At 38.6% G+C, this 70,547-nt stretch overlaps 2 protein-coding genes and 1 long non-coding RNA gene across 7 annotated transcripts in view; 2 read left to right on the forward strand and 1 right to left on the reverse strand.

The window, feature by feature from the left end:
- STRN3 (striatin 3) overlaps positions 1-5,371 on the forward strand; it is a 62,501-nt gene extending 57,130 nt beyond the window's left edge. For 4 of the 5 annotated variants that reach the window (XM_017820427.1, XM_017820425.1, XM_017820428.1 and 1 more), the window contains 2 exons: positions 1,895-1,981; positions 2,099-4,990. In XM_017820427.1, coding sequence (XP_017675916.1) covers positions 1,895-1,981; positions 2,099-2,268 — 257 coding nt within the window. In that variant the 3' untranslated portion in view covers positions 2,269-4,990. Of the gene's footprint in view, positions 1-1,894; positions 1,982-2,098 lie in introns of all 5 variants that reach the window. The other variant, XM_017820426.1, reaches the window with a different exon arrangement.
- An 8,475-nt stretch (positions 5,372-13,846) lies between these two features.
- On the reverse strand, positions 13,847-36,876 carry COCH (cochlin). Its single transcript, XM_017820431.1, has 11 exons — positions 36,795-36,876; positions 36,670-36,714; positions 30,813-30,969; positions 24,522-24,655; positions 23,274-23,339; positions 22,399-22,443; positions 22,164-22,311; positions 20,278-20,381; positions 18,667-18,893; positions 16,305-16,821; positions 13,847-15,622 (listed from the first exon to the last, which is right to left on the reverse strand). Exons 1-11 carry the CDS (start codon positions 36,814-36,816, stop codon positions 15,447-15,449), a joined length of 1,641 nt encoding a protein of 546 aa, XP_017675920.1. The 5' UTR covers positions 36,817-36,876; the 3' UTR covers positions 13,847-15,446.
- Positions 36,877-37,300: 424 nt separating this feature from the next.
- Positions 37,301-38,576, forward strand: LOC108499999. Its single transcript, XR_001875735.1, has 3 exons — positions 37,301-37,384; positions 38,230-38,351; positions 38,494-38,576. It is a non-coding gene; the product is annotated as an uncharacterized LOC108499999 (long non-coding RNA).
- The last annotated feature ends 31,971 nt before the right edge of the window (positions 38,577-70,547 follow it).

Here is a 70,547-nt window from a genome sequence, read left to right on the forward strand (position 1 = left end):
ATTAGGGCAAGAAATAGCACTAAATTCATTGTAGTAATGGAATCATATGTTCTACTTAAGTTGTTGATTAAATTTATAAAACAGAAAAGAATCTGGAGGAAAGAGAGGGAACGAGGCTATAGGGGAAAATTGCACTGTCTATCATGACAAAAATGTTGTAATAATTATAAGAACAAACCTAAACTTCCCATTTGTGAAACTGTCAGTCACTTCCTGCGTGTTATCAAAGTTGGAAGAAAAAAAAATCTAGATAAGCTCACTTTAAGTAAGCACATGTGCAAAACCCGTGTTTGAAGTTTGTTTGGTTTGGTCAGAGTGGGGGATAGTATAGTGTTCCTGGGGTTTTTGTTTTCCAAGGCAAAAAGCTGGACATTTTTTTCCCCTTTACACCTGCCATGAATGTATTTGAGTTGTGATCGTTAAATGTGTTGTAATGATTGTACTGAAATTAAGATTGATTATTTTAAAGAACAAAGATGTAGAATAAGGAGAAAAATTTTGCATGTACAAATAATTGGGTTAAAGACAGGAAACAGAATGTAGAAGTAGATGGTCATTGTATTAGAAGCAGTAGCTCAACATAATGAGTCATCTGGACAGGGGACAATATATTGGCAGTTAACTGACATTCATTAGTCCAGGTTATTAAACATTAAGTCTGACAATGAAGAACTGAGGATATTAATACACTTAATAGCAGGAAAATTAAATTCCGTGTGGATAAATGGGAAATGATACATATAAGGAAAAATAAACATTGTAATATAAAATAGTAATCACTGGGGTGACTGTTCTTACCCAAAGTAAAACCTTGGAGTTGAATAAGAGATTGAATGAAAATACCAATTTGTTGCTTAGCAGTCAGGACAGCAAAATGAATGTTAGGAGGAAGGAAAGGAATAAACAGCAAAAAGGAACATTTTTAGTACCTTTGTATGAATACTTTGAGTGAAGTCTCCCTTATCTCAGAAGGGATATAGCCAAATTAAAATGTTTCAGAGAATGTTTAAAAAGATCTTCAGTAGCTTTTAACTTCTTCACAAAGAGTCTTAGGAACTAAATAGACTGAGATTCTTCAGAAAGACAGACAACTGGAAAAAGATGATATAGTTTCTTTATGTTGGTTATGGTCTTACAGGGATTTATTTGCTCTCTTTTTCAATACACGGACTGAGGTTCAGTTGCTAACCCCCAGCAGGGGATAGATTCCAAACAGAAAGAGGTGATGGTTCTTCTGTGCAGTTAAACATTTCAGAACTCCTTCCAAAAAGTATCATGAGATGCTAAAAGATGTTATTAAGAATCCAGGAACGGAGGTCACTGAAAAGAAATGTATTAAGAGTAGTTGAATGCAGAGGTAACACTTTGGTTTGTGACATAGCTAAACAGTTCATTACTAGGAGCTGGGGAGTATTTTGGGCAAGTATCACTTACAGTTTCCTTGTTTTTATTTTCCTCCTGGTTTATCACCAGTGGCATCTCCTAGCAATGACAGAGATAGATGGACCTTTGGTAAGGCTCAGTAAGTCTCATTTTGCAAAGCGTCGTCAATGCTCTGTCCTACTGGGGCAGTTATTTAGAACATTTAACAGACTAAAAATTGAGGTTCTCACCCTCGTTTTAGTCTTGGTCTTCGTTGTCATTGCTACCAGTAAAGATGCCAGATGGATAAAAGGATTCCTTACAATGGAAATGCCTTTTTGAGAGTTATGTGTCATTCACTCTTATGGTCATACAAGAGTCTGCAGTTGAAACTTCTTAATTTCTAATGGAATAGGATCATTCAGGTATTACTGGAATATAAATAAGCATGTTGTCCTGTATTGCATTTAATGTTTGGTTTTTTTTAATAAACAGTACTTCACAGGAAATTCACTGTTCATTTTGCTTTTAGGTAAAATGATCCATTCTATGGTTGCTCACTTGGATGCTGTCACAAGTCTAGCTGTAGATCCTAATGGAATCTATTTAATGTCTGGAAGTAAGGGTTTGGTTTTTTTTCATATTCTATATACTCTGTAAATTTTGCATTTATGATGCACTGAAGTGTCTGACAAATATAACTTTGTCTTTTGTCTTTTCTTTTTTTCTTAAACAGGCCATGATTGTTCCATTAGGTTATGGAATTTGGACAGCAAGACATGTGTGCAAGAAATAACAGCTCATAGGAAAAAGCTGGATGAATCAATTTATGATGTAGCATTTCATCCGTCAAAAGCATATATTGCCAGTGCAGGAGCTGATGCCCTTGCCAAAGTATTCGTGTGACATAGCAGAACAAACCTGCGTCATAACAGCAGGTCTGTTTGGACAAAAAAGAGGGAATGCGTCACTGCCATCAATTATAAGGTTACCAATAAGACACTACATCTGATCTGCCTGGGTGAAGGCTCTTAAGTGGGGCAGGTATAAGTTGGTGAAAAGTCACCACATCTTGAACAATGTCAGGCTCATTCATTTAACTGTAATTACCGTATTTGGGGGGGTGGGGACAAATACAAAAAAAAACAAACAGTATTTGTAGCCTTGACTGGATATGAACTGAGCGTATGTCTGTTCTTTAGGTGTCTTTAAGCAAACGTGGAGTCTGATCTTACAAAAGATTTTTATTTTGGACTCTGTGTGCTGCCTTAGGGTTAGGAATGTGGTGCTCTTGTGGGGGGAAGTGAGCTCCAAGAGTAGCTTTCTTTTCATCTCTTAGTAATCTTCTGTTTATCAGTTGAATGCCACAGATTCCCCTTTTAAACTTTTATTTTGCTTTAAAGAAAAGGAAATTTAACTTAAAATATTTTAGCATTAGTTGCACAAAATGTTTGGATAAAATTCTAGTTTTTATAAGTCTTTTTATATATTTAGCCTGTCACAACAGTGCTCAAGATTGTATTGATAATGTTTTTCTGCATTATAGAACCCTAAAACACAGAGATCTCACTGACCCGCTGCTGTGTAACCACACTCTTCCCTTCTTTTGCCTAATACAGCTCAGCTAAGTCCTTGCTTAAGGATGCTAATTCATCATCATCGCATAACTGTCTTCATAAATAAGGACTGTAAAATGTGTTCAAATGAAACACAGAGGGGTTAACACCCCCGAATGAACTCTTTAAAAAAAAATTAATCTTGGCATCCTATCACTATGTGATATTTTGTACATCTTACTGTATTTACGAGTTTATTTATCAAGGATTACCCATCTTGCTAATGGCCTATTGTTATTTATTTCACTTTTTGTTGGTCTTTATATCCTTTTATGTAGTGTGTTAAAGGGCCCTGTATATCTGTTATGGCACTCTTTGAACGATCTAAAATAGATGAGAAAACGGGACATTTGATAATCCTAAAGTTGCGAATCAAGAAATTCTTTTCATCTGCTTAAGTACCTGGAGTGGAGTTGACTCCAAAAAACTAATCTTGTTTCAGAACCTTTGGAGTGAAAATTATTTTTATTTACATTTCAAATAGAATACAAAAGTAGTTGATTAAAGATTCATAAATCTGCTGTGTTTTGACTAGTTATTCCCTGCTTTTATTTTATTTTCCAGATGTGCTTCAGTTTATGGTGTAACTAAAAATTTTGTTTGTGTAATGCATGATTAATACAGAAAAAGTATTTTTTCTAGTCTTCCACAAAACTTTTCTGATCAGTTTGCGAGTTTTGATGAGTTTTGTAAGGTTTCTGTTTTACAAACTATGAATCAGCAAATTTTTAAGATTGTACCACATAGCAAAATACAGCTGTTGAAAAATAATGTATATAAAATGCATATAATAAATATTAAATGGTGTACCTGTATGTTACTGTTGGCTACATTATTTTGTGTTGCACAGTTTGAAAGTGTCATTCTACAAATTACTAAATTAGGTCTCAATTTTAGCAAAATGACCATTTGTTTATTATGCTTATAAGCTGCTTTGCTTTTGCAAAATTGTAATAGTTGTCTGGATGTCAACCAACTGTTCAGTTTCAAGCAGCAGTACCCACATATAAGAACATGTTTCCACGATGTTTTAAAAGATTTTTGCAAGACCAAATTGAAAATTGCTAGTGTATTCCTACAGCCTTTATAAGATGATAATCACAGTGTTTTTCAGTGTCTCTAGATATGAAATCATTCTGAAGTGATTTAGGAGCCAGAAAGGTATACTCTCTTTTTATTTCAAACTGCCACTGAATCATTGTGTTGGATTTTAAAAAAAAAAAAAATTGATTTCTAAATGCTTACAATTTGCCCATATATCAAATGTTATCTATTTACCTTTGTCCATTTCTTTATTAAAGATGATGCACAAAAGGCTCAACTGAAGGTCAGCATTTACCTACTCTGTGATGAGTCACTTTGCTCAAAGTGTATCAGCAGATGCAGAATACCAGAATATGAATATAGATTTTCATGTAAAGCAGTATATTTGGGTATAAGTTACCTAAAGTTAGAACATGTTCCTATAAGTGGTTTAACTGCATTGTTCCATGTAAGTTTCCAGTTTTGCAGTAAGAATGTATTTCATGCCATCTCATGTCAAGCAAATTAGAATTTAAAAAAAAAAGGAAAAAGAGGTGCTTGTGGTAGGCAGAATATTGCAGTCATATTTTAAGATTAATTTTGTTTTAGTAATAATGTTGCATTGCTTGAAATGTTGCAGTAAATTATATATGAATTGGAGAATTTTGTCCTTTATCATGAAGATTGAGGTGAGGCCTTTTAGTAACTGCTTGTAGGACACTAAGACTTTACTTTTGAAAGTAACATTCAGCTGATTTGCACTTTTTGTTCCTTCCAGTCTAAAGCATTCAACTAATCAACAGACAAGAGAGTATTTGAATTTTATTGGAAGTAATTTCATAATCGCCTTTTCTGAAGCCGAACATTGTTTCTGGCAGCTTTTCCAGACTGCTGCATTTTAATGCTTAAATGAAATGTGATTGTTTAATAAACATTACCATGCATAACATTTACTTTTTTTTAATTGTATTAAAATCGAAATGATAAAACCAAAAATATTTGCTTATTTTCCTTAATTGATATCTTAACTCTCATCTTAGTGAACTAATGCATAGTGGATCAAATACTGTAGTGAGGCTTCACTTATTGAATATTAACAATAATCTCTAATACAGTCTTAGTTTATTTGTTGTGGGGTATTACATGCTCAAACCTTCATTTGTTGGTTTTGGGTTTTTTAGAACAGAAGAGCTCAAGTATTGGTGAAGGGGGAAAAAATGATAGTGCTGAAAGAAATGTTTTTATTTAGCAAAAATGCTTCAAGTAATGAAAGGACTTACTTCTCTTTTGTAAGTAAGACCCAAAGGATTTGTGTTTAGAACCTGAAAGATATCTAAATATGTTTAATAATAAATTTAGTATTTAGGGTATGATTGATGTTAACAGACTTACTCTCCATCTTACTTTTTTATTGTAGGAACTGTTCTAAGCAGATAAATAGGGTGGTCTACATAAATCCTTTTGGGAAGATATGTATCTTTTTTTCCTCCCATATAGAGGAGGTACATGGTATGAAAATATGACTGACTTCAAGTTTTACTTCGGTTTCATTTCATGGAATCACAGAAAGGCTTCCAAGGGAAGGGGACATTAAAGATCATCTATTTCTCACCTCACCCCTGCCACCACGGGCAGGGACACCTACTAAAAGGTGTTATTAAAAGCCACATCCAGTCTGGCCTTGAGCATTCCCCCTTCTCTTGTCACTACATGCCCTTGTAAAAAGTCCCCTTCGATCTTTCTTGTAGGCTCCCTTCGGGTACTGGAAGGCCACAATCAGGTCACCCTGAAGCCTTCTGTTTTCCAGGCTGAACAACCTCAACCTTCTCAGGCTTTCCTCGTAGGAGAGGTGCTGCATTCCTCTGATCATCTTGTGGCCCTTGTCTGGACTCGCTCTAGTATATCAGTGTCCTTCCTGTGCTGAGGACCTCAGGCCTGGATCAGTACTCAAGGTGGGATCTCAGGAGAGCAGAGTAGACGGACAGAATCCCCTCCCTCACCCAGCTGGCCATGCTGCTTTGGATGCAGCCCTGAACATGTCCACACTCATCCACCAATACCCCCAAGTCCTTCTCAGCAGGGTGCTCTCAATCTCTTCATTCCCCAGCCTGTATTGATACTGGGGGTTGCCCCAACCCAGGTGAAGCACCTTGTACTTGGTCTTATTAAATCTCATGTGATTCCCATGTGCCCACTTCTCGAGCTTGTCCATGTCCCTCTGGATGGCATCCCATCCTTCAGGTGTGTCAATGGCACTACTCAGCTTGGTTACCCAAGTGTGTGTATGTAAATATATACATATGTATTTATGTTCTGGTTTTAAGAAGTTTTTTAAAAGAATTAACAAAAGCAGAAGGCTCCAGAATTGTTTGGAAATGCTACTTCTGAGTTGAGCATGAAAGAAGGTTTAAGTTCCATATTTAATACTTGCTCTATTGATAGCTGGAGAATGCACACCCTGGAGTTCTAAGCAGATAAAATATACTAACAGATTTTAAAATAAGTAGTTCAAGCTACAAAAACTTTAAATGTCCTAAATATATATTGTTTTGTTTTCTAATTTTAACATAGAATAAAACTCGAGTTGATAATGTAAAAGAACATACCTTCTTTTTAGTCCTCCTCCTTACCTTATGGTATCTTAATGGTGCCCCGTGTAAAAAGTCACCTAGACTCTCTGAAGGTGCATGTATAGCAACAATATACTTTTTTTTAAAAAAAATATTTACAGAGTTTAAAGAAGTTAATTTAACTCTGGTGAAATCCATAGTCATGAAAAGAAGACAATGTGAGGTAACCTATGTGATAAGGCTCTTGTTTTCAGGAGTCACTGAACCTCTGACTGCAGTGCTGTGACAATCTCCACTGAAAACAGTACACTGATATATGTTGATCTGGACTTTAACATTAGCTATGCTTTGATGTCTTTAGATGCATATAAAATGGAACAAATGTCAGTGAGGCTTGCTGGGGTTTTTTTTTGGTGATCTAAAATCTTATCGGGAGCATACGTCTTGAACTTGGTATTGATATTTCCTCTGGGAAGGTCATACCATGTTCCAGCTGATTTGGTCTAGTTTTCCTGGAGCAAAGTAATTGAGGAAGCCAGCCATTGGCCAACCCTCAGCCACCCTAGTATATCAACAGTGTCTGGGAGCAGTGCTAGAGCATTTAATCTGGTAGTAGAAGAATTTTTGCTTTGACTGTATGTAGTGCTATGACAGCGCTGAGAGTAATACCAAATCTCTAGTGTATTGTCTTAACTGAGGGAGAGAGAACTGATTCCTACAAGCATATGCCTCCACTTTACATTCTTTTAGGAACATAAGCTGTTGCTGGTTGTTAGCTATTGACCACTAACAAATAGCAAGTAGCAGCTTACCCATTTAGTATCTTCATCTGTGAACATCACACACAGTTGTCTTCAGTTACATGGAGTGTTCTGTTAAATCTTATCAGTGCTGTGAAACTTTTGATACTCTCATTTTGATACTCTCATTTTAAATTGATTCAAATTAATGGATTTATTACAAAATTAAAAACTTCCTAAACTAAAGGATCAGTGCTGTGAATTTATATATATATTTGGAAAACTAAGACTATAGGTAGGAATTTAGAAGTGATCTTGTATTATCTGTGTGTGTAAAAGGCTGCCTCTTTTAGACTGATTATTACTGGGAGCTGTATTTGCTTTAGCAAAGTTCCAAAGTATTGATATTGACCTATTCTTTACAAATGGCATTAATTCTTTGAAAAGAGATGGTCTTTCAAATAAAAATAAAGATAATGCTAGCTTAATTGTTACATGGCTTGTAGAATCGTTTATTGCTGTCACAAAATATACAGTGCGAGTTTATAAGCTTTAGATGAAATGCTCCATTCTACTTCGGAGAATACTGGATACCTTAGAAAAAAATATATCACTTGGTGATCAAGGACTGTTTGCTTTTGGGATATCTTTAACTTGGATGTATTGGAAACCCTTTAACTTGAAGGGAGAACACTCCCATAAGACAATCATTTGCAGCTCTATCATCAGGTGCCTCTCTGACAAAAATAAACGGGATAGGCTATGCAGCCTTTTTTTTTTTTTGAAGCTATTTTCAATGTAATTTAAGAGGAGCTTTTTGCAGTTGAACATTTGTTATAATATTATAGATTCTTAACTGTATTCAGTCTTAACCATTCATTAGTGCCAGCTGACCTGCTACATCCTTCTCCCATTTGCTTTTGTCTTTCAGCTTTTAGCTTTTCTTGAAAACTTCAGAGGCTGTGAGAGGAGGAAGGAGTAGCTTGTACAAATGTTAGGTTGTGAATCCGTGCATGATCTACAGAAATACATGACCATTTGAACTCGAGTTGAGAGGGTGACTTCATAAGCTCTGTGCACAAGGTCTTGTGGCCCAGCCACGGTGGGCAGAGGGAGCTGGTGGGGCTCACCAGGCAATGCCACCTGGAGAAGGTGACAATGGCCACTTCTGGCCTGGGGACAGAGCGGAGCTGCAGGAGTCCTGCAACAAGCTGTGATTAGGCAGGGCAGGAGAGGTTTTGCCCTCCCTGATGTTGGCAGAGGGCAAGAGCTGCTGATGTTCTCCACTGTTGGTCACATATCCCTGAGGTGTTTCCTGAGGCTTGGCCTCTACCTGCAGCTTGACTTGCCATATGGCTGTTGGAAAGCTGTCACTGCTCTTCTGATCCTGGTGGGCCTGGAGAGACCAGTTGCATCCAGGCACTTCTCAGACTGAGCCTGATAGCTGCTGGGTTTTTGCTCATGAACAGCAGCTGGCCAAGGGGACATGGTTTTCCCTTGTGAAAGGAGTGCTGGCCAAAACGGTTGTACTGTACTGGTGACTTCGTGGTGACTAGCCTGATTGGCTTTTTTAAGCGGGTTTTTCTCTATTGTTTCAGGTATCTTTCCAGTTGCTCTTTAGTACCTTGAAATGGCTGAGTTTCTTGTTTTTGAATTGTGTTTTAATTAATATGCGGGGATTGTTTTCTATCTAAGGAAAAGGCTTTTCTGAGAAAAAAGCTTCTCATTTGATTAGGGGCATCTTGCATCTAAGGTCTTGTGAGACTATAATTCAGTGGGAATAAACAGCTCCTGCTTCATGCCGAAGAAGTATCTTTCTTCTCTGAAATCTCAGCAACGGCTGGGAGAAAAAAATTTAAACCCGTTAGCTCTATCGGTAGAACATCCTGTGTGCAGACAGGGAGGCATGGATGAAGGTGCTTAGTGTGCTGCAGCTCAGCTGTTGGGAAGTATCAGGCCTCTGGGAGAAGAGCAGTGGGCAGCTGCGAATGTTGGTGGCAGGAGTTCAAAAGCAGAAGCTCTTGGAAGGGCCTCAGATGCTCTGCATGCAGTGGTGGTATGTTGAAGTCTGAATCATAGCTCTGTCTTACGTGCCTGACACTTTTGGTGGACTGGTTGGGTAGCCAGAGATTTTCCCTAGATTCCCTCTGCTGAAGTTTTTTGGTGTTACATAGAAATACTACTGCATCTTAATGACAGCAAGTCTTAAAATACTTGTAGAAACTCATTGCTAGCGTAGATGTTTGCAAAAACAGGAGCTGTATGTTAGTGTCCTGAATTTCTACTTTGATTCTGTTGCCTTAGATAACCAAGGTGACTGACTCTGCTACTCTTAATAAGCATAGCTTCCTGTTAAGAGGAATTAGCTAACAGTTGCCACACAGAATTTCTTAGAGGCTGGAAATATTTTCCCCAATTTGAGTGATCTAACACCTGACAGTTTCCGTGGTGCATATGCATTATATTCTTTTAGAAACCTTTTTTTGGCAGATATTTGGGGTTACAGAAGCAACTGATCATGATCACTTTCTTCTAATTGTTTGTTAGTCTAGTCTCTGTTTAGATTTGAGCGAATCTGACCATTGGGGAGTAAATTCCATGTTAATGTATTTTCTACCAGCATGCTGTGCCTGACAGTTCTGCTTTGTTTCTAAACTGGCTCCTAGTCCTCACCAGAATTAGTTCAAGACAAATTTGTGTACCTCACCTCATTTAGAATGTTTAGATGGGAGAGAGCTGTTTTTCCCCATCTTCCTTTTCTGAACAAGTAGTACGTTATTAAAATACCCAAGGGTAAGTGTCAGAGAATTTCAGAAACTACATCCTTGTGAATTTTTTGATTTTAAAAAATATTATTTTAATTATATAGTTTGTTTGATTTAGAATTTACCAAAAATTCAAAAGTAGTGCTAAGATAGTAAGTAATTTTTGTGATTTTTTCCCATCTAATTTAGATTATTTTCCTAAGTCTTGCCAGTCTTTTTCTCAGTCTTTTGACTTGTTGTTGTCTCTAACTTGTATTCTTTGGCAGATAATTGTTTATCATATTTGTAATCTGATCACATCCACCAGGGCAGAAAAATAGTTCTTATCCCTTTGCTTGCATTCTGCCATACTCCGATTGCTGTTAAGTAGTAAAGGCAGTACCTGACCTCAGCAAAGGTTGGACAAGTTTAGTTAGCATTTGCTAGCAAAAACAGCAATGGAGGATTCACATGCTGGTATCTGAGGAACTGGTCCAGTACGAATTTCAGCTGCAGATTCAGTTATACTCTAAGGCTGAGGGAATATTCAAACTGACAGCACCTGGCTCCCAGGAGAGCGCCCTCAGTGTGAGGTTTGGCTTCCTGGCAGCTGGGAAGCAAATGCTACCTGCTCCTTTTGGCTGTAGTAAACAAACTGGCCAAAGCAGTACTTTTTCCCTTTATTATCCTAGAATAGCTGAAGTTCAGCTACCCCTGCTAGTGTTTACAGGCAACTGCTCTGGTTGTGAAATGTAGAGAAAAATAGTAAGGACACAGTAATGGTTTGTATGTAGATGCAGATGAATGTAAACAAATTTTAGAGTAATAAAACAATAAATACCCTTCAGTTAATGAAAGCAGCTTATAATCAAGGACACTTCACTAACCAGACTTGATTGTTTGAAAGGAAAGAAAATTTTGATCCTAATGGGATTAAATTTAAAAGTGGGCATTTGCTTCAAAGCAGAGATTAAGACCTTGGATTTAGTCATAGACAGCAAATTTTCAGGACCTATTCTTCCTTCAGCTGAAGCTAGAGGCAAAATGCTTGTTGAAGCCAATAAGGGCAAAAGAGTGTGTGCTCCAGTTGATAGACATATATAACTGGAAAGTTGCTCATATTTTAATTATAAACTGTTCACTGGAAGTTTCCATGTATTTGGTGTCTATATTTGAATGACAGTTGATCACAAACTATTCAGTCACATTCAGCTTTCACTTCTCAAGAACACCATTTAGGGTTACTGTCTCAGGACCAAACCAAAGCTAGTCAGTTAAGATTTTTCTTCATTTATTTAATTAGGCTGGGGATCTAAGCCCCCAGTTTCCACGTGGTTTGTTTAAAATAAAAGTGCATCATCTTTGACAGTGTGCTCAGACCTTCTGTGGCACTTGCCTGCAACAGTGAACTTTTCTGTGATTTTTTGGCTTTGATGCTTTCTGGAGCTGACTTACCCTTCAGGGTAAGGAAGGAAAGTGCTGACAAAATTGTTGAAGCTAGGTAGTGATATTGAGAGCTGCCCCATTAGAAACACCTTCTTATGTCTTGCTTTTAAGCCTTGTCTCCACTTATCTTCTTCAGAACAGGGAAGGTGAAAATATAATATCTGTATTGTATGGGGCCATACCTCATAGCTTATGTGACAACACTAATATGAAATGCAAATGGAAATAATTAAAAACATTTATGGGAGAATCTACTGTTCTGATGAAACTATACTACTTAGTGCCAAAATCAACACCCCTGTTCTTTCTTCTGTCTTCCCACTTCAAAATTGCTTTGTAAGTTGTAGAGAATTATAGTTGTTGGCTTTTGATGCAAATGTTTTTTTGGCTCATTTCTGCATAGCTCTTTATTGGCATTTATTTTAAAAGGCAAAGTAAACACTTTTAAAGTGACTATTTTCTCTTAAGAATGTTAGGATGGTCTTTCTTGTGGATCTTTTTTGTTCCTTGCTGGTTCAATATTAAGTTTCACAGATGGTAATAAAAGTCATTAAATTTCTGAGACCTGTTCTTGCACTCTGCTTGAGGATGTCATATAAAAGACTTTTGCTACTGGGTTGCAGGGTGTATGTATACCTGGCTGTATGAAGACTTCTCTGCAGTTTACTGATCTCTAGACCTAGACTATATACCTGCTTTTCTTATATACTGCACTTGTCAGACAAGTCTATGGCTAGAATGAGTCATGCTATCAAGAGATGTAGGTATAAGGTGAGTCATGATAAAGAGAGGACCTAAATGCCTAAGATTTGTGCAAGGTGCAAAATTTGAGGTGCTGAAAATTTCCAAGCAGAATCAGAGACGCTGGCCTGAGTTTCCTTCCAGGACTAAGAAAGACATACTGCCAATGACAAAGGAGTTGTGTGCTCCATTCAGTTATAAAATAGCCTGTGAGTGAACAATTTACACAGGAAATGTAAGAAACAGATTTGGTGTCTTCCTTGGTCTTCTGGCAGTCAACACTTCCAGTGCTCAGGTGTATGTCCTAACCAACAGCTGTGGGTTGTAGCCCTTCTTGGAAGTTACCACAGTACAAAAATAATTTCAATTTATTTAGGACAGAAAATTAATAGAACTTTGTAAATTTAGGTTGGTTTGGGAGCTCCGCTGGGAAGGATGAGTTTTGAACTGTGTTAACTATTTAATGTAAAATTCAAAACAGCTCAATGGGAGTTCCAGTAAATACCTAAACCTCTAAGCTCAGAATTTTCTACTCAAGTGAAGGAATCTTATTTTTTTTTATGTGCAGCGGTATGTCATCAGCAGTGGGGTTGCAAATCTGAGGCCCCCTGAGCAGCCTTGTGAGTACTGCTCAGGGAAATAGGGCATAGAGAATCACTGAATGGTTTGGGTTGGAAAAGACCTTCTAAAGATCATGTAATCCAGCTCCTTTACAATGGTTTTCATCGGTCGCACTAAAGAACAGAATTGACCGCCTGCAGACTATATCTCCTGACAGCCCCAAATCTGCTACAGTTTTCCCAAATTGAGTTTGCATGACTGAGGGTAGCTGCAGCTCTGTTCACATCTTTGTACTGCTTGGTCCAGCAGCATAAAACTGAATCTTTGGCTTGAGTAAGAAGGTAAGTAAAGGATTCAGACAGAGTTTCAAATTACGTCTGCTACCCTCTACCTTGCTATTCTTCCTCCAAATTTACCTTCCACTTATAGCACAGTCCACATCCTTTCCACCTTGTCTTTGTATCTCACCAGGTCTCAATCCTTTTATCCGTATCCCACCAAAGTTTTTCTCAGATCAAAATTGTGCTCACAAATGCTTGTTCACAATAAACATTGTATGTTTCAAAAAGTATTCTCTGTGCTCACTTCCTACCCGAGTGTAACAGGACTCTGTGAAGGTGCAAGTAACGTGGCATCACCATTCCTGTGAAATGGAAATATGTGGGCAGTTAGCTCTGCAGGTTTCAGTGTCCCAGGGATCCAAACCTGCTTTTTGTTTGATGAATGAATGAGGAGTTAAAACTGCCTACTCCTTTACAATAGTAAAAACAAAGCAAGAGGGAAAATGTGATTCTATTAGCTAGCATACAATTTATATCCAGAAGATTTAACTAGCATCATACCTAGTATAAACAATGACTAAAACTTGGATATTGACTCATTCAAAATATTTGTATAAATAGTTCCCCTGCTATTTAAGCATGATTTAGGATTTAAGATAATACAGACAGGAAGCATCACACACAATTTACTCAAGCTGTACTACATGAGGTTTGTCATAAAAAGACTTTTGTATTATAGGATACTAAAACAGATAGCAGCAGTCCCAGTTTTCTTGCAGTATGTATTTCTATAAAAAGTTTATAAACTAAATGAAAGAAACTTTAGCACAAAGTTGATACAGCATATGAATTTATACAGCAAAAGCTGAATACTCTTATCTATAAGCACATAACAAAATTAAAGATAACAATTACTAGAAAAATACAAGGCATCTTTGCCATTTATGTTTAGAGTAATATATAGTCAGTTATATGTTCTTAAAAAATGCATAGCAAAAGCCTGATGAATACAATCCCTTCTGTGCCACTCTGTAACTACTAGAAATTTTACAATCTATATTGGGAAAAAAGGGAAACCCCAGACTGATAGGGAAAGTGCTGTTTTGTTTTCTACTATATATTTTACTTGCAGACCCCCTTTATTTTCTAAATACTTGAAGTATGTTATTCACACCAAGAATCTGGGATAACTCTGTGAATATCTCATCATTTTAACCACATGTGGGTGTACAAATATATCAATATTACTAGGTATGTAATCAAATGAAAGCCTTTTATCAAGAAAACTATTCTTTCATCTTCAGAAAACCTCACACAAAAAGATGTTTTTGCTATCCTTATGAAGTTGTTATTCTGTGAACTACTAAATCCCACTTAATATGTCTGCCTACTCTCTTCTAACCATGTAATCTGATATAAATCAGTTAGGTTTCAAGGTTTGAGATACCTTTGGATTTGAATTTAAATGCTTTCAGTCCCCATTGTGTGGTCTTATTTAATCTCTTGGCCTAAGATTCCTGTGTCTAACTGTCTAGCCAATAACAACTTTGTTAAATCAAGACAGTACATGGCAGTAGACAGGAAATATCCAGTTGTCAGTTATATTTGGAATATCACTGTTGACTTCAGTGGTGCAAGAAGCAGTAGCAACAGCTAATATTTTAGGACCCAGGTTCTCAAAGAACTATTGTGCCTTAAATACCTTTCAAAATCTGTGCCAAAAGAACCAATAGATCCACAGAAATCTGTGTACAGAAGTTAAATGACTTTTGGTGTAAATTTTTCCAACCAGATGGCAGTATCATTCACAATAGCAAAACCCTAAGTAGTAAAAATAGACTGTTTTAGCTACAATCTGTTATATCTTTTCTTAAACTGCCTGGCAATAATGGATGTTTTGCAACTGGAGCACTGAAAGTACTTCATGTTACCAGGAGAACTCCTTGAAAAGATACAGAATCATAAGCTACAGAAGGCTTATAGAAGATGGTACCTTGTGTTTAAAATTATATTATTTTTGGTAAGAAGATATCTAGCAAGAGGCAGAAAAAATCAGAGCTGCATGATTTCCTCTGGATGTCTGCTATCCTTAAGGGCATGATATGCATAGCTTTAAACTTTGGGATACTATGTATGTATTGAAAATATTAGCTGTTGGACAAATTTTGCACTTCAGTATCAAGTACAACTTCTAACAAGCTCACAAGAATCCTTGACTGATTACAGAAACAAAAAGTAGCCCTTCTTCTTCCTTTGTATTATGATAGTATATATGAGTAAAAACATCTGTACATTAGAGGGACCATTTCAATTTCATGATTTTTAGTTTCAAAGTAGTAATAGTGAACAGCAGATTTTTTCTTTATTGCTTAGAGTCCAAAAAATCTTTACAGATGCTTCTAATAATATCAGGAACCATCTGCTCCAATCCTGTGAACTCCCTGGTGAAGAAAGTATGAGACTCTCTTGGTTCAGAAGCCATGTCTTTCAGATCATCCAGAGGTGCCCAGGCAACACCAACAGAGAAGACTGTTATTCCTACAAAAGGAAAAAAAGTTGTTAAGGCCATTTTGCCTGTAGATACAAGAAAAACAGCCATTTCTACATTCATGAATTAATCTGGATTGAAAAAGTATGTTTCAATATCTGCAGTCTGTCAAAGGTAATTAGAGTTTTCCACTAAATATCAGGAATTAGAAGATTTGTCTCAGAAAAAATCCTGAAGGAAATATGAGGTATTGTAAAAGCTAGTGTCTTAGTAGTTTTTGTAGTGACACACATGAATGCAGTAGTTACAACATCAGTCTTGAAACACAAGTAACACTGTGCAAAATAATTCTGAAAATGAGTTTGGTTCCTTAGTGCTTAGTGCTTCAAGTATCATCAGTCCAATGAGCTTTTTGGCCAAAACTGCTTATTCCTTTCCTAGATGATGATGGAGCTTCACTACTTGGTTCTTTATTCTTACTCTACTGTTTAGGGAAGTAAAACTGGGTGTATGTTGTTCACTAAGCTGCCATAAGTGAATCTATGCCTACCTGGCTCCGTAATACTGACTGTTGGGTTTTTGTCATCCTAATGGGAAACGGTTCCTTGGGGCTTACATTTTGCTGAATTCAAAGCAGGTATTATACTTTGCAAAGTTTAAAACCTTAACATTTACAGTAGAGCAGAAACAAGATGGATCAACTTGCACCGCTTTTAAAAATAGGTAATTTACCTGCTTTTTGTGCAGCTGCAGCAGGTCCTCTAACATCATCGTAAGACTGACCATCAGTCAAAACAATGAGGAAATTTTTGTTAGGTCCATCTTTCACTGGCCCGAACACATTTCTGATCGTGAAAGAAATTGCATCCCCAGTAGCAGTGCCCCCGCTCATGTAGCGAATGTTCCGGATAGCTGAGAGGACCTTTTCTTTAGTGACGTGGTCTGTGAAGCCGAACTCAGGGCGCTGGTCATATGTGAACTGCACAGCTGCGACCTTGGAACCGATGTCCGAGATCTCAAAAGCCTTTGCGACGTTGCTGACGAAGTCCAGCATGAGGCGGAAGTTGCTCTCTCCGACGCTGCTGGAACCATCGATCAGGAAACAGATGTTGATGGAGTTGTAGCATGTCTTGCTACACAACATCTGCTCGTGTGAACACAGTTTTTGGACAAGAGGTTTTACGTATTTGGTAGTACCAAACCAGGTGGGCATTTGGTAAGAGAAGAAGCCGTTGGTTCGACAGACAGCCTGTTGGAAAACAGTAAGTCAATGGGTGGATGCTGACAGACCAGTTCAATGGATAATAATTGGACACCTATGATTTTTTTCAAAGGCAGGTTAGTGAAGCCTCATGGTGGGAGCCTGGGGTGGCTTTTTTGCTTGTTTGTCTTGACAGAAGCTGAGGACAAACATCTGCAGTTGAAACCACTGAAAGCTGTAATATAGCTTATTTTACCCAGGAATAAAGCCAATCCTGCCCCACAAGCTCTGGACATTTCAAATAATTTAGCTTTATTCAGAAGAACTATAACAGCTCTGAGATTAGCTCAGCTGGTTAGAGCATGGTGCTCAGAATGCCAAGGTCACAGGTTTGATCCCTGTATGGACCCTTCTCTCCAGAGTTGGATTCAATGGTCCTTGGGGGTCCTTTCCAAATCAGAATAATCTGTGAACTGAAAATAATAATTATGTTTTGTGACTGTGAACTGAGTCATGATACTGCATAGCCAAAGGATTGAAAGTTCTGTATTTTTGCTTATCCACTGAAAATTAGCCTCTGTGCTTTCCCTTGGAACTTGGTAAGACCTTTATTTTTTTAATCTCTAATGTGTCATAAACACAGACATAGAGTGGGTAGAAATACAGCTCCAGGTGATCCAAAGTAAAATTTCTTTTCCCCTAGCTTCCATAAAATGCATGTAAAGTACAAGGTAATTAAGAAAGGAGTTAAATTTAAAAACTAATCTGGCTAAGATCAAAACACAGAAGGGGAGGACAGGCCTCAGTCACTTAAAGGTCATGTCTTTCTGTGTCTTTGCAGGGACAGACAGTGATAGTACAAGGGAAGAGGATGGTTTTAAACTAAAAAAAAAAAATAAATATTAGGTATGCTATTAGGAAGACATTCTTTACTGTGAGAGTGGTGAGGCACTGGAACAGTTTGCCCAGAGTAGTTGTGGATGCCCCATCCCTGGAAATGTTCAAGGCCGAGCCTGAGCTAACTGGTCTAGTGGATGGCATCCCTGCCCATTGCAAGGGGGTGAGAACTGGATGATCTTTAAGGTCCTTTCCAACCCAAACCATTCTATGATGCTTCTATAAGTACATAAGGGTTGGACCTGCCTGCAGTACCTCTGGGATGAGCAGCTAGGTCTCCTACACCTAGAAGAAGCAGAGCTGTAGTGCTTCATTTTGTTCATGCCATTTCTGCTGAAATGAGACATCTAAGACCTCCTTGGAAAATGAGTGGGTTTCTCACTGCAGAGTAAGTAAAGACCTAGTAATCAGAAAGCTCATGTGAGAGTAGGTGATTGGTGTTTGAATTCAAACAGAACAAGATCCAAAACTGCATCCAAGATGAAAGTCTTGTACATAAACTTGCTAGGATATGTTTTTCCATATTTTCTGTCCTCTTTGTAGTGGAAGTAAGTAAATAATTATCCATAGAGCAGGTACAGGAAGATAGGCCTCTGTCTGCCATTTCAGGAAAGGGAATATATTGTATCAGCATTTCATTGCTTTGGCACATTTAATCATACCTGAGATAGGGGAATTTCCTGCACTGAGAGTCTTCATGCAAATACAAAGTCCAGGAACTACAAATTGGCCAAGCCTCTGAACTGGGAGGACAGTGATACCTTTGTGTGGACCCTTTAGCAGAAAAAAACCCCCCAGTGTTTCTTTAACCTTCCTAGTGTTATTCTTTTAAATCGCTTACAAGCAGAGAGAATTTCATTGGATGGTTTGAGAGAATATCTTTAGATCTATATAAGTTATTATATATACATATATTAGTTAAGTAGAATTTTAGTGTAAAGTAAATTCTCCAGAATTATATTCACAACTGAAAAACAAATAATTTTTTTTTCTTACTTTGTCAACAAACCCAGTGTCTTGTACCATTCCCAGCTCCTCTGTTGTGGGTTTTGCTACAGATACAATGAATACGTTGACTCCAAATTCTCTGGCCACTATGCCGGCTTCTTCTAGATCATCTGAGGGCCAGCCATCTAGAAACACTACAATGATCTTGGGAATTCCTTTCCGTGCTCCGTTTTCCAAAGTGAAGAATTTCTGAGCTGTGTGCTTCAAAGCTTTTCCTTGTTTTGAACAGAAAAAGAATATGAAGAAATAACGCATACAATGATGGTATGTTTTGGTACCAGTTTCCTGTCTGAAATTGTACTGGATTTATGCTATGATTACAGGTCTAACCCAGTGTAGTATTGAAATGGTGTCCCTGGAAATTTGATAAAAATGAAGCTTCAGCAACCTCTAAGCTAAAAACCAACTGCTCCAAACCAACACCCCCAGCCAAAAAAACCCCAACAAACAAAAAAACCAACAAACACCCAACTAAAAAACACCACAACAAAATCCAACAAAAAATACAGATAAAGCTAAGGAAGAATTCACTGACTTTTTTTTTTTTTTGCCCATGGGCCTAGTTTTGTACTAGGCAGTAGATATACTGGTGCCTGCCAAATGGATTGGAAGGAAGACACTTCACAAGCTGAATTTAGGTAGCTCCTGAACTACAAAGTACTTGGAGCTCAGTTTCCTCATTTGGCTGGTTTTGGCTGGGATAATTAATTTTCTTCAGGGTAGCTACTAGGGGACTGTGTTTTGGATTTCTGTGGTAAACAGTGTTGATAATACAGGGATGTTTTCGTTGTTGCTGAGCAGCTCTTGCACAGTACCAAGGCCTTTTCTGCTTCTTGTACCACCCCGTTAGAGAAAAGGTGCACAAGGGAGACACATTTGGGACAACTGACCCCAACTGACCACAGGGGTATTTCATATCATATGGTGTCATGTTCAGCATATAAAGATGGAGGAATAAGAATAAAGGTGGGGGGGCATTCAGAGTGGTGACAAGAACTGTTATGTGTGCTGAAGCCCTGCTTTTCTAAGGATGGCTGAACACCTACCAGCCCATGGGACACGGTGAATGGATTCCTTGTTTTGCTTTGGTTGTGTGAGTGGCTTTTGCTTTCCCTACTAAATTGTCTTTATCGCAATCCGCGAATTTTCTCACTTTTATCTTTCCAGGTCTCTCTCCCACCACCAGTGGCTATGTGGTGCTTGGTTGCTGGCTGCTCTTCACAATCACTTACTACTTACTCTGTGTTTATTCTAACTCTTTAATTAGCCACCCAACAAGAAAGAAACACTAAGCCTTTTATGAATTTGTTTCAAGATATCACTCTGTTATTAGTCAAACATCAACTACTGTTTAAACAGAGGAAGAAATATTTACACTTCTACTCTAATAAAATGTGTAATAAGCAGCCCTAACTTCTGGAAATGAAATGTAAGATGTGGCCACATTCTAGTGGAAAAACACTGAACCTAATTAAGTGTGGCATCTAAAACACTTTCTTACCTATCTGAATTATACAAACGTCAATATACACAAACAAATGGACATATATAAAAATATGTAAAGCAATAATTTCTATTTCAGTGGAAGTATGAACTCACCTGTGTTGGAATTGCCTCCTCTGAACCCTAGTTCCTTTATGGCAAATAAAACTTCTTTTGCAGCAGTGAAGTTTTTCAGATAGAATTCAATTTTTGGATATTCACTGTGTGAAAATAAAATAGAGTAATAAGGTTTGCTGTTCACTTTTCATATTGATATGGCATTAGCAAGCTAAACCACACTTTGAATAATTTTACTCTTGGTAATATATATTATTCTCTGTAGTTTAAAATAGAAGTATACTCCTTGCTTAGTAAATCTCACAATCATTAGCAAGAGCAATTATCTACCTAAATGGGTAAATTAAGAACAGTCTGATTCTTATGCTTATCAAACAGCTGAAAACACTTGGTTGAAAATATATAAAGAAAAAAAAAATGAACCTGCTAGATGTTAAACGCACCTGTGTAATTAAAAATCGTCAGGCTTTCTACTATTTGTATGAGAAATAACTTCTTTAAAAAATATCTGCACAATGTAGTTTGAGTTATTTAATTTGAGAAGTTTTAAGTTATGCTAGCTACTGACTCCATGTAAGAAATGAAAGATTTTAACGGTTTCCAGATTTCACTTTTGATTTACAGTAGAAAACAAAAAGAAATGAAGTTATTTTTGCCAAGTGAAGGGCAGACTGATAAACACCTGCAAACCAAAGAGCTGCTGCTATGAGTAAATGACTCAATTCTGCATCACAATCACTGGAATGAACCTTTGTGCCAAGCAGAATAACTGTTAAAATGGTACATTTTGAGCTATAAAGATTATTGTTTGTAAGATTAATTTCTAATGAAAAGTTGAATGTTCAAGGTGCTAAACTGTTTACTTTCTCCATTAATTGGTCCTCACCTTATAGTATATAAACTCAGGACAGCAAGAGTGGAATTCATTTCCCCTAGCTTTTGATGGACACAAACTGGATTTTTCAGGATGCAATTCATCACATCCTAAAAGAGGCATGCAAAGCAGTTCAGATGGTTTGTGCCACAAATGTGGCCTTTCTTTCTAGTGACTGCAACAACAAGCATAGGTAACTAAATCAGACTCAGGTATCTGTCTACTCTACAGTTGCCTAAAGGCAGGGAGAGGAACAGACTTTAATGATGAAAGAAAGATGTGATAGAGAAGTCCTGTGCTAATCTAGCAGATGCTTCATTTTCTTGGAATAAGTGAGTTAATTTTGATAATAAGTGGGTTCTTTGTGCTTCCTTTTTTCCAGATGCCATAGCCAAAGTGGTTAAACCTTGGAAAACTGCAATTTCTGGTCATTAGCAAACTAAGCTATGGCTCAAAAAAACCTTCTGCTAACATGCTGGATGTTCCAGTGGCTTTTAGACTACACTCTGTGAACATACATAGTACGGTTATACTAGATGATCTTAAGGGTCTTTTCCAACCTAAAAGATTCGATGAACTGTCTTTAAATAAGCAAGAGACCAGTTAAAATTTGAAAATATTAGCTGTAGTAACCTATAGGTTGGCAAGATCAGTTTTTTGTTTTGTACATGTACATAGCCGCTTGTGACAATTCTCTCTCTCTCCAGTTTTAAAAAGAGCCATCTCTCTCCTTTGCAGGGTGTTTCCTGCTGTTCTACTAAGATGAGCTACAAAGCTGTCAGCAGCCAAGGGGCTGTGAGAAGTCCAGCTGTTCTCTCTGTCCAAATACCAAATGTCATAGAGACAGAAAATGTTCAGATTTGTCATGTCCCCTCACATAGACATCTCAGTGTAGCACGGAGCAAACAGTGCTACAGCTCAAAAGAGTTTGCTTTCTCTTGTTATTCATCAACCATTAGGGAATGATATTGTTCTGCAAAATAGGAAGTGATATATTAATTGATTTCTCTTACCAGTGACGCGGTTGTATTTTGTGTAGATCTGTCCTTACCTGGCCTGTACGACTCCAACATGAGGCCCTTCTATTCCAATTCCCAACATTACAGCTACTTTTCCAACAAAGTTCTTCTGCAAATTAAACCTACGTTGGCCAATGTTGTAACTTCCATCGATGAGAAATGCAATATCAGCTCTACAGTCTGTGAACATCCAAAATAATTGGACTTATTAACACCAAGTAAATATTAGGGTTTTTCTTTGCAAAAGGTAAATCTGTGTATTCTTACCTTTGTTTCCAGCTTTTTTATCAAGAGTCTTCTTAGGTCTTTTACCTTCAGTGAAGAAAAGAGCATGGGTCATTTAAGAACAAGATGATGAATGGATCAAAATAAACCAGAAAAAGCTCAGATTCCAAAAATTACAATGCAAACTATCCACAGTAGGACTGTCAATCAGTTTAATTATTAAAACTGCACTAGTACTGCTTTGCTTCCTGGAGAATATTCTTTTCCAAATGAAACAGTTTAACCTTCCTTTCTACACCTGCCTGACTGCTTACTGAATCATACAAAGATGGGTGGATTTCTGTATCTCACCTTCCTAAGTGCTACTATTTCTCAGTTAGCAATTTTGCTGTACAATGCACAGTATTAATGGTTTGGAAGCAAACCATGAATTAAACTGTAAAACAAATGGTCTATTCACAAACAACATCCAAATCCAGTATTTATATAGCACTAACCTTCATAAAAATTGATCTAGTCTTTTAACGCAGCATTTTCTGTGGTGAAATTCACATAACAACTAAATTTTTGCTACACAGCTCTCAGCTGTTGAGCAGTTCTGTAAGAACAAATGCTTTACCTTTTTCTTCTCTGTTACTTAAAAAGAACAAATATCCCATTCGCTCATGAACTCTTACCTTTCTTTATCTGTATTACTTTGTTTTTAATTTACATGAACACTAGTGAAATCATAATCTATCTCCAAGATTACATGATTCTTCTTTTTTCTGATGAAAGATATGCTGCAAAACCAGATATTGTATGTTTTCTTCTTTAAAAATAAATGAATCATATGAAACATGTAATTTTAGCCGGGGATTCACACTCTGAAGCACATCATATCACAAGTTGCTTCCCTTATTGTGGAGACCTCATACCTGTAGAAGGACGTGCTGTTGATACTGATCGTCCAACTGCTTCAAGTGCTGTGTCCTTGGTAGCTGCTAAAATAAGAATACATTTACAGTATTTTAGTGTATTTAGATGATGTTTGAAGAACACTCTATTTCCAATAATCTTTCTTCATCATCTGCCATTAGCTACTCTGGGAGTAGAATATGAGTCTAGACAAACCTTTGGTGTAATCCAGTATTGCACTCTTTGTTTTACAGGTAATTAATTTCCGCATTTGAAGCGACAGCAGCTGATGCATGATTACAGCATACTTATTTGATGAGAGATTTTGAGCTCTAGAAGCCATTATTTCTTTATTTCTAGCAGATAAAGTCAGGACTTGATCTGGAGAACTGAAAACTTTCACCCTCACCAAAAGCACCTGTGATTCCAAGTTCTTAGCTATTAACTTGCTGTGGGCATCAACTAAGGATTACTAGTATCTTAGAGATAGTAGGCTAAATCTTAGCTGTGTAAACAATAAGAACACATTAGAGAGATCTGTTTCACAAGCTTTGAAAGAATGTACCAGAAAACACATATGCTCTAATATTTTTGAAACCACAACATATACGACCAATATGCTTCTGCATATGATTTTATGAGGGTGATTTAGCCTCACCTGAGTGGCAAGGCATGACAACAGCTTTGCAGCTGGGGACACTATCTCAACTATGTGACAAAAAGTTCTGGAAAAAAAGCCACTATGTCACACTCTAGCTTAATGAACGCACATCACATGTAAGTTGACATAATTGATATTTTTTGGAGGGTCAGTGTTCTTTTTGCAGGGAATGCTGTACAAGGTCTTTGAAGGGTCTGACAAGTGCTACTGCCTGCACAAATGCAGGCAGGGTGAGAGAAGGGATAACACTATATGGCCTGAAATGGTAGGAGGACCAGACTGCAAAGTCAGGATCAAAGCATGGACTTTGACCGGCTTAAACTGTCATGGAACTGTCAATTGCCTGCTATCAAGTCATTATATTCTAAATAACGGATGCATTTTTATGTATCAACTTCTGCTACAGACTAGCTAGTCTAGCTGGAATGGTTTTTCTTTAGGAAACCAGAAAAATGAAGGTAAAATAATGAATTAGAAGTGAAAAATACTATTGCTACACATCAGATAGCAATCACATTTATTTATGCATGGAGCACTGAAGAAGGTTCCTACAGTTCTATCAACATTTCAAATACAGTTTGCAGAATAATAAGTGTGATCCACCTACGAGTCACTGAGAAAGATGAAGCCCATCTAGAGAGCACCTGAGACTGGATCCCATTGGCATTTACAGCAGGGTAGTTTTCCTGTCCTGGGAGAGTCTTTACCCTTACAGCTCCTCCTGCATTGGTGATCACACCCCTGAGATACAAAAAGAGTTTTTATGAATAAGACATTTTAATCACAAGAAAATGCAATACAGTTGTACCATCATTAGTATATTTTACACCGGCCTCCTGAAAAAGATGCCATATATGCAGGTAGTTGTGTTTAGGCTAAAACAAGCTGCAACTTGCTGAAAAGACCTTAAAAAAAGCTATTCTACACAGCATCACAGACTTATTAAAAAAAAAAGATCAGGAAAGCCCAAAATTCTGGCAGTGTTTAGACTAATGCAGAAGAGTGATGTTTCACATCAATTTCTAAGTGAAATTCTGAACAGTTCAGATCTCTTTTTATGTGGTACTGAAAGAATATTTATTATTTTTAGAGGCCAAAGGTCAAGGCTGAGCTTCTCTAAGAGGACACAAAAGCTTGATGCTTTGCAGTACTTGGGCAGGTACAGTGCTGTGGGAGACAAGTAGTAATTTCAAGACTATTTAGCACAGCAATGTTCTCCTTTGCATTTACTTTTCAATTTTGTTTGGCTTTCTGCTTGAAAAGAGGTCCTGACCTAATCTGATTTAAAACATTGTAGAAGAAGAATAATCAAGACTACAGTTTAGAAAACTTTGCATATGTTTCTGGTAATATGAGCTTGGAGTATCTGTGGCAAAGGCAATTTCCACATCAAAGCTCTATGTGGATTGCTGTTAAAAGACATTCCTCCTTCATGGATGTGACTTGTATTTCTAAATGCAGCTGTGGTTATATCTATTATCATAATCTTCCAAGCTACAAGAATTAAACAGTTTCAAACTATACAGATATTTTCTTATCCAGGAATACTGTGTAGAATATGGAGACAAAGGAGCTTTAGTAAAGTTACCCTGAATGAGTTTAAAATCAGATTATAAAGGTGGCAAATACAAACAGCACTTTATAGTTCTTTAAAAAAAAGTGAGTGAAAAATCAGACCAGAGCTTTTAACTGGTTAGTTTTAAATGACAGGAAAATTCAGTAAGTTGAAATCCTCTTTAAGGAAAATAACATATAAATGTATTTAGAATATTTCAGTCTAATTAGAACATAATTTTCTTCTCCAGTGTCTGATTCTTTTTGGCATTCAAGCCTTCACTAGTGTCTCAGTCTTAATGGATAAGGAAAGGTGTCAAAAATAGAGAATATGTGTTTAATTGGAACAGTTTCTAGTTTAAGTTTGTACTTGCAATTTTAGTGAAGCTACTTTAGGATTACATCAGCAAACCTGATCTATGTCCAAGTTAGCTCCTAAGAAGAATTTAGTATCTCTTCCCACTTCTTTTGTTGTGGATTCAGAACTTTGAGCAGTGGCTGAATTGAACTCAAGAAAATGTTCAGTCTGAAAGCTCAACCTAAGAATTATTCTGGAAACAATGTTTTCAGCCTATTTTATTGCATTTTATGCAATGTTGTCTATATTGTTCCATTTTGTCTATTGGTCTTTACTTTTTAATTCCACCAATTAAGTAATTAAATATAATTAGTAATTCCGGAGAAAAATAATTATCTACCTAGTCTCCATTGAATTTGGAAGCTTCACACTGAAACTGGAGTAGATTTATTTGCTCCTTATCTATTTGTTGAAAACATTTGATTCTGTATTTAAACACAGGTCAAAGTTCTATACTATCTTCTGAAGATACAATATTTCCATACGACAGCTCTGCTATTTTTAATTCAAGTGGGGGCTGATATTAGAAGTAAATATAACATGAACTGTAGCTTTATGGAAGTTATTCCTCCTTTCTTGCCACTTTGTTCTGTAGGTGAGTTAACAGTTTAATCCACCCTTTACAATCTCATCAGTTTTACCTGGGCTGCTTCTTCAAGCAAGTCTACTCAAAATGCATACTTCTATGCTGATGCGGAATAAACCATATATCGTCAGCCTACCTTTGCATTCTGAATCAGATCAGCAAATTCCCTTCTGCAATCATTTATGATTGACTTTAAAAGTGATACCAACCCTGTGTAGATCTGCAGTGGTTTTTAAAGAGTGAAGAAGTGCCCATGCCTTTCCTCAGAATGACTTACGTCATTATAATCTGCTTTGAGTTTTGCTGCTGTGCTTTGCTGCTGTGTGATTGACTTGCGTGCCATGGCTGTTTTTATTAAACGGGAATCTGCAGATTGTCCAGGAAGCTTTCACTTCCTTACTCACTATGTTTCATGTTACTACCATTGCTGCTTGACAGCAATTTTATATAAAGGCTGCAGTCTGTTCTCTTGGCTAGCTTCATTGTTAATAACAAATCACAATTTATACCTAAGCAGTATTTTTCACTCAAAAATGGACACAAATTAAACAGAAAAACAGATACACAAAGCAGCAATCCAGTACCTCACTGCACAGTAGCTCATGAAAGAAAGTATACTGGCCAAGGGCAGCAGAACGTATGGAAAGGTCTAATGAAATACAGGAATTTCAGCCAAAACATACTTTAAAATCTGAATTGAATTGAGGTAAATCACCAGATGAAACTGAAGCTTTTTATGAGCCTCATGCACTTCCTCAAAATGAAGTGCAAGAACTGTTCATTTGCACTCTCAGAGAAAGAGATACAGGGCTTTGCTGAATTTTGAATGCATTTTTCATGTAGTCTGCACATCAAAACTGATGCCTAGACCACAAAGAGATAGCCATGGGAGATGAGCCTTACAGATGTGTCTGCAGTCCATTTATCCTCAGGGACTTTAGACAAGGCAACTCAAGTAGCTGAATTCCCATTTTTCCTTTCTACTATTATCATCTGCCAACTCCTTCCACATAATCTGCCTTTCTTAATCACTCCAAGAAGCATCCTTCTCTTCTCCAAACTGCAGTCTCCTGCTGCTGCCTGATTGCCATCAATCACTAATACGCAATTGCTCAGCATTTCCTCCAGCCCCCTAGATTCTTTTCATTCTGTTTTCTCTGCAACCCTATTGCTTTTGGCAAAAAGAAGTTAAGCAGCAGAAGCAGGCTCTATACCAAAGTTTCCCAGGGAATCTACAGCTGCTCAGAAATCCCTCTGGGAAGACAATATTTTTGTCAATATTCTTCTAGCAAACACTAGGGCAGCTCAGGTGCCATTCATGTCTAAGGGCACTTTGTGACCAGCTTGGTAATACCATGATATGCTTTTGTTAGACTTGAGTTCTGGGACCTCGATGCTTAATTAGAAATGGTTTCACCCTGTGACTAGTTAGGAAGGTCATGAAAAAAAAACTTACATGCCTATTTAACATCTAAATACTACTACATTGGGCTAGGTTTCCATTTAGATGAACTGGCACTAGAATAGAACTACACAAGCTGAGAACCTAGTCCTTCATTTGACCTTCTGATTATTAATCCAATTAATCACTCAGTGGTAGATTTAACTCAGCTCTTCATGCCTACATAGCATGAGCCTGGTAGGAGGTTCTCCATTCTTCCCTTGACAAAATGTTTTATTCTTCTGCCCAGAAAAAGAACAATATCAAATAAATATTCTGTTTTCTGAGAGTAATTACACATAAGATGAGAGAAAAAGCCAAATATAACAAACTAAAACAGGCAGAAAGCTTATTCATCTCTAGCACACAGAATTATTTGTAGCTGAATTCTGCTAAATTCTTTTCATGCACTGTATAGTATTTTCTTGTGTTAATAACTGCCTCACAGTAATAGAACTAGTCATAGGAATAAGCATTACTTGATTTATGTAAAATTAAGGGATCCAGCCTCAGTATGGACCCAGCATGCAAACTGAAGTGTATGTGGAACAGACTCATGCTCATACAATCATTTTCAGTTAAAAAAACCCAACCAAACAAACGAAAGCACTGCTCCCAAGACTGACGCTTCTTGAAATGGTGAGTAGTTGTCTGACTGCTTTCCCTTAGACAACAGCAGGCACTGTAGGTGGCACAGGGCTAGTACTCAGTGGTGCTGAAAGGTACAGAGCTATGCTGCACTCACCATGCAATGAAACGGAGAGTATACTTAGTTTTAAACTAGGTGTGGTTATTTCGGTTATTTGGAAGAAATTTACAAAATTCTCAAAGCACATATCTTCTTACATCACAATAACAGCAAACTAAGGTGATTACCTGCTGGGAATATCTTCTTGAAAAGTTACTTTCACGCCAATATGGAGTTTATGCATTGCAAGACAGAGCAAGAAGGTTTTTGTTCAATTTTGCAGCCTGCACTGTAATTAGCTGAGAACTAAACAGCTATTGCCTGTCCTCCATTCATCAATCCTTTTTTTACCAGGGCCAGTATTTATGGCTGCTAACAGCTGCAGCAAAGACAACAAAATGTTCTCATGTAGCAAATTCTATTCTGAGTATGAAAGGCCAAAAGGATTAGTTGCCTTTAAGTTTCAGGCTGTCTTCAAAAACAGCAGTCCTCCTTTATTCTGCTTTTTCAAAACACTTTACTGCAGTCTATCATATTCAGAAGGCTTGAACAGTGTTAATTTACATCAATTCTGGAAGACATAGATTAGAAAGGTGAGTATATTTTAGTCTCTTTGTTGCTATTAGAGCCCTCATTATTCTCACAACGTCTATGGAGACAGACTGTTAGATTCGGGATTTACAAACAGGGCTACATATCTCACAAGTAGTACAATTTATATTGATTCTTACTATGGAAAAATATTGGTTTTTCCTTTTGTAAAGTATTCCCCAGCTGTGATGGAACCAAGTCTCAGCAGCTTTCGTGGTGGGATTTCTCTAACAGTCACAGACACCACTGGCATGGGAGGTTCAAGAATGCTGCCTAGTTGAACTGGTTAGAAACTACTTGTCTTTTCAAACTGTTCAAGTCTTTAATTTCTGTAGAAAAAGTCTTGACAGCAAGAGCTTTTTTCTCTTTAAGTAAAGACTTCTTTGGCAATCAGTAATGAAACGGAATGTTAAAATAAATGGCTACATCACAAAATACAAACACAGTCTTAGAAAAACTGATCATGGAAAGAAATCTCAGTTTTCCTCATTTAAAAAACAAACAAACAAAACGCCCCAACAAAAAAAAAACAAACAAAAAGCACAACTCGCATTTGATCCAGACATTCTTTCACAGACTTTTTCTATATACCTAAACAAGGAAAAGTGAAGTACCAGAGCTTAATTTTTTTAAACACTCATGAAGACGCTTAAAGCACACTTAATTGAGGCTTTCTCTCTTTTTACAGAAGCATCAAAAGGAAGCCTGTCCAGCAATAAAATACACATGGATACATGTAATTATATTTGAGACAAACTCTAAAGATTTAAAAAACAAATACACAGACCCCCACAATACCTTCTAAGCTCTCTCTGGCTCCTCTGGTAGTACCTTAGCTCTTAGTCTCCTTTACAGCATTTGAGAAATTCCAGACAGTTTGTACTCAAACCCCCTCCTTAAATCAATTTTTTTTAAAAAAGAAGTTCATTTTAGTTTGGAGTTTAAATACTATACAAGTAGCCTGAATTTTGTAAGTCTTATTAAAAGTTATAGAATTTTAATTGATACTTTAAATGAGATTCTGGATAGTAATGACAGCACCCTAAATATTATTTAAAATGCTTAGCATATTTTTATGGCATTTAAAGTATCGAACAATTAATAATAACTCCAAAACCCCATTATTTTCCTCCTTTATCTTGTAGTAATTAATTTCTTTGTAAAAATTTAAGTCCATAGTTGTAGGGTTTTTTAAATAAAAAATACTGATAGCTTCAGCAGCACATCGATATATTCTGAAATAGTTTCTTTCTGTTTCTTGAGGATAAAAGCCCCAGAGACTGAAATCATTCCTCCGTTTCTTTCAAACAGTTGACTTAAGCTTTTAAGAAAGTCAGAAATCTGCTTTTATTCTCTAATTAGTTACTATTTACACTGTATTCTTCCATATCTACTAGTGACACAAATAATTTTATAGTGAAAGTCAATCTGCTGCTGTACCATTTTAAACAAAGTCAACAAAGTGGTTTTCAAGAGCACTTAAACACGATTCAGATAACTTGCAAACTGTCTAGACATTCTTTATCTTGTTCTCTTTTCTCCTAATGATACTCTTGTTAACAGGATTCAAAAAGCCTAGAGAGATCTTTATTATGATGGCATCAAAAGATTTAAAAGCATGGCAAGACTATAGACTATATAAATTCACTTAACACATTGATTAGCAATCATTTGACTTACCTGTGTATGGCAGCTCCACAGATACTGGAGAGAGAAGCATAAATTCCATCCCCAAAGACATAAAACTGCCACAGAGGACAGTTTGCTGGGCAAAGGACATCTTCTGTCCCCTTTCTAAGGTCAAGTCCTCTTGTAAAGCACGTGATAGCAGTGGCAGCTAAAGAGAAAAGAACAACTTTTGACCTGAAAAATATGAGGGTTTTTTGTTGGGATTTCTTTTTCAAACCTCTCTACTGTTTCCAAGCTTAAAGCAATGTCTGAATTTGAAATTAGGTACAATGCCTGTAAAGATGTCTTTGGAGATTACAAATGTGCAGTTATGACAAGGAAGAACACACTTTATTATTCATGGGAAAGAAGTGGCAAGAAAAGGTGGGAAGGGTAAAAAAAAACAAACAACCATGAGCAAACAACATTAAAATAACATTCAAGGAATATTACATGAGGAAAACCAATTCACATTTGTAAGTTTACTGCAGAAACAGAAGGACAAGAAGACCTTGGAAGGCTGGTGGACCACTGACATGGGTGGCACTCTCCATGGGAGAAATTAAATTACTCTGACATCCCCACAGTAATCTCCAGCCATAAGACATCTATGAATCACTTAGGAAATTCTGAATCTTCTCTTTAGTGGTATTCATGAAGCAGGTTGACAGCAGTATTCAGCATTTCCCTTAGCTTCTGCAATAAATCCAACTGAGGCCAGTGCAGGGGAAAAAGAAAAAAAGAAGGAATACCCATCTTCTTGCTCCAGTAGTATAGTAACATCTAGAACATTGATATCAATTCATTACAATGAAGTTTACATCTTAATCATTGTGCAAAGGACTCTCAGAATCACACAGTGAGACAAAAGTTATTTATTCAGCTGAGGCACATGAATTATTTTTTTTTTTTTAAACAGAACTCTGCCTTTTTTTCTTAGAAGTTGCTCCTCAGGTTATCATCATTAAGCTTTCACTGCTCTTGCCTATGTGCAATGTAGGTGTGCAGACACAGATTTATATCAGTATACAATTTTGCTTGACAAACATGCTTTTCACTTTGAAAACATAAAGGTCTTTTATCTTGGAGAGTTACTACCAACCTTTTAGTACACAAGACAGAACATTCAGTTGGTCTGGTAGCACAGCAAATTAGGGTTTTGACTTAGATCAACACCAATTCAGTATCATAAGTCCAACCCATGACTGGCTGTTTATTCTGAACTTCCTAAGGACACATCTTGCCCTTGCTGAGTACTAGAAGGTGCAAGAACCTTTTCTGTATGCATTTGGGATATTACTGTTTCATAATATTACGATGAAAGCTGACAGAGGCTGGCCAATGCATCAATGCATACAACATAGCATTATATCCCAAGGAGAGCATGTTTCAGGGATCAGCGATATGTCTCTCACCCGCTTCCCTGCCCATTGTTTTCACTCTTACCCCAGGGTGTTTACTGACACCAACATACGCTGCTTGTATTTGAAAGTATTTGGAACATACACTGTTCTTCATCAGGGGATGGAAAAGATCACACCTTCTGCTAATCTCACTGACTTTGGAACTGAAAAGTACAGGGAAGTATGTCTGTTTATTCTGGCTGCATAAACAAATACCTATGTTCATCAACCATGCATGTAGTTCTACTACTAAATATATATAATTCCCATTAATGCTATACTGAAACTATTTTAAACTACCTAATCACATCTTCCTGAAAAATCTGTGCTGCTATTTGTTAGCACAAAGATGGGACTTATATATGCTAAATCTGTCTAGATAGTCCAGAATAAGAAAAAAAAGAAAGCAGTAAGCACTTCTTTATTTTTCCCTTCTCAAGATAAGAGTTGTCTACCTAGCTAGACACTGTAAAGTGATTTAATCTGCTTCTCAAGTATTCTAAGAAATAAAGAAGTTTCTTTTAGAACTTAGTCTTACCTACCTACATCCTCTCTGTGCTCAATCTTATACATTTGCCTTAAAAACAAAAGACAGAAAAATCAAGCAGAATCACCACTGTTTATACCTAGAAGCTCCATATTTTCTTTGTTACAAGTGCTATATTATTGGTGTTATGCTAAAAGAAGTAGATTTGTTTTGCTGTTTTAAGTCCCCTAATCCTTCCATGAAAGTTCCACCAGTGTTTTTGGTAATTACTGGGCACTGATCAAGTGATATCCACCAAATGACAACTAGCAAGAGCACCAGAATTAAACAGCAGCTGGAAGGCTGGAAATCCTTGGAGAAGTTCCTGCAATGAGCACCACTGGTGCTCTCTGCTTTCACAGCTTTGCTTGTGCCATGCACCCTGCAACATTTTTCCAGCCTCTAAAAGTGCAAGACTTCCCAGGAAGTTTTAATTCCTGTAGTTTCTAATGTACTGTACTTGACTGAATTCCTTGGCCGGCTGTGCACACAAAGACAGTACTTAGACATGTCTAGTTAACAAACACCTTATCACTTGGAGATCTGTATTTCCCTCATCACCAAGTACTTACTAATTACTGTCATGTCAAAGACTAATATTTTGCATAGCACAGGAGATGAAGGGGAAAAAAATAACCTTTCTTTGTTTTACCTGGCAATGAAAACACAGAAATCCATGGTAGCCCAGCCACGGGATTTTAATGCACTGGCATCCTAAAGGGTGTCACCATCCTTGTCTATGCATGCGAAGCAGGCTGCTGTGCAAACTGAAGAGCTGACACACCGTAGCTAGGGGTTTTAGCAGTCTATACATCAGTTGGATCAGCACAGAGGTAAAAACACACACTTTGAAGCACATAACATTGTTAATCCAAAAGCAACAATTTTGGTTTTCTGTGTAGGTAGGTACAGTTTTCTATAAGCCATAACTCTGTAACTGAGACTAATATTAGAAATGTTAGGTGCAGTATCAAAGTGAAAGCCATTTTTTTTACTACCACAATTAAGACTTACTATATCAGCTCTGCAGTGAATTTCTTTCCTTTTTGTTAATGCACCATCAACTACTCAACCCATAAAACCACAAGCATTCCATCACAAACAGGAAAATGTATTAATGAAATCTGAATACTAGAAAATATAAAATAGTTCTTTGCCAGCTTACATACTAATCACTCTCACAAATTTCATATGTGATATTACTATTAAAATTGGAGAAGGTGGTTGTTTTTTAATCTATCCAATATACTTCAACATGGCAGAAACTGCCAAAGAGATTATTTATTTATATATATATATATATATAAAGTAACTGGGATAAAACCCACATGTTTTAATCACTGGAATTTAAAAATTTCAGCAGTAGCAGTGGAGGCATTTCTCTGGATGCTTATGTGATGCAATACTCTAAATCCAAGTATTTTTGGAAGAAGGAAATATAAGCTTGCAATTTGTGTAACTCATGTCCCTTAAAGGATTCAGTCCTAGACTCCTACCCATTCTGGACTCTGTTGAGGACTAGAGACCTATGCTCTGTGACAGAAAATTAGGCCTTCAGAACCATAATAAATTGGCCATCATCCAATCCTGTCAAGACACACACCCGTCAAGCTTCACAGAAACACACTACACCAGGGTATCTGATAAAAACAAAGTACAGAGAAAAGAAACTAATTCTTCCTGATTTAAGCCATATTTAAAGGTAGGGATGAATGTCTTCCATCACTGTTGACCTAAAAAAGGGAAAAAAAAAAGCAAAGACTCACTTCTCTCCTCAAACAACCAGTTTTCAATCATTCCATCACTTTCCATCTTTTTGATGCCTCTTCACATTTTGCTGTGAATAGCTGCTGCTTATGTCAATCTATGAAAGTTCTCACTTAATTTTTGACACAGGTCATTGCATTAAATCATTATAGAAAAATAAAATCCATAGCCAAAATCTGAGCTTCTCTAATCTTGAAGTTTCCATGCATTGCTTTGGGAAAATAGAGTTTGTTTATGTAAAGGAAAAAAATTCTATGTACATTCTTACAAAATATAAAACAGGGGTTCCTACAAGTAAGATTGCTTTATGAGCTGTAAAATAGAGAAGTACATCCCTATAATGCTTCCTATTCCTTTTAATATTTGGTATTATTTTCAATACAGGAAGACTTTAGGTCCCTTTTTATCTTGAGGGTTCAAACATGCCTGCTTTTCCTATCTTACACAAGGAATCCTCCCACATACCTTATCCATACTTGAAAAAAATGGACATACTAGTAAACCTATACTTGTTCATATTTCAGAAAACATGTTCACAGATTACATGCTAATTTATGCAATCTCAATTACCTATCTTGATGTGGACAAGGGCAATGGAATTTAAAGAAATCTGGTCAGGGCTATATCATTCATTTCAGTCTGAGACTTGCCCTTTTCTGATCAGTGTAAGGTTGCTTACCATCACATGCCAATGTTCACCCAGCTGCAGAGTCTCATGTATGGTAACCACAACTGTTGAACTTGGCAGTATTTGTATACACTCCAGTGGGAGCATAAAGGAAGTTTTAAGATTCTCAAAGATCTTCCCAAACATTATGAGCCTAAATACAGTAGATTTTTGAGGAAATTAATGTTCTTATTGAACAACAGAATTTAAGCACTTTCATAAAAAGTTCCTGCAAATCTTCTAGTTCGATAACCAAATGCTGCTGAATTTAGGCTCAGAATAATGATAAAAGATAATATCTTACAGAAATTGTTCACATTTTACAGCATAGTCTTATATCAATATTCCATTTTGAAAAATATACCCTTAATGCTATTTTAGTTGGTTCCAGATACCTTCAGGTTACAGTGGCTTCTCCAACCCTGGAGGAAGCATCAAAGAAAACTTTTCATTTGTCTCCTGCCAGACTGTCAGCACTTCATCTATAATGCACCTGTAAAACAAAAAAGGGAAAGGAACTGGGATTGGAGTAGGTTTCCTATTGCTGTGCATTTTTTCCCTTTTTAGCCATAGCACTCCTGTCTCATGCAGCTTTTATCAGTTTAGCACAAAAGAATTTTCCAAATCTTTGACTGAACACAAAATGAGCAGCAAATCCTACTTCCTAAGAGCTGAGAAATCATGAACAACCATTCAGAAAAGCTTGAGGTCACTCACCTTCTGTCTGCCAGGCCTGCATCTGGAAGCACATTCTTCTGGTGGCTCCTGTCCTCCCTTGGTGAAAGACTCCACGGGAAGGGGCAGACAAACTGCTCGTGTCCTTCTGCCACATTATTTCTTCAACTGCTTCCTATGGCTCCTGGTTCCCATGGATTGATTCTGGCTCCAGGAGAGCCTGCTCTCCAGCAGCAGGGAGGCAGTCCAATAGAGCATGGTACAACAGGCAGCCCCTGCAGTACCCTCCTAGGCATCCTAAGTATGTTCTTTTGCTTTTCGGGTCAAAATAATTGCAGGGCAGGTTGAAAGTGTTTTTAATTAATTCCATGGTCTAAAATATGCCAGAAATCCTCAAATTACCAAGCACTGTACGACTGCCTTTATAACACACAAAACACACTCCCACTCACTCTTGCTACTGGCACTCTCCTCGATTGGAACGTTTGTCATAAAGGCGCTGCTTCACCTTGTGCCAGGAAGGTGTTTTCACCCTCGCCTGGAAGCGTTCCCAGACATCCTCCGTGCCCCTCTGCAGCTTCCCCCCGGCCGGCTCCGCGCAAACCTGCCCTGCGGCCGCACCCGCGGCCCCTCCGCGGCAGCACCCGCACCCCGCGGCGAGAGGCGGCAGCAACCGGGAGTGCCGGGAAGGGCCGGGCCGGGCCGGTACCGGCGGCCAAGCGCCCCCCTGGGCGCCGCCACCTCTCGCCGGGGCGGGCCCGGCCGAGCAGAGACGGTCCGAGGGAGAAACAACATCCACGAGATGCGGAGAGAGGAGAGCGGCCAACTCACCTGAGCTGTCGCTCCCGCGCACAGGACTGGAGAGCAGAAAGGAGCCTGCGAACAGACAGGGAAGGGGTCGGGGCGCTGCTCCGCTCCCGCCCCGCCGGCCCCCAGCCGCTTCCCACCATACCCACCGAGGAGCAGGGGGAGCCACATGGCAGCGGGCGCGCCCGCACCGCCGGGCAGCGCAGAGCTGCGGCGAGGAGAGCAGCGGAGAGCAGCGGAGAGCAGCGGAGAGCAGCGGAGAGCAGCGGAGAGCAGCGGAGAGCAGCGGAGAGCAGCGGAGAGCAGCGTGCCGGCCGGGCCACCGCACCGCGGGCTGCCGTGCCCTGTTCGCTGTCCCGCACCTCCGCCGAGCGGTACCGCCGCCGGCAGCCGCGGCTCCCACTTTAAACCTCGGCGGGCGCATGAGCACTGGGGCGGGCGAGGGTGGTCGGGGAGGGCGGGAAGGAGGGAGCGGGCACACGGGGCTGGGCAGCCTCGCCGCCAGGCCCGGCAGGTGCTGCTGTCCCTCCCCCGCCGCGCCCCCCCCGACTCCTCCCGCCGGGATCGGCGGCTCAGCGCTTCCCTAAGCAGTCGGGCCCGGTAATTCGCCCGCTCCGGCAGTGGAGGCGCGCGGACGTTCCTGTGCCCGGCGAAGCGCCTTTGCAGTTTGCCTTCCCGGCTCTGCCCGAGCACCCCTCGATATCCCCTCCACCCACAGTTCTCCAACACCTCATGTCAGGTATCTTTACTCCAGATATCTTGGGAAATGCGAGCCAGCTATCAGCTACTTTGCCACAACATCTGTCCCTCCCTCGAAGTTGAGCGAAGGGGCAAAGCTGTCCCGAGCACTGCGAGGTGTTGCCGAGGGCGGGACGGCCGCTCCTCCCGACCCGCGCACCCCCGAGCCCGCCGGCCGCGGCCGCAATCGTGCTGGGCCCTTACGCCGTCCCTCTCGGCACTGAGGAGGGGAGTACTGGGGGATTTAAGCCTGACTAAATCATTCGAAGAGATGGAAATACCGGATCCGGCGTTTCGAGTATCGTTTGTGTTTGGTCGAAAATGTTAGCGCAGATATTGCAGGTGCCTTTCATTTAAGTAAAATATTGTTTAAAGTAAAGAAAAAAAAAGGCAAAACCAAACCCACCACAATCCCCCGAAAACCAGCCAAACGAAAACCAAACCAAACCCTCCAGTGCAGAGCCTACTCCGTTTCCGCAGCTCAATGCACCCACGCATATGTGGCGTGAAGTACCGGCTGGCATTGATGTGCACTGGGCAGGTCACTTGGGAATGGTGGGCAGAGGTGCTGGAATTTCAACGAATGCCTTAAAATTGCTTTCTGTACCATCCGCCAGCATCCGCTGTTTAATTTCTACTGGGACGGCTGTTCCCAGAAAAGATCTTTTAAATATAAATAGCTTTCAGACCTCATAGGAATTATGATTTGCCGGGGCAGAGAATTAAGTGAGGGTGGGTGTTGAAACCAGCTCTGGGAGCTGTCGTCTTTGGGAGGGAAGCTGCTGGTCAGGGCAAATCGCTTTAGGGTTTTTTGGTTTGTTTTGGTTTCTTTTCTTTTTTTAACAGGTCGCATAAAAATGCGCTTTGTGGAGTATCTCTTCGCATGATCGAAAATAAATATATTTGAGAACTCTGTGATCCCTTCAGAGATATGTCGCCTGTAAGAAAAAAATAGGACGCATGACTGGGTAAGTTATTCGTAATTTATTCGTAATTTATTGCTTTTCCGGAGTTTAATTCAAGCAAAGAACAGAAGCGGTGAGAACACGATACCCCTTTCCTTCATAGCTTTGATCGTCCCAGAAACACATTTTTATGCCTCCCACACAGGATAAAGGTGGCGATGCTTCCCTCATGACGTGGTCTTCTCCTACGGGAGCATCATCTCAAATGCGAAATTATTCAAGGCGGATGATGCAGATGTCAGGAAGTTCTGCTGGCATTTCTCTCAGCTTCTCCGAATCCCGAGATTTTGTCAAGGAATTTCTGCTCGTCAGCAGGCTCCTTCGTCAGCTAGAGGTGCCCTCGAGTGGGTCGGTCACCTTTCGCCTTAGGCGATCAATTAAAGAGCTGGCAATGGCCGCCAAAAGCTGTGTCCCTGAGCTGGCCTCCGCTACGGTGTCTCCCGCAGGTGCAGAGGCTACCTTGAATAATTTCTGGGGCAATCCCCGTTCCTTAGGGATTCGATTTTCTTAGAGCTGAGATAGTTAAAAGAGACGGGACACTTGCTCAATTTTTATTTTTTAAAGAAAAAATGTTGGGAGCCAAACAGCGCGCAGGAGAGGATGCCATCCGTGGGGCCTCTCGCCTCCCTGCAAGCCACCTGTGGCAAATGGGTGACGTTCCCGCTCCCTTCCCGATGCCTGCGCCCGCCCCACAGCTCCTGCCGCCGGCTCCCCTCGCCGCCCCCCCTCCTGCCGGGAGTACGGAGGCGGCAGAAAACCGAAGCTCAAGCCCAGCTGGGGCGGGGGAGGAGGTGTTGGCTGGTCCCGGGCTAATGGCTCAACTTCTCTGGTGGCAAGAGCAAACTGCTTCGCAGAGAAACTGTTGTCACACGGGCTGAGGTGTTTGAGGCAGTGAAATGTCCCGGGAATGCCTTCCTCTGGAGGTCGAGGGACAGGCACGAAGAACAGGGAGAGGCATTCCATTTATCCTGGGAAATACGGGAAATGCCTGAACCGAGGGACACTGGCTGCACTGCCACACAGCCTCACAGTAACCTCTCTGTCCTTTGTGTGAAGAAAGGCTTTGTGCAAAGATCAAAAGGGACAGAAGAAAGCACTAATTAAACTTTCAGCTCTATATTCCACTTGGAGAGGGCCCTATGACTTGCAGTTCACTCTAGGAAAATGCACGCACCCATCCTCATTGCAGTACTCCTTTACCTCCTCTTGACATTTTTCTTTCCTCTGATTCCCTTCATCTTCCAGGGTTTTATGTTTCTGGCTTGTCCCTGCATTCCTTCCAGACCTACAATGCTTTCGTTTACACTTTCTTCCCTAAGGCTCCTTAATTCATCCTCCAAACTGTTTGGCATTGACTTGTGCATGTCACCTTCAATTTTACATTTAAGAGGTACTGAGCTGTGCTTGAATTTTCTGGGCATCAAGGAGTTGCCAGGAACGCTGGTATGAGAAGGGCAAACTGATGCCAGGCTGGTGGAACATACACACATGCCTGGTCCTGGGCAGCCAGCTGTAGCAAGGCTGTTTGACGCCTTAGGAGAGACAGGCGATTTGAAGGGACCTTAGAGGGGTATGTGGCAAATGTTCCACTGCCTGTGGGCACAGCCCTTGTCCTGACACCAGTGAGCTCAATTTGTTTATCCACGCCATCATCTTAGTTAGACTCCTTATGAAGCATTAATTTTTGTTTCATTCCCAAATTACTGACTTGATAGTAAACAAAACAGAAACATATCCACGTAGGAAAAACACACCTAATAAATAAAAATATTGAAACCAGAGGAAGGAAACAAATGATTGGTGGAAGCACCTAAAGCAAATTGTGTAACACCCAATTTTCTTATACTCTCTGTGCTGGGTGACTACAGCCCTGTCACAGTGTGTGGCAGGGGAAGTGCTTGTTTATGTACATGTACATGCATGCATACATATACACAGCATTAAGCAGCACCAGAGAGCGGGCTGCAACATTGGAGCTCTGCCACCGTTCCTGTCCCACTGTTGAAATGCTCCTTGGCAGCCCTTTGGCCCTGATCACCTGCCAGGCTCCCAGCCAGAGCTCAGCACAGGGTTTACTCCATCCTGGGATCTACATTGCCTCCTTCCTTTGGAGGCAGAGAGTGCTCACACACACGGACATGCACCAGGTCACAGCAGCTGGCCAATGCCCATGGGGGTACCTTGGCAGGGGCTACAGAAGCAGCAGGCCTCTGTAGCCTGGCATTGCATAGCCTGGAGTTCTCTCCAGGAAGGCTCTTCTGGAGCAGGCTCTTCACCACAGCTGGAAGCAGCACAGAACCACCCTCCAATGCACTAGCCTAATAGCCCAAGCACTGAGGAAGACAGGTAGCTGCATGCAGGTCTCCACTTTTAAGAGTTTAAGCACGACTGCTAGCAAACAGTCCCTGATGTGCAGCAGACCCTTGTCTACCTGCTATTTATACCTTTTAGAATAGCATTTATTTTATACAGTAACTGCAGAGCTCTGTGAAGAGGGACTGTGAGTCTGTCTCCTCTCCTCTCAGTGCTTTCCCCACAAAGGGACAGAAGACCACCCAGCTCTCACCCATGGTCAGCACTGATCTTGCCTCTGCCCTGTCTTATTGTGTGCTCTCCAGTGAGAGAGGCTGGTTCTTATGATGACATCTAAAGAGATTTTCAAGATAAAATTTTAAGTATGTTTGTTACTGTGGATTTTATTTATTATTGTATTTATTTATATTATATATTTATTATTTTATATCTTATATGTTTAACTCACATGAGGATAAAAATGAAGCCTGGGTATAAAATAACATAGATAAGGGCAAACAGATTAAATTTACTTCACATATAAATTTAAAAAGCACATGTAAAAAAAGCACTGATTATTTCAGAATAATGACTCTGGATTCATCCTTGGCTGCTTAGCTTGGGATATCAAGACCTTTGTTGGCCCAGAGGTGTATTTTTATTAACACTTTGAAAACTTTTTTCTGTGTGAAAACATTGAGGACTTTTAAATAATTAATAAGGACAAGGATGGGGCCCCACTTCCATCTGCTGCCCATTCACTCTTCTGTTTCACTTGAGGCAGCAATGACATTGTGTGCAGGAGTTAACTGCCAGTCAGAACATCTGTTTTGTACTCTGAGAACTGGGGATGCTGATCTTTGGGATGATACCCAGTGCATGCTTTCTGGAAACAGAATTTCAAATCCTGTTTCTGTAGCCAGCATCCATAGTCTGAGGGTTCATCCACCTACTGAGTCAAGAGGCCGGAGGTATTGCTTCCTGTTTCGGGGGCACATATTTCTTAGAGAAATATATTGCTCTGTGTAAGCAAGGTGCATTTTTTTGCTTCATATAAACATTATGTTAATCCTGAATGGGAAGTGCCCCACCAGAGCCTGCCTGTAGTCATATGGCTGTTGTTGAACGTGTGGCTTCTGTTATTCCTGGCTCTGGAGCTGGTGAACATGCTGTTCCTTCCACTTCCTTTGGTAATGGTCATCTGCACATTTTGAGGGTAATCCAGGGCACCACACACACACCCCGCAGCCATTCTTAAAAACAGGAATTCATTGTCTTTTCTTCATGCACACTTACATTTGCACATATTATTTGCAAGTCTTCATAAACAGAAAAGATTTTCTGATTAACTTTATAAAGTGAAGATATGATGAATTCAGTTTATCCACTTTAACCCCTTTTAATTGGAGTAAGGTGGGACAAACAATATCTGTGAGTTAAAATTTGAAGTGGTACCTTTTCTCTTGATTGCTGTGATACATACAGGAAAAAGAGATAAATGAGAAATATTCGTAAAGGTGCATGGCATGCCAAGAGCCTCTGTAACGTGCTTTTATTGCTAGTCCAGAAAAGTACATGTTGCCAAAACTAGCCAGTACCTGGTCATTTTGACAAGCAGAAACATGTCACTGATGGATTGCCCAAAATCAGAATCATGCAAATCCATTTGTAACTCTTTTATATTTTGCTGGGATTTTGAATATCATAAACTAATGAAAGTCAAACTTAGCTATAGTATATTAATTGAAAGAGAAAACCCCTGGTTTTGCTGAGTAATTTAATCATCTATACAGATAGCTGAAAAGAGCCCCTTTTTAATTTCTAGAAAGAACAGACATACCTCTTATTATAAACTTTTGTTTAGAATATTTTTCAGAAGAATTCTAATAACAACTAAGAAAACAGATCTATGATATTCATCTATTTATGTACCATTATATCTTTATTTAATACTGAGATTCTGATAACCCTCAGAGATTTCAGAAATAATTGTGTTTCTGTCATGTTCAGTGCAATATAGTCTTATAGAAGAATAATAGTTGATCCAGGGAACCTTGAACTAGTCTCCAGCAATTAAATGTCTCTTTTTTAAAATCAAGGGCACTATCATCTATCACATATAGGGATGAAGTTTCAGTTCAGATTTCACTTCAGCATTTATCGTAAACACTTATGTAAGTTTTAAAATATTTTATACATATATATGTTTCTATTTTGTTGATTTTAAAAAAATTCTAACACTTTATGTCGTTAAATCACTAGTTTTTACACCTGGAGTTTGATTTATACTCCAGAATTTATACTCTAGATTTATACTCCAGAATTCAGCTCCTTTGGCATCTCAGCTAGAATTTGTATCTGTGGTACACTTGGCTTTTGCCTTTTTTTATAGTTGAATTACTACCCATCTCCAGCAATAGATGGAGCTGTGAGTATTTTTCTCCCTATTAGTCCTTCATTGTTCTTTTTTCCCTCCTTCAGTAGTTATTTAAATACATTTTCTTACAATGGGACTTATTTACCACAACACTAATTTACCTCGACTCCAAGTTATGTGCTGCTAAGAACACAACTTCTCCAGTAACTTCATCTAGGGTATGGAAAGAGTGGGCAAAGTGCAGAGCTGAAAGTAAATTGCTTACATTTTTCTTTCTCTGAAGGTGATGGTGAGTGTCACCCTTTGTTCTTCCTGCAGAAAGAAAGAGCTGTGGACAGTTTGTGGCATCAGAGAGTGATGGCTGAGGATGTCTGGGTTTGTCTAGTGGCTGGTTCTGTGTAGGTGTGAAGGGTGCTTGGTGATTCCTCTTGAATTAGGCAAAAGCAAGACTTCATCATGTGCATATTCTTTACAACAAAAAAGGATAATTTAAAACTAGAATTATTTGGAAACCCATCCTTAGATGGGTTCATTACTCGTCTCTGCTTGGGCAGATAATTGGAGGGCAGCCATGGATAAGAGGGCAAAGGTGCCACCTACACAGAGATGTGTAAAGTGATGGTTTCCTTGCAGTGTAATGATCTCTGGATAGCTGCGTGCAGCCACAGACCATGTCTGTTGGTGAATTGCATCGTTACCTTTGGTGGTGAAGCTCAGCTTTTCAGAGGAATGTTCAATACTAAGGGTAGATGGTTTTAAGGTCCTCTAAGGTCCTTGAAGGCTTTTTAGATTTTATGCTCTGTGAGCTTGTAAGTTTGGCCTTTTGTGAGGCTGTTTTTTGAGCCATTTCAGTGTATGCATTGGTATGGGGAGAGATAAGCCTGGTTTCTTTTGAAAGAACACATGTTTGAGAGGAGAAAGCAAACAGTATATTGGCATCTAGCTCTGCCAGTTCCAGTCAGTCCAGAGACGGTTTATTCTACAAAGAGTATTCAGCACAGTGTTGGAGAGAATAATTAATTTCTTTAAAACTTGTTTAAGTGAATGGTAGTTTTGAACTACTAGAGATTTCTGGATTAGTTCCTTTGGGTTTTATTGATTTTTATTTCTGTCTTTTAACACTGTATTATATCTTCGTAAATGAGTCTTAAAAACTTATTCAGATAATGAAATCAAAGAGAGGAAATACTTTCCCCTCCAAAACAGCAGAAACTAAAAAAATAATAAAAAACAGTGCTTCTTTTATTTTAAAAAGTCATGCTGAATGATGAATACAGATATTCACTTTGGTGCAAAACTTTTTTTTTCCCTGTCAACTATTGCCAGTTTGAAAGTGATATAAAATATTTTGAAATAAGAAGCAGCAGTGCAGAAATTAGTGGCCATTCATTTTTTTCTCATGGAGAGAACTTTAAAAACAGGTGTTGCTGTAACACTTTGCAGTAGAAATTCAAGATGCATTATTCACATATAGATAGTGTATTTTTGTAGGACTAGAATCTCTCTTAACTTGTAAATTCAGAACTGCTTGAAAAATATTAGGAGTAACATGGGTTATGATAGAATTGCTGGAACTGGTTAGGATGATAGTGTTTACTTTTATGTCTCTGAGACTCATGCCCTGTAAAGGATTTAAAGGCCTTAAACTCATACTCTTTTTCTCAGATTTGTTTTAATTCCTTCTGGTTTTATTGATATTTATTTCCTTTCTTTTGACACTGCTGTCTATGTTGGCTCTTAAAATCTTACTCAGATCATGATATCAAAAGAGAGGAAGTATGTTCTTGTATCTTTCAGCTTGGCAGGGGGATTGGTTCATTCTTAAAATGGGAGTGTGGCATAGGATTTGAAGTTCTTATTTTGTTACCTCAAGTATCATCAACATTTACCATCTCTGAATTGCATATTTATTTGTATATACAGTGACTTTTGCGACTGTGATGTAAGTAGTTTCTTTTTGTAGTAACAATTGTGACACAATTTGATTATTGTTAGAAAAGTAAATAATGGGGTTTTTATTTATGTCTGAACAAAAAATTAAAGCATTTTATTTCAATTTGATCACAAATTAATTATTTTGTTGGGGTTTTTTCACATCAGGGTTTCAATTAAAAAAATAAATGGAATTTTGGATTGCACATGTGAGCAGTTTTGTATTTAAAGCATCAATAACCCCCCTGCTTTTCTGAAATGAAATGTCTGATTTTGACATATTCTAAATGTTACTATTAGTTAAAGATAGAAAATTAAAGTTTTTTCACCAGATTTAAACTTACTTTGAGAAACATCTCTCTACAGTTCTGTTTTTTGAATAATTCACTATTCATGAAAAAATAAAGTTTCTCAGATGTTTTTGCAGTTTTATGCCTTTGTTTGTGTCTGCGAAATAAGTTCTGTTAGAAATATTTACATATATCACTTGATAGACTAGGTTAGAATAACAAAGTAAAACAGACATGCTGAACTCTTAAACTCAGTGTGTGTGAAGCAGCCAGTATCTGTTAAGATGGAAAAATAAAGTAATTAAGGAAAATTTTGTTTTTTAAAACTATGGAGAACTAATCAACAGGAACATAAAAGTTATCAAAAGTTTTATTTATGTCTTAAGGGTCTCATAGCCATGAAGGTAAAAGGGGAAAAAAGATGTGATAGACAAGAAAAATCAATGAAATATAACAGGCACAGGGATAAATCAGTAGATGGAAAGGGACAGTCACTGCTGAAGACTAAAGGTTCCCCGGCGGGTGCCCCTTCATTTTTCCTTTCCTAGCCATGCAAGGGGTGGACATTCACTGGGGTAGCTGTACACCCTGCAGAGGGTTGTCCATCCCCAGACACCAACATCCCCTCCTAACCTGCAGCTCAGGCTGCTGGGAGGGTTGGGACTTCAGTGAGTGTGCTCAATCTGACAGGGAGGGTATCCCTACATCTGCATTGGAGAAACCAAACTTTGCTTCTCCACTGGAAAGTGGGCCTGGGAATATTTGAGTAAGGTTGGGTCCTTATTTAGCAGGGAAATTAAAGGTCGGTACAACGAGGTTAATCCACAGTTAACACTTTTAGTACTCAAGTGTCCACAAAGCCAAGTACTTTTTGTTTTTCAGCTGCCAGCAGCAGATGTGGCAGTCTCACTTTTTTTTTCTCCCTGTAGATTTGGCTCTCCAGGATACATGCTTTTATTAGTAGCATTTCATCTCTCTGTAATGAGGTAACCACACTGCAGCTTTGTCAAATTCCTTCCCTAGAATGGTACTTCATGTTCAGATTTTTTGTTTCTGTCAGTGTCACAGAAAGAGCAGTTACAGTCCTCAGAAGTTGATTTATTGCAAGTGCTTCTTGCTGGGAAAGATTATTTTTATTTGTATACATATTTTTAACTTTTACAAGAGACAATTACATTCTCAATTTTTGTGTGTGTGTGTTTGTACTGCAGCCATTTAATTAACATTAATTGGGTACATTAAAATTAAGAATGTCTTCAGGAAATGATGCTAAAGAAATTCTTAAATATACTTTATAAATGTTTCTGATCCAAATACAGACAATTTCTTATAAGGAAATTAGTAGGAGGTCCATTCTTCAGTTTTATAAACATTTCTGTGCCTCACTAAGGCCACAAGGCCTGGGATAAGGCCAATGTAGACCAAAAACAAGCTGGTTGTTACATCTGCATGACTTAAGGCCAATATAAATGCATCTATGAAATGCATGTGTATGAAAAATCTAGGGAAAACAGTTTGAAGAAGACCACCAACAAATAGATCACAGATGAACATTTCTTTCATGTGCCTGAAAGAGAATCATTGCAGAGGTGGTTAGACAGTGTTATTTGTAGATCGTAACTTACCATAGAGCAGGAGAGAAAATCATGTTTTCCAGCTATGTCCAATCTGAGAGATGTAAAAAATAACCTATTATGCCACATTGGAGAGAAATATATCCATTTTTTTAAAGAAGTTTTTGTAAGTGAAGTTGTTGTTAGAATGCAAGAAATCCATATCTAAATTTATGATGTTACTTTACAGTATGTCTCTGAAGAAATATTTCATCATTTAGCAAATGCTATAAACATTTGCTAAGCTGAATTGATTCAATAAGTGCAAGTTACCATTATGAATGCTGTACTTCATCAGAAGATTTTAATAATGCTTGAAATATAACCCAAATATAAGAAAACACCAGCTCTATCTGCTAGGTAGAAAATGAAAGTGTGGTTGATAAAAGACCCAGGGGTTGTACTCCATTGTCATGTTCACATGAGTCATTCTGAAGTATGTGACAGTGATCACTATTCTGCTTCAGTCAGGGTTGCAGATTTGTACTGTTTATTAGTATTAATTCTGTACTTCTACTTTCAAAGGGAAATGTCACACTAATGCCAGCATTTATTGGTATCCAGAAAAATTTAGAGACAATGAGTCTTTGCTCTTTCAAAATCAAACACTCCATGAAGCAATTCTTTCCCTAGAAAAGGATTTGATCTCAATGTCGCATCTGGCACATGCAAAGGCACATCTAAATCTTTTGGGTTTTTTCTTTGCTTCCAAGAGAAAAAAACCCAAATGCAAAAAACCCAAACAAACAACCTCCCCTCACAACCCCAGCTACAAAAAATATATTGTGCTGCAGCTGCCCCTCCCTTCCCAAGTTTCCCTATTCTGTCCTTTGTTGTAGGAGATAATGCTTTCTTTTCATTGTGAATAATTATTAGATACTTATTTTGTACATTTTTTATAATTAAAACCTATTAGTTTATTTGAAAATCTCTGCAATTTTAATGATATTTAAGTTTTTCATTTTTAACTTTGCAATTCAACTGTCAGTAAAAATTCAAAATCCAAACTGTATAATTTCATGGGGATATATGTAGTACTAAATGAGCTAAGTTAATTTTCTCATTAGGAGATAAGTGATAAGACACTATTTTCAGGTTTTTAAAGAAAATAGAATATCGAGTGTATTTCATAGTATTAATTTTGTCAGATGCTTCAAGTACAAGATTACCCCCTAATGACATCAAGCCATGTTAAATGGGATGCACATGCATGCCCTTGACAGGTACAAACTGTCATGGGAATGTTGGATACTATTCTCTGGGAAATATTCGCTATTGCCTTATTTTGTACTGCAAGCTCTCATCTGATAATTTAGAAGTTAATCGCCTTTGGCTTTCTCTGTAGGTACTAAAGAAGTAGGAAGAGTAATGTCATTAAGATGTGCTTCACTGAAAACAGAGGGAACCAAGGGAGCCCAGCTTTCTTTTAACTTGGGAACTCCTCACTAGTGTGGCTGATATCTGACAGAGATATGTACAGTATGAATGATATGATGTTCAATAAGGCAAAGTGCTGCACCCTGCACTTGGATCACAGCAACCCCATGCAGTGCTACAGCCTTGGGGCAGAGTGGCTGGAAAGCTGCCCAGTGGAAAAAGACCTGAGGATGCTGGTCGACAGCTAGCCAAACCAAGAACCAGCACTGTGTCCAGGTGGCCAAGAAGCCAATGGCATCCTGATCTGTATCAGAAATAGGGTGGGCAACAGGACTAGGGAAGTGATCAGCTCCCTGTACTTGGCACTGATGAGGCCACACCTCAAGTATAGTGTCCAGTTCTGGGCCCCTAACTATGAGAAGGACATTGAGGTTCTGAAAAGGGCGATGAAGTTGATGAAGGGTCTAGAGAGTAAGTCATATGAGGAGTGGCTGAGGGAGCTGGGATTGTTTAGCTTGGAGAAGAGAAGGCTCGTGGGAAACCTTATTGGTCTCTACAACTACCTGAAAGGAGGTTGTAGCAAGGACAAGAAGAAATGGCCTCAAGCTGCACCAGGGGAGTTTCAGGCTGGACATCAGGAAGAATTTCTTCACTGAAAGAGTGGTCAGGCATTGGAATGGGTTGCCCAGGGAAGTCACCATCCCTGGAAGTGATGAAATGACAGGACATGGCACTTAGTATTATGCTTTAGTTGACAAGGTGGTGTTTGGTCCAAGGTTGGATTTAATGACCTCGAACATCTTTTCCAACCCTAATGATTCTATGATTCTATTCTATGATTCTGTGATTTAGGAGATGATAGTCCTCTCTTCCATAAGTAAGTACCTTTACTGGTCTTTTGCCTGGGATCCCATTTGCTGTTTCCTGCCGTGATGGGGTGACCCAGGGATTCTGGACACTAATGAATATCCTGTCTCCACAACTGGTAGGAAGTAAAGCATGGATTTCCATTGTGTGTAAAACTGAATTCAACATACCACTATGAATGAGAGTTATGGAAAAGACTATTAAATGTGTGAGATGATTTTGCATTGGAAGTTGAAATCAGGGTGGTGGTATAGTGCCAGCCAGATGACAGTTTTCATATGCCAGAAGTAGATTGGGTATTAGTGGGTAGAGGAGCAGTTAGGAAAATTAGAGGTGAATCTACAGGTCTTATACATGTAGCAGCAGATTGGAGGAAGTAGTCTGTACGTGTCAGTGTATATACATGGATTGGCTTTTTTGTGAGTTTGTCTAAGAACCTGATATTTGTACTTATAAATTATAAATATATGTATCTACACATAATATATAGACATATATTGTGTGGAACCTACAAGGGTAAATATGATGGGTTAGCAGAAGGATTTAGCATGTTAAAGATAACAGAAAATAACATGCACTGAAAATATTACCACCAAAAATTTTAGGGGCAATTTCAAAGATTTGATGAGGTGTATAGCTACAAACTTCTGCTGCAACCGTGGGTTGCAGATGTAATTTTTTATGTCTGATATTGCTGTGGCAACAAGATGTCACCTGGAGTTCAGAAAAAGAAGCAACAAATTATTGAAAATGAGGGTGAGATCAAGTGAGGAAAACACAGAAACAGGAAGAGGCAGAGAATGAGATGTTGAAAAAAAATGACAAGTGGGATACATAAGGAGCGAAAAGGCAGGAAAAAGAGAACTGACTGGATAGGTGGTATTTGTCGTTCCTTTTCCCTGCTTACCATTTGAAACATTGCTCTTATTGTACTCTCTTCAAATACTTTGAGGCTTTTGTCCAACTAGGAGTTACAAGAAGGAGTAGGCAGACATCGTGAATATTTATTGACTTAACCGGAGCATAATATTTATAACAAGGCAAAAGACTTTTAGCTACATGGCAAAAAAACAGGATTAAATAAAACCCCAAATCCTCTTTGGCTGCAATATCAATCCCAGATCAGCCTCAGAGAGCAAGAATTGCAAAATTATTAAAAATAATCTAAAGTTAAAGACTAAAATAGCTAATATTGATGTCCTATTTAGGTACAGAATCACTAATTGAATCAATGGAAAAAAAGCTTGTTTATGCAGCCAGTCCTTCAAACAAGCAGCCAGGGGCAAAATGACTATTGAAAAATGCATGGTAGTGCTGAGAGAAGAGTAATTTTGAGGATGTGGGTTTTTCCCTCGCTGCTGCTCTCTGAGCTAGGAAACTTCTTCTTTATTAAAAAAAAATCCTCACAGTAGCTAGTTCCCAGAAGCCTGGAGAAGGGAGCTGCTTCTGAGAAAGAGGAGTAGGAGTCATCAATCAACAAATAAAAGAGAAAGCTTCTTAGGAGAAGTTTTATCTTCCTCCTTCTAGTGTTTATTCAGTGCTCATTGTGCAAATGCATGGACACCTCTTCTGCCTCTGTGCATGGGAAAGCACTAACAAGTCCCAAGTACAGCTCTACTCTCCCGTTTTTTCAGAGCGGTGCCCTACTTCATTCGTGATTGAAAGTGTCTTATTTTTATCGTTGTGCATATATTTTTACTTTTATCTGAAAGGTACTACTATTCCTCTCTGTGACACCATCATTAGAAAAGTGGTCTAGAAGGTGCTGAAATTAAGTGCTTCTGCTGTGGATAACAGCCATGCAATTTATTAGCAGAGATTTCTCTTGTGAATATCTCTGACATGCCATGACTCAGTTTTGATGGAGTCCTTTAGAAGAGGGAGTTAATTAAGATGAGAGGAAAAAGAAAGTGAGGAAATAGTTATTTAATACTGCAAGAGATCTCTCTGTGTATATTTAGTTACAGGGACAGAAAAAGAAAGGAAAAGTATTCTAATGGTTTTTAAGCATTTTCAAACTTCATTGTTCTCTTATAGCTATGACAGACAGACCAGTATTCTTTCTGCTGTATGTATTGTACATACAGTTGTTAAACATGGATGTAGTTTCACAATTCACTCCCTTTTGGGGAAAAACCACTGTATTCTCCACCCCCAAACATGCTTTTGGCAACCTGTTATCTTGCATTTCTACACACCCCCATGTGCCCAATGACTTGTGAGGTCACCTTGACACAATCTGAAGGGATCCAGGTTAAAAATAACTCTCCTAAAAGGTTATTTTCAGCAATCCGGTCTACTCTGTGCTCTTGCAAGCAGTTGTTTTGGCATAGCTGGAGAGGGAAAACTGCAGCGGAAGAGTGGGACCACGCAGCCGGAGGTTGGAAGGAGCAGCTGATGCCAGCCTCCTGTGGCCCAGGATGGACTCTGCTGCCATTAACACCTTTGGAACTATGGGTTTGATCCTGTTCTTGCCGAAAACAATAGGCATTAACCAGGGGCATGAAGGAGGTGGTCTTCCCATCTCAACTCACTAGAACTGCAAAGGTTGTTTGGTGTTGGATTGTTGTCTCTGAGAATATTTTGCTGTATCTCTCCTAGTTGATAGTTCTGTAACAGTCTCACATGAACCACTCTTTTCCATGTATTGGATTGTTTGTGTCAATTGAATGTTCGCATGTAAAATTAGAACTCTGCAGTCAAAAATTAGCAACTGAGAATATTCTGCAATAAACCAATACAAAATTCAGTTCTGATTTGGGTGCATAACAGAAGAATATGTCTTTAAAATTTAATAGGGGTTTTTGGATGTCTTCAGGATGTTTGAAATCTCAGCAGAGTGGATTTTCTGTGTCAACAATTTTTTCCTCTTTCTGAATGATAAAATTTACTAGATAAAGATAATTTATAAAATCATGTTTAAAATAGTTTTTAATTTACAATTTTTAAATTTTAAATTTTAAAAATAGAGCTTTTGGGCATATTCACTTAGTCACTTATTATACAAATTGAAACTGTTTTTTTTAAAGTTTATTCCCTTGGACTGGGATCATGTTTTGCATGTTGCTTAAGTGTCATATGGTGGTTGATTTTCTAACATTAAGTTTGGGAATATTTACGTATCATCCATTTGGCTGGGAAGAGAAGGCTTGTGAAGGTGTGTAAGAATAGGAAACATGAGTTCACCCAGTTTGAGTGGGTTCTTAGTAAGCAATGCCTACCCTCCAACCTAACCAGCTGGGCAGACTTAGAAACCACTGCACAAATCAAAAGATTCAGGCCCAAAGAAAAATTAGCAGAGGAAAATGTATCTCATTTCATTATGAGCAGTAAAAAAAAATGTAGTCTTTTAATTCTTGCCTGCTCAGTTATTTAGAATGAAAATACTGCTTGTATTAATCTTGTTATAAATTAAAAACTGACATAACTTCCAATTCTTCACAGTCTCATAGTCCTGTGGTTGCAAGGTCTGGTTACACTTTCTTTTCTGGACCTCAACTGTATTAATTCTCAAGCTTCAATTCAGAAAGCCCTTCTGAATTCTTCTACCCTCTGCCCTTTATCTGCTGTTGTGGAGGAAACTGGTTGTTCACAGGCATATCCAGCCCTTGGATCCAAGGAAATGAAATTTCCGTCTGGTGGCCACATCAGCTGTTCTCCATGTTGACCTGTTTCACATTTTTTGCAAAGTAGCCTCTTCTCCATGGAGAGACAAATTCCCTTGTCTCCCCATACTGGCATCAGGTTGATCTTGCCTGTTCTTTCAGACCTGCAACAGCTGTATCCTTCTGACGATATGTATGGAGTAGTCAGAAACTGATCCTGGGGATTAAAAAACAGCAAGTCTTGTGTTTAATGTGTGTCAACCTACACAGGGATGAGTTTCCAACCCTCTGACCACCTGTCACTCCCATCAAGTGCCATGGGAGTTAACAAACCTCACGGGATTTGGCCCAGGAATAGTAAGAATTTATAAAATGAGTTGTCAGATGTGAATTCCCCATGCACACGGTAACTAGTCTGCAAAGTTCGTTGTGTGCAGAAAAGTTGAAGTGCTGATAGAAAACCTGATTCTTATGCTACAAAACTGACTGGCTATCAGTGTGGTTATTAAAATAATTTCTACAGTGCTTCCATTGTGTTTCAGCAATATTTAATGAGAAAATTAAAAATTAAAGCTGTACTAAGAGCAAATTAAACAAAAGACTGCTGATAAATTTTTAAAGTTGTAGTTGATGTGTTTTATTATACGTGGAAAAATATTAAGTGACATTTCAGTAAAAATGGGGTTAATTTTACAGTTTTGTCATTACTGGTACTGGGATACATACAGCTTCAGCAGTGGGAGAGCCTGCTACGTGTCTTAGCACAGATGCTATTTCATGGAGGGAGCTGAGGTATAGGAATTTACATTTGCATGGACTTTTAAGTATGTATTAATAGAAGTATCGTGTTTTTTAAGGGAGGATAATGAGCCAACAGTGGAAAGTTAAGTGTCTTACAAGTACTGTTGAAGCAAGAGATCTATCATGTTGCCATTTTAATGAGGCCATTGCAATGCCAGTAATCCCTGCAAAAATAATCTGTTGACAGACACTCACAAAAATGAATAGAAAGAAGCCTGTAATCTGTAAGTTATAAATGACTGCTGCTAAAAACACAGTTCTAACACTGATCTGTTTACCCAAAACAGCAGAAGATGCTAAGCTCATCTGAATTGATTCTGATATTGAGAATTACATGGAAGAAACTTTAAATTTAGCTTTTAAAATTAAGAAAAGAAAACCTCACCAAAAGAATGCTAGTAATGTTGAGTTCTGAGATGATTTCCTGCAATGGTAGGAGATGATACTGAACATAAGTTTCAAATATTTTGGTTTTTTAATAACAAACTACGCTCCTGATTTCTGAGATCATCTCATTGGGAAGTGCTGCATTAATGTAGGGGTGATTCAGCTGGGTTGTGGAGTTTCTGTTCACATAAGGCAGACTGACTTTAACGCAGTTCAGTTATGGTCATCATCATATCCCGAATTTCAACATTACATTTCACCTTAGGTTGCTAAAACCTATGACCCATCATCCTTAGCTGCATATGTCTCTCTTGCTCCAGTTTCCTGCATGGAAAGAGATGGCTAAATGTAAAAACAGGTGACTATAAGTGTATCTAGATGCTTGCCATCCAAATCCAAACTGCACACTACACACAAGCTGACTTGAAGGCTGAAGCAAGCCAGCTGGATCAGTAAGCTGTGAAAATCTGAGTGGGCAGAGGGATAATAGGAACAGAATGGGTACAGTTCAAAGTCAATCTTCACAGTGTACAACGTCCATAGAAACAATCTCAACAACTATGTGAACATAGGTAATTAAAAATATGGATATAGTCTATATGCCTAGAAACCTAACTCAAACCTAACAGAGACTTTAAACGTAAGAGGAAAAGTTTTAATTTTCTCAGCTTACATGAAGATTTTCATACTTGGTTTTCAAAAGTAAAATCCAATGACATTTCTCTTCTTAGTCTTCATAAATAGAGACAGATTTATATGCAAATGTCCTCTTGTAACTAATCCTAGAGCCTTGTGTCTGCCAAACTGCCAGAATTTTGTCCAACAGCTACAAGCCTTGGCAGAAAAGACATATGTGTACACACACACACACACACACACACACACACATATACACACATATAGGTTTACAGAACACTCTGCCATCATGTTACTCTGTGGCCTAGAAAAAAGTGGTACTTGGAAGTTTATGAAATGTTACTAAGAAATTCTTGACTTATAATGTAGATGTATTCTACCACAGGAATTAGAAATCTTTCAAAAGATTTTAGAGCATGATAGTTTATTTCACATGCGTTGGTGAGAGCTACAAAGTAAGAGATGAAACAATTTGTTTACAAGAATACTGACTAGTTTCTGTGGTTTTTCTGATCTTCAGGAGAAACTGATTTTTGAAAGGGCCAGATGAGACTGAGGTCTGGACTGACAACACAAATCCTCGTCAGCAGTATAGAAGCCTCTAGTCTTATTGGCCTTGACCTCTTGCATAGCTTGCATCAGTCATCTCTGCTGAACCACACAGCATGCTCTTGGGAGATAGAGGCTGTGTTACTGGCTTTGCTAGTTTTCAAAAAAAGTCAGCTAATCTCCCTATACCTCAGTTTTCTCATATCTAGAATAGGAAACCTCAGTTTTCTCCTATCTAGAGTAGGGATAATAGGTCTCTCTTTGGTGAAGTTGCTGTAAGACATCTGTACATGTACATGTCACTGCTGTTATTATTTGTGAGTTTGGGACCAGCATGATAGGAGTACTTAGAGAGACCTACAAACCAGGCGAAACCTCAAATCTTCAAACATTCATTTATGCTCAGATAATAGACTTTTTTTTCTGGTAGCTACTAAAACCCAGACATTAATCAATTTACTAGTCAGTCCTCATGTATACGATGATGCAAGTCTGATGCCACGTCGCTGACTCTGAGGGCTTTGGTGGTTCTTCCCTCCAAGACTGAGATGGCTAGGCTCAAGAACTTTTCTCCAACAAAAGCTTTACTCTTTCTCAAGCTCCACAGTATATCACTGATCTGTGGGTCAAGATCTGCCTAGTCCAAAGGGTTGTTTTCTCCTGCCAAGGATCAGCCTCTGTTCTGGTTTGTCAAGGGATGTTACCAGCTGCATGCCACCACTTGAATGTCAGCCTATTCCAGCCTGTTCAGGGCAGTGCTATCTGCTGGCAGATGGTGTGCCAGTTCTCTGATTCCTTCTATAGTTGTGGACTGGGTACTGTTAACTTAATTTTAACATTTTTTTTGCATTTAAGCCAAATGAAAGATATATTTTTCTTCCTACTCTAAATCAATGTCATGGTAAGTCAAAAACAGAAATAAAGTGCAAATGAGCCTTCATACTACATTTAGATCATCTGATGAGAACACTATAGAAATGTAAAATGTTAGTGTGGCAGTGTAAGAACATAACATTATGAATAGGGATATAGAAAACCTATTTTTCAGAATCCATTAGAAAATGGAAGTTCACTAGTGTTTGAAATGGGGTGACATGCAGAGGTACGACACTTTGTTGCCTTTTGGTGTACTAGCAGAAATACTTCATACTTTGTGGAGGGGAAAATGGCTGCATTGGTACTGTAGAGGAATTAATCTCTGCAGGTTTGATCTCTGATGTGTCCTGTCTGTGTCACAGGCAAATGGTGAGAATGTGCACTATCCCATCACATGTTCTGTTTTCCTGCAGAAGGATGAGAAGTGCATTAGCATGGAAGAAGACAAAATCCTCCCTCATTTGCTTCCTCTGGATAGTCAGTGAACCAGGACTGTGGAAATCCACCTGTCATAGTGCTGGGCTGTGTCCCCTATGCTGTGCCCCCGAGAGAAGGACTATGAAGTGCACTGTGGAGCATAACTGCCTTAGCTTGCAGATATAGCCAGCAAAGGCTGTATCATGGTGATGGCCTATCTCACCTCTTTGCTTCTATGAAACTTGAATTTGTTCCCCCCTTTTTTTTCCTTCAGTTCAAGCACACCAGTGTGCAGACATGGTAGCTGCTCCTTGCCCAGCAGCCCCAGGTCAGCTGACTGCAGACCACTTATTTCAGGGCACACAGACAGTGTGTATAGGCTGACATAAATGAAGCAATTTACTTCAACTGAGGATCCCATTTGTCTGCTAGTTTGTTCCATAACCCCTTCTGTAGTTTGGCTAATTAGTTCCTTTTTCTTTTCAGATGAGTGAAAATCTCTAGGCTAAAACCAAAGCTTTGCATCTCAAATGACTCTTTTTTTTTTCCCCCGCTAAATCTATGTTGAAACAATTGCTGTATCTAAGGACATTCTGGAGATTTGGTTATGAACACCTGTTTTACTTGTGTTATATCACATTGCACTGTATCTGTTGATATTTAGTCATTCCAAATGCACTTTTTGTGTAGACGGAAGGCGTAAAACGTAGTCAAGTATGAGAACTTGTTGTATATTTTGTTGTATTTCAGTGAAACAGTATACCTAGAATAAATAAATGTAAGTGATACTTGGGATTTGTTTTTTTTCCCCTACTGGGCCACAGAGTGAAAAGCTGTATTATTCCTTCATGCCATTTCTGTTTTAATTATGTAACATTCCTAGAGAAATTGGCAGCTAATATTGGTAGATATTGTAAAAAAGAAACTTTTTTTTTTTTCCAAATGGTAGTTTCACAACATCCATAGGCTTGGGTAAAAAAAATATTACAACTTGGAAAACTGATATTCATGACTGTGACAGAACTGTTTATCTGAGTTTTCAGGTTATCTGGTGTATAAAAATTTCCCTAATTAATCTGATTCCTTCAAAATGCTTCAGTTCATTGAAGCTAGAAATCATATGCTCAGAAAAAATACATTTAGGTGTTTTAGAAAAAGGGATGAGAAGAAGTAACATGGCAGGAGGCAGGATAATAAGAAGGACTAATAATAAGAAGAAGAGAGCAGTGGGAAAAATTATGAGATCAAAGCTTAACGCTGTTTCAGTCACTTGTTTTGCTGGTTTCAACTATCAAAATGTCAGTGTAGTTTTCTGGGAAATATTATTATGTATAAAGCTTTGTTTCTAGCGACCATTTAGTGTGTCGGCTAAGTAGTAGCTGGAATTATTGACTGTGGTCTTCTGTGTGATGAAAAAGTCTTGGGATGTGATACCTGGGAAGACAGGAATAAATAACGTTGTGGAGAAATGGGTGCTTGTAAATAAGGACATGGTGTAACTGGGCTGGGGTTTTTTTGTTGGGTTTTTTTGAGAAGCTGGGGAAGGATCCAAGAAACATTCTTGGGTTATTTTGAAGATTAGAGGATTAAAAGAATGTTATTAGAACTGTACTAGTTTGGAACATTTACTTAACACATAATCTTCAATAACTTATTACATTTTCCAGGCTAGTAAAGTAAATGAAGAATTTCACCCACATATTTACAAGTGTGAGGGAAGTGGCAGTGAACAATAAGCAGTAATAAGCATGTTGGGGGAGTTCTTTCTTAACCGGATGTACACTGTGAAAAGTAGTGAGTGTTGATAAAGGAAATGTACTGTAAAGTAAAGGCATTTTCTGTGTGGCTTAGGTGTGTCATCATGAACGAGGAAAGATGATGCATGATATGTTTTCTAGTGTGAGAACAGGTCCATCACTCTTCAGATCCTTGTAAAAGCCTTGCTATAAACCCATAAATGCCACATTTCTCACTTGTCTGGGGATGATTGCTCCACCAACTATAATGTACCTCTGGTGATATCCACCTGAATGAGAGCTCCGGTAGGAGCTAGTCAGGTATTGGCAGAGCTGGAATACCAGAGTTTGCTTGGATGGATTGGAGATAAGGAAGACCGGGAGAGGCATGCAAGAGTAAGTCTTCACTAAGTAGAAAAATGAGATCTGCATCATGCAGCAAATACATGATCCAGCTGCAACAAATCAGCTTTACCTTGAACTACCAGCTGCTTTTCAACTTGTATCATCTCCAACTTTGTCACCAGATTTCATGCTGTCAGCCAAAACGCTATTGAGCCACACACTTCCAAAGAGCTTCCTATTTGAAAGTCCTTATATTGAAACATTACAAAGACCGTATTTTAACAGGATTAATTTTTTGTGCAAGTCAATCAAAGGCATGTTTGTTTGATTTTTCATGAGATCAGTCTGGCATATACTATGACGTTAGTTATAAGTTGCATTTTACTGCAATTACATCCTTCATCAAACTATTTAAATAACATATTTAATAGAGTTAATTGTTCTTTTTGAGTGAAAAAGATAAGAACATAATATGAATCTAAGACTAGTGGGACTGAGGGAGAGGAAAAAATGAAAATTACAGTTTTCAGAGGGCTAAATCCAAGCCAAAGTCCTTTCAGATCTTTGGCTCTGAGAAATGTCTTCTGGAGAGGTCTCTAGAGTACTCTGTCACCAAATCTACTCCAGTTACTGTGGAGGTAGCCCTGAAGTCTGCTGGGTTTGGGTATGTGCTCTGAAGAATGTGCCAGTTTCTGAGGTAAGTGATTTGAATTAGCTTGCAGCCTTCTCGGAAAGCCTTTTAGTGCTGATGGAAGCTCTCCACAGTGCACAAGCGGTCCCACAACTCCTTGTTTTAACAACAAAGCCTTGTTTAACATTGGCTTTCCTGCCTCTTCTGTGCCCTGTGACCAAAGCAGTGAGGCATAAGGGATTTAGTCTCAGAGGTTACCAGGCTCTCCTTTGCATTTGCTGCATCCTGCAGTTGTTGCAGCTGGTAACTATGGTTTGAACGACATGGGAACATCCCTCATAGCTGTTGACACCCTGTAGAGTAAAGGGTCCTATAGAGTAAAGTGATTGATGGCCTGGAGTGCAGGATCATTAGTCTCCCCTTAACCCTAGACAGTGAAGTCAGATATCCTTGCCCTGCATAAATCAGCTCAGCTCTGGCTTTTTTTTCCAGGAAGCTTGATTTACAGGGTCTAAGTCCTGGTTGCCACTTCGTATCTGCCAGCTGTAGAAGAGGGAGACTAGAGAATCAATGAAGAATGTGGCTAAGGGTAAATCCTTTGTAGTGCCTTGAAGTGCACAACTTTGATAGTTTTTGTGTTAAATCAGACAGAAGGAAAGCTACAAACTAGAGGAAAAAGGACAGTGCTTTGCAGGGTGTATGGAAGAAAATCAGCAATAGGGCTTATCTGGAAAGAGAAGCAGTGTGGAAACATTAGATTTTTCTGTGTACTTACATACATGCATATATATATATATATATAAAAATATATACACACACCAATACAACCCTCTGACAACACTGGAAGTGTTGTCATGTAAATCCCCTTTTCTTCTCGTTTCTTCCCCAATATGTTCATCAACCTCATAACTAGCTCATGAAAGAAATTTAGGATTGAAGAAAATAAATTTGTGTAAATAAAATTATTTTTTTCATATTCTGCCTTTAATATCTCTCATCATGGCAAGTAGCTCCACTGACTGTGGCTGCAGTATTCTGTGTGTTATTAAAAATTTACTGTCATTGCTATACTCATTGAGTTTTAATAGAAAACAGAGCATTTTAGGATGTGCATAACTCCAAATTCATGAGCAGCCAGAAAAAAATCGGACATTTAAACCCCATCATGTTTCAGGAAAAATGTAAATAATTCTCTCTCCTTATGTCACTGAACTGTTTATTTATTTGATATTTGTCTCATTTCTCAGTGACTGATTTTTTTCAAATTACATTTGTTCAAGATTATTATTGTTATTAAATTACTAATAAACTTTATCTTATTCAAGCAAGTTGTGAAGAATACTTCTCACCTGACAGTCTCAATAATAACTCATCCAGCAGCAAGTTCTGAGCAAAATTCCTTCCTTTACTGTGATAAATATCTACTCAGTATTTTCAGATGAAATTTAGGAATGCTACCTGGTTTGCTCAATATCTAGTAACAATTTCTTTTCCCTAGACTTAGTCTTTTAAAGACTTTTGCTTTATTTTAAGCATGAGTTACTTTTAACACCTCTTTGTCATGCGTTAGTTAGAGGATCTTTCCTGATGCTCATTAATGAAACAATTAAATTTGTTCCTTAGTGCCCAGATATTTTGTTCTCCATCAGAATTTCTTCCCAGACTTGTTCTGCTCACTGAATTTTACCTTTCCTTTTTTGTCACCTCTGAGTTATTTGTTCTCTACTTTGGGCTTAATCTTCCTTGCCACAAGGATAGGCCTCTGGAAGAGGAAGCGATCAATTTCCTTGCCTTTGAGGTCCTTTTCTCTCCTTTTCCCAGCCTGAATTTCCTGCAAAATCAGGCTAATGAGACGAGAGAATACCTGATTCTTGTAATATTTCTACTTGCTTACCTGTTAGGAAATTAATTTTCTCTCTCCTGTGGTTTGGGGTAGTAGGTAGGTATGAAAAATTTCTGTGGAAAGTGTTTTATGCTTATAAATAAATTTGCTTTTGTTTTTCTTCCACATTCACTTTTTCTTCACATTTCACTTTTCAGAGACTGACCTTACTTCCATGTTTAAAAATGGCTTTTCACTTTTCATATTCACTGACCTCACCATGACCAAAATAATTAATCCGGTAGGTTTGTAATCTTTCACTGAGGTTCCACTTATTTTATTATTTTATTTCATCTTATTTTATTTTATGAAGATTGAGACAAACTAGAAGGCATTTGGGAAATTTTACTACTTCGGAAAATAAGATTAACTGACTGCTTGAACACTTTCTGAACAGTTTGGCTCATTGTACCTCCAAAATAGCTTGATATAGGACTTTCAGATGAGTACATTGGCCTAATTTGTTAGCTTTGGCAACTATTAGTAGTGTTGAGTAGACTCTTTTTTCACTGATAATGGTTAAGCAGTTGTGGTTAAAATTACTTTGTTGTTATAACAGTTTCCACATATGTGAAAGCCTCTGAAAGGCTCATAAACAAAGCCACGGGTAGTGCAGTAATCTGACACACAGTTTTGTGGCACTATTTAGAAATTCTGGAAATTCTGTAGAAATGTCAAATAATTTTGTTCCCATGCGTTATTTTTAATTATTAGCTTTTAGTCTAGACTGTGAACCTTTTATCTTTTGATTTAGAATTTGTGAATATTACCCTTACTTTAAATTAAGGGTAGGATTGCTCGAGGGTCAACAAGAAATGGTAGAGGTGGTGTCTGTAATTTCTTCATTATTGATGGAAATAATTAAACTGACCATCAAAGGTTTTAATAGGTCCAGCAATAAATGCACTTGTGTAGTTTCTGGCTGACTAAATGACTGAACATAGTGGCTTTCCTGTGTGTCAGCTTGCTGCAGTGCATGCATGGTGCTTGCCAGAGAGGCTGCTGGAAGTGGAATTTCCTCAGGAGCATGGACACCACACAGGCATATGCAGCTGGACAATGTCCTGTTTATGTCAGGACTGCTTCACCCCTCAGACAGGAACTATAGAAAACTTTCTCCTATGACATTCATTGTGTTTGTAGCTTTTGGGATTTTAAATAGATTTAGCTCAGCTGATTTTTCTCAAATGTTTGGACTTTTTACAAGAAACATGATACACTCAAAAGCTCCTGGCATTAACTCAGAACTTCAGATAAACTGAGTGTCTTCAGAGGTAACTCTACAGCTTCTGGATAGTTGTCTTTTCGTAAGGGCACCACTTCAACATGACACAGCTTTGTGAGTTCAATCTCTGAATGAAAGTGCTCTTTTCCAAGTGTTTGTGGCGGACAGAAATAGTAGTTCAACAATAAATATTTCAGGCCACAATCAATTTTTTTCATAAACACATATCTGCATTTTAAATTATAGCCTATGTATTTTAATATTTTACTGCTGCTGGTGCTGGAGAGTGATTTGAAGTTATGCTGATTTCGTCCTGTAAAAACATTGATGGTGGAGCAGCATTAAGACAAGGTGTTTTGGGCAAGGATTTTTCGGGCAGTGATGGGCAAGAACAGCTCTGGAAATAGTTCAATCGTATTTATGTGAACATTACCAGCCAAGCACAGAGGTTTGGCAGCAATACACTTATGGTGGGCTCTGAGGAGCAAAAGAAAGTGCTTTGCCACTCACAAATCTGCATAAGCTGTGGGTATGACTTGGACATCGACTGCCTACAGCCTGAGCACTGCAGAGGTACCTGCAGACAGGTACCTGTGGCACTCCCGGGCCTTTTGTCACATAGGAAGAACTAATGAGATTGGAGAAATTCTTGAATTATAAATACTTAAATAGCAGTTCATTTATTCAAATTTCTAGAAGGCTAAGTTCATGCTGAGCAACTTTGCTTAATTTTTTCATTATGAATCGTGCCACTGCTTCAGCAAAGGCCTGTTTCGATATGAGAGCTGTTTAAGGTCAAATGTGGTTTATAGCATCATTATTCACTTCATGTGCTTGTTCTTTGGGAAGTGCATTCAGACACCTGATTGTTGAAAAAATATTTTTGCAAAGCAAAAGCTCTTTGTCTACATGCTAGAAATATTAGTTTTGAATTTAAGTGAAATACATTATTTCACTGAGGCTGTAGAACGATGTATGAAAAAGAGATAAGATTAGTACTTTTTGTGCACTTTGATTTAATAAAGCCCATTTGCCTTTTGGAGGTACCTTTCTTGGCCTCCCACTGTTATTCCTCAAACAAAAGTCTTTAGCTACACATAGCTTACCAGCTTAAGTACACTTTAAAAAATGGTAATTTAAAATCCCTGTATAGCCAAAATAGCTCTGTTCCGGAACGACTCACAGCATGGTCTTTAAAACAGAACACCCAGCTACTAAACTGTTCTGTGTCACCTCAAAACATCTGCTGGAAAACAAGGCTATAATAGATACATTGTTCTCAGATGCTTTTTTCTTTTTTTGTTAAGTCCTGTTAAGTAGCCAGTATTTCATTTCAGTAGAATAGGGCCCTTTTCTCTTGCCGTAGGAAAAACTTTCCTCCTACAAGGATAATTCTCTATGTGTGCGTGCCTGTACTTTCTTTTACATCTTTTCTTTTAGGCACTCCAGTTAAGAGCTATTCTAACTCAAATGGTGGCTGTTTTACCCCTCTCAGCTGCTTCTTTCCTACTGTGCACGTGGGTCCACACTTCTTTCCCATTTCTTCAGTTGTACCAATGCTCTTGTCCCACTGTCCACAAAAGAACAGTGTTCACGTGGGTAGCTGTTGTGCATTTTCCCTTTGCTCTTTGTACCATCATGCTAAATGTCTGCTGCTCTCTAGGTTCTGTTCTGCATCCACAGCCCTCACATTTTTCCTGCAAACCTTTTCCTGCAACCTCTTCTGTGGTCCATGGAGCAACACCACCATCCTGCAGAGGAGATGACCAGATCAACTGGATATTTACACTATGGCATTGGCTTCCATCCATAATTCACCTTCCCTCTCTCCTTAAAAGTGGAGTGTGAAACAAGATGAAGTATGCAAATTCTACAAGGAATATTTGTAGTTGCTTTTAGGCCTACAGCTCTAGAAATTTAGAGGATAAAACCAGAAACTAAAGGTAGCTTTGAGATTCAGAGAACTCGTAACCCGAGAGGACCCTTTGGAGGTAGTATGCCGAGAAGGAATCTCCTGAGGCCTTCCTTTTTATTCATCCTTTGATCAAGAGTGTTTGCCTCTGAAATGGCAAAGTTTAAAGACTATCTACAAAAGCGTCTGCTATGAGCCAACCCCTGAGAAATGACTGTATCTGTAGGCAAACTGGAAATAACATTTCCGCTGCCAGATGAACTTTCAGACAGTTACATTTTGATCACAGTGGGGAAAGGAAAAAGGAACACTGAGTTATGAAAAACACTTTTATTAAAATAATAAAAAAATCTATTTCAAGTTAACTGCATTCCATTTTAAGTATGGCTCATAATACCCACCTACCAGTCAGGTTTAAAGTAAATAGCGAGCAAAATAACTTGATATAATTTGAATAGTAATAATTTTAATTCACATCATCATGTCAACTCTTTTCCCACTTCAAAACAACTGACTACTGACTTCTTAAATTTAGACATGTGGATCTTTCAAACATCTAGTGCACTTTCATAAGGAAGGCAACACATTCTTCTAATTTTAACTCTGATATGGAAAATGTTAAGATTCCTAAAACCATATTATGTGTTTAATCATGAAATTTGTGTGTGGAAATATATATATTGCAGGTCTGTCATTGTAGTACATAAAAAACTGATGTTTCTTATGAGTTTTGATGAACAAAAGAACACACAAAACAGTGTGAGATACTGCAGGTAGATATTCCTTGACTGTTGGTCTTTCATTATTTTTCAAGAATTAGCTCCTCATAAAGTTGCATGTCATATAGGTACTTGTTGGAGTACCAGTCTCTCCAAAAAACTTGGGAACCTGATTGTGTGTATTGCAAGGCATGTGCACTGCCATAAACTGATGTTTTCTTATGCTTCATTTCCAAACAGTTGTAGCGGTATTTGGAGCAAAAGATTACTTTAGTTTATAGCCAGCTTTTGTCTGAAATGTGGACCTGGCTAAGATATTCCTTTCCAATCTAGGCTTTCCAATACAACAACCGCATCAGCCTAATGTTTTTAATCTCCACTTTTTTTGTATACCCACAAAGTTTTATACAGTGGAACTGTAGCTGTGGCACCAAACAACATGCAAGATCTCAGAGGCACCTATAGTCACTTGAACTGCATTTTCTTTTTAATTATAGCTTCAGTTGACAAGAAATCTGCAAATACTTTATGTATAGGTGGCATTCATCTTTTCCTTATATTTGATACTGTGCCTAAATATGTGAATTTATTCACTAGTTCCTAGCTGAATCTTCTAGTGAAGAATGCCAGTGTGCACCCAGTCTTATCCCTGGCTTAGTGGGGTGTCATTTCTGGATTCTGCAGTCTCCCTCCTGGTTCTGTTTGGTGATGGATATTACCAACCATACGTGGTCACTTGAGGTTCATAGGTTAGTGCTCTGTTCTTCTGGCCATCCTCCTGCGGAGGAGAGAGAAGGGAGAGAGATGGTCCCTATCCTTGGACAACTCCTTGGGACGGAGCCCACTTTTATTGCTGGGTCCCCTACTCATGACTACTGTGGAAAGAGCATGGGAGCCTGTGTAGTGTCTCTGTAGGTTTGCTGACTGATAGCATTACTTTCTCCCCTTGACTTTCATTTTGGAGGAGAATCTCCCTCTTGGATTTGTGCTGGAGTCTTTTTATGATCATGATCCCTCCCACTCCACGCAGTACTGCCTGAGTGATCTCTGCACCTTGATGCCTTGGGAAGGGCCCTGTTCTTCCTTTTCCTTTTATAAGACAGGCTGAAACCCCTGTTACCAATCCTCATCACACTGGACACAGCGCATTTAATATTTGACTCTTCCAGAGCTTTCTGTAAACCAAGTTGGTTCCAAACCCTGCCAGATGCATGAACCCTTCCTCGCGCTTTTGTAATCCCAATCCTTCTGATCTGGGTCTTCTACTGGAAGAAGGAACATGGCTCATCTGGCTGTGCCTCCCAGAGTCCCTCCTGGCCCCCCTTGACTCCAGCCGACTTCTCTCCCCAGGCAGCTGAGCTCTCTGTGCTGTCTGGCTTAGCCACAGCACCACGGTTCCCAACACGGCTTCTGGGGCCTTGGCTGTGCTGAAGTCTGAGCAGCCATAGAGCCCATGTCACACATGCTCTGGGTGTCATAGGCTGCAATCCCAGCTCTGCTGTGATGGGGCTTCCAGCTCAGGCAGCTGTGAAGTTGCAGATGCAGCCAATATTGTTGTCCAATGAGCAAGGGAAAAGAAGATGGTAAGCAAGTGGCATCTGCAAATTGCAATCAGTCCTGCCATCCCTCTTCAGTTTTATATCCATTGTGAGGAGGCAAAAAACCCAAAACCATAAACAGTAAACCTGTTTGAGAATTTGAACTTGGACACAGTGGTTGCTCACTTACAAACTTCTTCAGGATGCAGCTGCAGAAGCGGAAATCTTAAATCTAGGAGCACTAGGCATGATCAGAAAAATTGGAATTCTGTGCATAGAAGGGGTAAATTTTGGGGAACTGGTAAAACACTTGAACAAATAGAATCCCTTTAATGTAATAATTTTAAGTAAAAGGAAGGAGGAGACTAGAGTAAAATTGCCTTTCAGTGAATACCCTTTGAGGTCACTTTTCTATTGTCATTGTGGAAAAATAAATATATGTATATGAACAGCATCAAAATGTGACATAATAACTAAATCATAGAGACATTTGTCCTTAATTTCTTACTGGGAAAATTTTGAAAGAATGCAATCCAGATATCATCCTTTCTGTATCTAAGCCAGAGTTGCATTTATTTTTTTAGCACTGTTTTTGTTCCCAAAATGAGTGTTTATTAGAAACAGGTAACAGAAAGCAAGGTCATCTTGTGCCAAAGGATTCTTGTAAATGTGATGTGTTTTTGCTTCAGAAACTTTAGCTGTACAAATATTTCTGTGGGTTTGGGAAGGGAACTAGCTGTTTCCTTTGAGGTATCAATACGCGCATTTTGGGACTAAATCCTTGTCTCTGCTGGGATACTTGATCCTGGCTGGGATACAGGTGAGCTTGGCACTTGAAGCCCAGATTCTGACCAGAGACTGCACATAGGGAGGCCAGGCGAGGAGAATAGCAGAACAAATTACTAATGACACCTAAATGAGGAAAAAGAATTTGGAAAACATCACGGATTTGCTGTTCATGATTTGACTGCCACAATTATAAAACTTCAGTTTTCATCACATTTTCACTGTTTGACTAAGCTGGATCCTATCCTAAAGCATAGGGACTGTGCTTTTGACCATTGATATTGCAGTGGATTGAAAGGGAGAGATAAGAAAAAGACGGAACATGGATTCTAACTAATAAATGACAGATATTAAAAAACTAATTAAAAATTAATTAAAAATTAAGGGTGACCTCTTTTAGGTTCACCTGTTTTCATGTTGGGCCCTGAGCCTGCACAAATTCAACTTTTCCAGTGAGGGTTGAGTGTGGCACCCACTCTCCTCCTTGAGAGTCCTGAGCTGGTAACATCACTGCTGTTCCTTGTCCCATGCAAGGCAAGGTTAACAGACCAGATTCCTCCCCTGAGGAGAAACATCTGCAGAAAGTAGTCTGCAGAAACATCAGAAAGCCGGTGATGTGGACAGTGAAGACTTTCCCAGTGAACAGTGAATGATTTCCCAGTAAGAGTTTCAGAACAGTCCTGCAGCATAATGTGAGGGTCTACAAAGCATGTTTGTCTTCTTTGACACTTACTCGTAGGGATTTCCAGTTATTTTTTTTCCTCCCTCTTCTTCAAACTACCACCTATCCCTCATATGATAAAGGTGACTTCCAGCCTGACGGAGATATAAAACCCACATGGTAAATTTATATAGTTACCTTCCCTGTGGAGTAGCGTTTACCTTCACATTGTTTGTTTGTGGTTTGACTGCCATGATTATAAGATGACATTGTTTTCATCAGGTTTTCACTGACTGTTTGACTAAGCTGGATCCTATCCTAAAGTATAGGGACTGTGCTTTTGATCATTGATATTGCAACGGATTGAGAGGGAGAGATAAGAAAAAGACGGAATATGGATTCTAACTAATAAATGACAGATATTATAATTAAAAAACTAATTAAAAATTAATTAAAAATTAAGGGTGACCTCTTTTAGGTTCACCTGTTTTCATGTTGGGCCCTGAGCCTGCACAAATTCAACTTTTCCAGTGAGGGCTTAGTGTGGCACCCACTCTCCTCCTTGAGAGCCCTGCGCTGGTAGCAACACACAACCACAGAAGGCAGACTTATATAGTTACCTGCTTTATGGAATAGTGTTTACCTTCACATTGTTTGCTTTCAAGGAGCATGGTTACAGTGAGGGAAGGCTGGCTAGCCAAAGCTTTTTTCACCGCAAAGAAAATAATATCCTCAGTATTGCAGCTGGACAGACCATGACATTTAGGAGTAGGTATCAATTCCCTTGAATTGGTGAGTTACCAGTTCAAACTATATCTGAATGAGACCCACGGCTGATTAGTTATCTATGGGAAATGAACTGATGTTCCAGTTCAAGGGTGAATTCACATCCCAGCTGGAGCTAAGTAGTTTAGTTGTCAACAATCCCAGGAAAATGGCATATAGAAACACATATAGAGAGAGGGTTTATTTCAGTGCTAACAAAACTGGAAATACGATTAGCTTTGCTATTAGACAAGCTCTACACAAAAAAATTGTGTGGTTGCCTGTGAAACATTTTGTGTCATAATCCATCATCCTTGGCTGGTATCTCTCCCTCATATGGTTTTGTGACCCGGTCTGACAGTCTTTGTTAGGGACACATAACAGAGAACGCTGCTGCTTAAAAGAATGAACAAAGCAAGTAGGAAGACACCGATCATACGGGATTTATAAATGGAAGAAAATGTTGCCCTTACTCAATCTATTTCATATGATATATATTTGTGGTCTCGAAAAAGTGTACAAACTTAGTTATTTGCACTTGAAACACAAAAACTGTGTTGATTTATGGTTTAAAAAGTCTTTTGAGAGGCATGTATCAGACTGAATGTAATAAACATTTCAGAACAGAGCTCCCAATGCCATTTGGCAACTTATACAAGGTGTTGCAATTATTTTCCTGGTTTAGATATTAAGAACCCAGAAAGCTTTGCCATTGTAGCTGAATGTACAATTGGTCCTAGTTCATTTCAGGGAGTAAATTTAACAGCTCAATTAAGTCCAACACAAAAAAAAATTATTGAGCTGCCCTGTGTAATTTTAGTTTCCAAAAGGAAGTAGGAATAATCCTATTATTTGTTAAAACTGTATAGTCAGTATGATTTCAAAATCTTTGAATGTCTATATGTAGAGAGAAGATATTATAAATCCATTTGGACGAGGGAGAAAATGGCGGGAGAATGGTTTTAGCTATAGGAAACACTGTGGAGAATTGTATTCATATCAGGTCATTATGATTAAAACCAAACCAAAACCTCCAAGCAAATACAGAAAGAAACCACACCAAGTGTTGTTAAGGGAAGCTATACACCTCTCTGGGACCTAGTTTTTATCCATGTTAATCTTCATCCATTTATTTTCATGATACATGCATAATATAAGAAAGAATTCAGAGCAGTAAATGACTGCATGTCCATGCTGAAGTGCTAAAAAGCAATTTTCTGTAAAAGCATTATGCGTATGATTTACCTATCTTACAGTGCCAGAAATAGGAATGCATACACAAGAGACGGGGAGACTGAAATAGGACTTGGTACTGATAGTTCTGAGGCTTTGGGGCATGTGTCTGCTTTCACGGGATAAAGACCACTCCTCCATTACCAATTCAAGAAAGTCGACCTACGCAATCATGAGAAGGAGTTGGAATAAGTTAATGTAACCTTTTAAAAATGTAAAATTTAGTCCTGCTTGGTTTTTAGAAGGGGAAAGACACTGGCAGGTAAAGAGAAAGCTACAAAGTTTATAATTAAATTTAAAATTCCTTTGGCAATTTAACTACCTAAGGGTTTATAATTGTAGAAAAAAAATTATGATGCACTGGTAGATTAAATATTCAGATTTTTGTATACCGTTGAAGGAGGGCATGTGTGTTGCAGTGACATGTGACCACATTAAGAAGCAGAATATATCTGAATGTTGCTGAAAACAACTGAGATTGTTTCACAGAATAGTGTTACTAAACCACTTCCAAATAAAACAGAAGTGGGTTAAATCATCTACTGATTCACAGCAAGAAAATTATTAACATCTCTGATCTCTGAAATTACATAGAAATCATCAACACTGTGGCTAACTTTTTTGTACCACCAGAACACTGGTCAGGCTTAACTTTCTCTGATCCAGAGCCATCTGTCAGCAATGAGTCACAACAAAGGAACCATCCAAACAAAGAGAGCGAGTGGTCTCTCCACTATCAGTAAACAA

The sequence above is a fragment of the Lepidothrix coronata genome, unplaced genomic scaffold, assembly GCF_001604755.1.
Source record: "Lepidothrix coronata isolate B3197 unplaced genomic scaffold, Lepidothrix_coronata-1.0 Scaffold83, whole genome shotgun sequence".
Taxonomy (NCBI): Eukaryota; Metazoa; Chordata; class Aves; order Passeriformes; family Pipridae; genus Lepidothrix; species Lepidothrix coronata.

What these genes read in the sequence shown, in the direction of transcription:
- COCH (XM_017820431.1), bottom strand. Translation starts at nt 36,816, where the DNA reads ATGTGGCTCCCCCTGCTCCTCG. An exon ending in GTGGCTCCCCCTGCTCCTCG is followed by an intron (nt 36,715 to 36,794) that starts GTGGGTATGGTG and finishes GTCTGTTCGCAG; the next exon opens with GCTCCTTTCTGCTCTCCAGT. An exon ending in TTCATCTTTCTCAGTGACTC is followed by an intron (nt 23,340 to 24,521) that starts GTAGGTGGATCA and finishes TTCTTATTTTAG; the next exon opens with CAGCTACCAAGGACACAGCA.